Source organism: Eubalaena glacialis, chromosome 9 (assembly GCF_028564815.1).
Source record: "Eubalaena glacialis isolate mEubGla1 chromosome 9, mEubGla1.1.hap2.+ XY, whole genome shotgun sequence".
NCBI lineage: Eukaryota > Metazoa > Chordata > Mammalia > Artiodactyla > Balaenidae > Eubalaena > Eubalaena glacialis.
In genome coordinates, this window is record NC_083724.1 from 92451150 (window position 1) to 92522077 (window position 70928).

The window sequence follows — 70928 nt, forward strand, 5'->3', positions numbered from 1 at the left end:
TCGAAGCAGTTCGCTACACGCAGAGCGCCCTATGCAGAAAAGTTGAATCAGGGAAGAGCCAGGGAGGTAGCTAGGTCTCTTTTGACCTGCCAGTACCCACGGACACTTATGCTGCGTGTCAACCTGGTGATGGTGCCTCATGCGACTGGCTTTGTTTTCCCACCTTGAAAGCTCTTCTTCTGCGCCTTGAAGCTCCCTTAAAAACACTGTGGTTGTCAGGCTTATACTCACGGCAGGCATGGCTGTGAGAGGGAAAAAGAGGTTACACGAAGAGACAGGGTATTTCAGTTTCTGAGTCAGAGCTCATCCTGCCTTGTTATGTAGCTAAATGGAAACTCAAAGTGAGCCCTAGCTTCGAAGGAGGGCCCTGATATGCCATGCAGCGGGATAGGCGTACAACAGCTTCTATGAAGCCTTAGTCACTCTTCTGCTTTAGCTGAAGGCTAGTAAGCTTTTCTGGACTCCTAGACCCCTCGCGGCAGCACTCGCTTCCCTACCAAGGCACTGAGCACCCCCAGGCTCTCCTGAGTCGAAGATCAACATTCAGACACGTAGACCCTTCGGAGTACCCGTGTCTGTGCCGAGTGAAGGAGAGCATGATGCACACTTCGTCGCGGGACCTAGATTTTCTCAGCTCACCAATAGCCTCAGGAACATGATTCTAGGAGGTGCAGCATGCCATGCAAGTCTGCCTGCTTACAGTAGTCCGAGCTGTACTGAGAAAAACTCTTTGCTTACAATTCCTTCTACCACCTCATAGCTGAAGTCAACCTACCTCTAGGAGAAAGTCGGCTTGTGGTCCAAGTGCAACTAGAGCACACTTTCTGGTATAATGCTACAGGCTTTTGGAAGATGCCCAGGAGCCAGGACACCTAGGGAATTCTTTCATTTAGGCAGTTCGCTACACGCAGAACACCCGGCATAGGAAAGTGGATTCTCCAAGACCCAGGGAGTAGCTAGGTCTCTTTTGACTTGTTAGAAAGCACAGATGCTTCTTCTGCGTGTCAACCTGGAAATGGCGGCCTTAGGAGTCAAGCCTTGTTTTCCCGTCTTGAAAGCTCCATTCAAGCGGCCTTAAAGCTACCTGAGAAACACTGTGGTTGTGGGACTTGTATTCACTCCAGGCATGGCTCTGGAAGAACATGAGTTATCTCGAAAGAAAGCGGGTGCTTCCAGGCTCTGGTTAGGAGCATATCCTGCCCTGCACTAGAGCTAAGGGGAATCTTGACGTGCACTCTACCCTGGCCTACAGCTCTGATTTGCCCTCCAGAAGGGTAGTTGTGCAGCCTTTTCCTTGAGTCCTTAGTCACAGTTCTGCATTAGTTTAAAGGTACTAATCTTCTCAGGACTCCAGTCCCACTCGTGCCAGTACCCGTTTCCGTACAAGAACTCTGAGTACCCCAGGGCTCCCCTGGGCTTGCCGGGCCACACTCACACCCGTAGGCCCTTCACTGTGCCCCTCTGTAGGCCGAGTGAAGCATAACAAACTGCACTCTTTCTTGGGAAAGCTAGATTTCCTCAGCTCACCAGCAGCCTCTGGAACACGGTTCTAGCAAGTCCAGCATACCATGGAAGTCTGCCTCATCGCCCTATTCTGAGCTGTACTGAGCAAAACTCTCTGCTTTGAAGTCCTTCGAGGACCTCATACCTGAAGTCACCGTATCTCAAGGAGAAAGACGGCTTGCATTCCAACTTCCACTAAAGCACAGTTTTCTGTGTAACACTTCAGGCTTTGGGGACAGGCACAGGGCTCTTAGGAGACCTAGGGCAGTCTATTGTCTAGGCACGTCGCTACATGTACAACACCCTGTGCAGAAAACTTGATTCTGGGAAGAGCCAAGTAGCTAGCTAGGTCTCTTTTGTCCTCTTAGAAACCACAGATACTTACGCTGCGTGTCAATCTGGAAACAGGACCTGATGGGACTAGCCTTGTTTCCCATCATGAAAGCTCCTTTTATGCGCCTTGAAGCTAAGTGAAAAACACTGTTGGTGTCGTGCTTATACACACGACAGGCATGGCTGTGAGAGGGAAAAAGAGGTGTCACGAAGAAACATGGTATTCCAGTTTCTGAGTCAGAGCTGATCCTGTCCTGTTCTATAGCTAAAGGGAAACTCAAAGAGAGGCCTAACTTCGAAGGAGGGCCCTGATATGCCTTACAGCGGGTTAGGCGTGCAACAGCTTCCATGAGGCCTTAGTCGCTCTCCTGCTTTAGTTGAACGCTAGTAAGCTTTTCAGGCCGCCTAGATCCCTCGCGGCAGCACTCGTTTCCGTACAAGGATACTGAGTACCCGCAGGCTCCCCTGGGCTTGCTGGGCCGCACTCAGACCCGTAGGCCCATCAGGGTGCCCCTGGGTAGGCCGAGTGAAGGGTAACCCGCTGCACTCTTCCTTGGGCGAGCTAGATATCCCCAGCTCACCAACGGCTTCATGAACACGGTTCTAGCAAGGCCAGCATACCATGGAAGTCGTCCTCGTTGCCCTAGTCTGAGCGGTACTGAGAAAAACTCTCTGCTTACAAGTCCTTCCAGGACCTCATCCCTGAAGTCACCGTATCTCTAGGAGAAAGGCAGCTTGCACAGCAACTTCCACTACAGCACAGTTTTGTGTGGAACACTTCAGGTTTTTGGGAGAGGCACAGGACCCTAGGAGACCTAGGGCAGTCTGTCATCGAAGCAGTTCGCTACACGCAGAGGGCCCTATGCAGAAAAGTTGAATCAGGGAAGAGCCAGGGAGGTGGCTAGGTCTCTTTTGACCTGCCAGTACCCACAGACACTTATGCTGCATGTCAATCTGGTGATGGTGCCTGATGCGACTGGCCTTGTTTTCCCACCTTGAAAGCTCTTCTTATGCGCCTTGAAGCTCCCTTAAAAACACTGTGGTTGTCAGGCTTATACTCACGGCAGGCATGGCTGTGAGAGGGCAAAAGAGGTTTCACGACGAGACAGGGTATTTCAGTTTCTAAATCAGAGCTGATCCTGTCCTGTTTTATAGCTAAGGGGAAACTCAAAGTGAGCCCTCGCTTCGAAGGCGGCCCCTGATATGCCTTACAGCGGGGTAGGCGTGCAACAGCTTCCATGAGGCCTGAGTCGCTCTTCTGCTTTAGTTGAACGCCAGTAAGCTTTTCAGGCCTCCTAGATCCCTCGCGGCAGCACTCGTTTCCGTACAAGGATACTGAGTACCCGCAGGCTCCCCTGGGCTTGCTGGGCCACACTCAGACCCGTAGGCCCATCAGGGTGCCCCTGGGTAGGCCGAGTGAAGGGTCACCCGCTGCACTCTTCCTTGGGCGAGCTAGATATCCCCAGCTCACCAACGGCTTCATGAACACGGTTCTAGCAAGGCCAGCATACCATGGAAGTCGTCCTCGTTGCCCTAGTCTGAGCGGTACTGAGAAAAACTCTCTGCTTACAAGTCCTTCCAGGACCTCATCCCTGAAGTCACCGTATCTCTAGGAGAAAGGCAGCTTGCACAGCAACTTCCACTACAGCACAGTTTTGTGTGGAACACTTCAGGTTTTTGGGAGAGGCACAGGACCCTAGGAGACCTAGGGCAGTCTTTCATCGAAGCAGTTCGCTACACGCAAGCGCCCTATGCAGAAAAGTTGAATCAGGGAAGAGCCAGGGAGGTAGCTAGGTCTCTTTTGACCTGCCAGTACCCACGGACACTTATGCTGCGTGTCAACCTGGTGATGGTGCCTCATGCGACTGGCTTTGTTTTCCCACCTTGAAAGCTCTTCTTCTGCGCCTTGAAGCTCCCTTAAAAACACTGTGGTTGTCAGGCTTATACTCACGGCAGGCATGGCTGTGAGAGGGAAAAAGAGGTTACACGAAGAGACAGGGTATTTCAGTTTCTGAGTCAGAGCTCATCCTGCCTTGTTATGTAGCTAAATGGAAACTCAAAGTGAGCCCTAGCTTCGAAGGAGGGCCCTGATATGCCATGCAGCGGGATAGGCGTACAACAGCTTCTATGAAGCCTTAGTCACTCTTCTGCTTTAGCTGAAGGCTAGTAAGCTTTTCTGGACTCCTAGACCCCTCGCGGCAGCACTCGCTTCCCTACCAAGGCACTGAGCACCCCCAGGCTCTCCTGAGTCGAAGATCAACATTCAGACACGTAGACCCTTCGGAGTACCCGTGTCTGTGCCGAGTGAAGGAGAGCATGATGCACACTTCGTCGCGGGACCTAGATTTTCTCAGCTCACCAATAGCCTCAGGAACATGATTCTAGGAGGTGCAGCATGCCATGCAAGTCTGCCTGCTTACAGTAGTCCGAGCTGTACTGAGAAAAACTCTTTGCTTACAATTCCTTCTACCACCTCATAGCTGAAGTCAACCTACCTCTAGGAGAAAGTCGGCTTGTGGTCCAAGTGCAACTAGAGCACACTTTCTGGTATAATGCTACAGGCTTTTGGAAGATGCCCAGGAGCCAGGACACCTAGGGAATTCTTTCATTTAGGCAGTTCGCTACACGCAGAACACCCGGCATAGGAAAGTGGATTCTCCAAGACCCAGGGAGTAGCTAGGTCTCTTTTGACTTGTTAGAAAGCACAGATGCTTCTTCTGCGTGTCAACCTGGAAATGGCGGCCTTAGGAGTCAAGCCTTGTTTTCCCGTCTTGAAAGCTCCATTCAAGCGGCCTTAAAGCTACCTGAGAAACACTGTGGTTGTGGGACTTGTATTCACTCCAGGCATGGCTCTGGAAGAACATGAGTTATCTCGAAAGAAAGCGGGTGCTTCCAGGCTCTGGTTAGGAGCATATCCTGCCCTGCACTAGAGCTAAGGGGAATCTTGACGTGCACTCTACCCTGGCCTACAGCTCTGATTTGCCCTCCAGAAGGGTAGTTGTGCAGCCTTTTCCTTGAGTCCTTAGTCACAGTTCTGCATTAGTTTAAAGGTACTAATCTTCTCAGGACTCCAGTCCCACTCGTGCCAGTACCCGTTTCCGTACAAGAACTCTGAGTACCCCAGGGCTCCCCTGGGCTTGCCGGGCCACACTCACACCCGTAGGCCCTTCACTGTGCCCCTCTGTAGGCCGAGTGAAGCATAACAAACTGCACTCTTTCTTGGGAAAGCTAGATTTCCTCAGCTCACCAGCAGCCTCTGGAACACGGTTCTAGCAAGTCCAGCATACCATGGAAGTCTGCCTCATCGCCCTATTCTGAGCTGTACTGAGCAAAACTCTCTGCTTTGAAGTCCTTCGAGGACCTCATACCTGAAGTCACCGTATCTCAAGGAGAAAGACGGCTTGCATTCCAACTTCCACTAAAGCACAGTTTTCTGTGTAACACTTCAGGCTTTGGGGACAGGCACAGGGCTCTTAGGAGACCTAGGGCAGTCTATTGTCTAGGCACGTCGCTACATGTACAACACCCTGTGCAGAAAACTTGATTCTGGGAAGAGCCAAGTAGCTAGCTAGGTCTCTTTTGTCCTCTTAGAAACCACAGATACTTACGCTGCGTGTCAATCTGGAAACAGGACCTGATGGGACTAGCCTTGTTTCCCATCATGAAAGCTCCTTTTATGCGCCTTGAAGCTAAGTGAAAAACACTGTTGGTGTCGTGCTTATACACACGACAGGCATGGCTGTGAGAGGGAAAAAGAGGTGTCACGAAGAAACATGGTATTCCAGTTTCTGAGTCAGAGCTGATCCTGTCCTGTTCTATAGCTAAAGGGAAACTCAAAGAGAGGCCTAACTTCGAAGGAGGGCCCTGATATGCCTTACAGCGGGTTAGGCGTGCAACAGCTTCCATGAGGCCTTAGTCGCTCTCCTGCTTTAGTTGAACGCTAGTAAGCTTTTCAGGCCGCCTAGATCCCTCGCGGCAGCACTCGTTTCCGTACAAGGATACTGAGTACCCGCAGGCTCCCCTGGGCTTGCTGGGCCACACTCAGACCCGTAGGCCCATCAGGGTGCCCCTGGGTAGGCCGAGTGAAGGGTAACCCGCTGCACTCTTCCTTGGGCGAGCTAGATATCCCCAGCTCACCAACGGCTTCATGAACACGGTTCTAGCAAGGCCAGCATACCATGGAAGTCGTCCTCGTTGCCCTAGTCTGAGCGGTACTGAGAAAAACTCTCTGCTTACAAGTCCTTCCAGGACCTCATCCCTGAAGTCACCGTATCTCTAGGAGAAAGGCAGCTTGCACAGCAACTTCCACTACAGCACAGTTTTGTGTGGAACACTTCAGGTTTTTGGGAGAGGCACAGGACCCTAGGAGACCTAGGGCAGTCTGTCATCGAAGCAGTTCGCTACACGCAGAGGGCCCTATGCAGAAAAGTTGAATCAGGGAAGAGCCAGGGAGGTGGCTAGGTCTCTTTTGACCTGCCAGTACCCACAGACACTTATGCTGCATGTCAATCTGGTGATGGTGCCTGATGCGACTGGCCTTGTTTTCCCACCTTGAAAGCTCTTCTTATGCGCCTTGAAGCTCCCTTAAAAACACTGTGGTTGTCAGGCTTATACTCACGGCAGGCATGGCTGTGAGAGGGCAAAAGAGGTTTCACGACGAGACAGGGTATTTCAGTTTCTAAATCAGAGCTGATCCTGTCCTGTTTTATAGCTAAGGGGAAACTCAAAGTGAGCCCTCGCTTCGAAGGCGGCCCCTGATATGCCTTACAGCGGGGTAGGCGTGCAACAGCTTCCATGAGGCCTGAGTCGCTCTTCTGCTTTAGTTGAACGCCAGTAAGCTTTTCAGGCCTCCTAGATCCCTCGCGGCAGCACTCGTTTCCGTGCAAGGATACTGAGTACCCGCAGGCTCCCCTGGGCTTGCTGGGCCACACTCAGACCCGTAGGCCCATCAGGGTGCCCCTGGGTAGGCCGAGTGAAGGGTCACCCGCTGCACTCTTCCTTGGGCGAGCTAGATATCCCCAGCTCACCAACGGCTTCATGAACACGGTTCTAGCAAGGCCAGCATACCATGGAAGTCGTCCTCGTTGCCCTAGTCTGAGCGGTACTGAGAAAAACTCTCTGCTTACAAGTCCTTCCAGGACCTCATCCCTGAAGTCACCGTATCTCTAGGAGAAAGGCAGCTTGCACAGCAACTTCCACTACAGCACAGTTTTGTGTGGAACACTTCAGGTTTTTGGGAGAGGCACAGGACCCTAGGAGACCTAGGGCAGTCTTTCATCGAAGCAGTTCGCTACACGCAGAGCGCCCTATGCAGAAAAGTTGAATCAGGGAAGAGCCAGGGAGGTAGCTAGGTCTCTTTTGACCTGCCAGTACCCACGGACACTTATGCTGCGTGTCAACCTGGTGATGGTGCCTCATGCGACTGGCTTTGTTTTCCCACCTTGAAAGCTCTTCTTCTGCGCCTTGAAGCTCCCTTAAAAACACTGTGGTTGTCAGGCTTATACTCACGGCAGGCATGGCTGTGAGAGGGAAAAAGAGGTTACACGAAGAGACAGGGTATTTCAGTTTCTGAGTCAGAGCTCATCCTGCCTTGTTATGTAGCTAAATGGAAACTCAAAGTGAGCCCTAGCTTCGAAGGAGGGCCCTGATATGCCATGCAGCGGGATAGGCGTACAACAGCTTCTATGAAGCCTTAGTCACTCTTCTGCTTTAGCTGAAGGCTAGTAAGCTTTTCTGGACTCCTAGACCCCTCGCGGCAGCACTCGCTTCCCTACCAAGGCACTGAGCACCCCCAGGCTCTCCTGAGTCGAAGATCAACATCCAGACACGTAGACCCTTCGGAGTACCCGTGTCTGTGCCGAGTGAAGGAGAGCATGATGCACACTTCGTCGCGGGACCTAGATTTTCTCAGCTCACCAATAGCCTCAGGAACATGATTCTAGGAGGTGCAGCATGCCATGCAAGTCTGCCTGCTTACAGTAGTCCGAGCTGTACTGAGAAAAACTCTTTGCTTACAATTCCTTCTACCACCTCATAGCTGAAGTCAACCTACCTCTAGGAGAAAGTCGGCTTGTGGTCCAAGTGCAACTAGAGCACACTTTCTGGTATAATGCTACAGGCTTTTGGAAGATGCCCAGGAGCCAGGACACCTAGGGAATTCTTTCATTTAGGCAGTTCGCTACACGCAGAACACCCGGCATAGGAAAGTGGATTCTCCAAGACCCAGGGAGTAGCTAGGTCTCTTTTGACTTGTTAGAAAGCACAGATGCTTCTTCTGCGTGTCAACCTGGAAATGGCGGCCTTAGGAGTCAAGCCTTGTTTTCCCGTCTTGAAAGCTCCATTCAAGCGGCCTTAAAGCTACCTGAGAAACACTGTGGTTGTGGGACTTGTATTCACTCCAGGCATGGCTCTGGAAGAACATGAGTTATCTCGAAAGAAAGCGGGTGCTTCCAGGCTCTGGTTAGGAGCATATCCTGCCCTGCACTAGAGCTAAGGGGAATCTTGACGTGCACTCTACCCTGGCCTACAGCTCTGATTTGCCCTCCAGAAGGGTAGTTGTGCAGCCTTTTCCTTGAGTCCTTAGTCACAGTTCTGCATTAGTTTAAAGGTACTAATCTTCTCAGGACTCCAGTCCCACTCGTGCCAGTACCCGTTTCCGTACAAGAACTCTGAGTACCCCAGGGCTCCCCTGGGCTTGCCGGGCCACACTCACACCCGTAGGCCCTTCACTGTGCCCCTCTGTAGGCCGAGTGAAGCATAACAAACTGCACTCTTTCTTGGGAAAGCTAGATTTCCTCAGCTCACCAGCAGCCTCTGGAACACGGTTCTAGCAAGTCCAGCATACCATGGAAGTCTGCCTCATCGCCCTATTCTGAGCTGTACTGAGCAAAACTCTCTGCTTTGAAGTCCTTCGAGGACCTCATACCTGAAGTCACCGTATCTCAAGGAGAAAGACGGCTTGCATTCCAACTTCCACTAAAGCACAGTTTTCTGTGTAACACTTCAGGCTTTGGGGACAGGCACAGGGCTCTTAGGAGACCTAGGGCAGTCTATTGTCTAGGCACGTCGCTACATGTACAACACCCTGTGCAGAAAACTTGATTCTGGGAAGAGCCAAGTAGCTAGCTAGGTCTCTTTTGTCCTCTTAGAAACCACAGATACTTACGCTGCGTGTCAATCTGGAAACAGGACCTGATGGGACTAGCCTTGTTTCCCATCATGAAAGCTCCTTTTATGCGCCTTGAAGCTAAGTGAAAAACACTGTTGGTGTCGTGCTTATACACACGACAGGCATGGCTGTGAGAGGGAAAAAGAGGTGTCACGAAGAAACATGGTATTCCAGTTTCTGAGTCAGAGCTGATCCTGTCCTGTTCTATAGCTAAAGGGAAACTCAAAGAGAGGCCTAACTTCGAAGGAGGGCCCTGATATGCCTTACAGCGGGTTAGGCGTGCAACAGCTTCCATGAGGCCTTAGTCGCTCTCCTGCTTTAGTTGAACGCTAGTAAGCTTTTCAGGCCGCCTAGATCCCTCGCGGCAGCACTCGTTTCCGTACAAGGATACTGAGTACCCGCAGGCTCCCCTGGGCTTGCTGGGCCGCACTCAGACCCGTAGGCCCATCAGGGTGCCCCTGGGTAGGCCGAGTGAAGGGTAACCCGCTGCACTCTTCCTTGGGCGAGCTAGATATCCCCAGCTCACCAACGGCTTCATGAACACGGTTCTAGCAAGGCCAGCATACCATGGAAGTCGTCCTCGTTGCCCTAGTCTGAGCGGTACTGAGAAAAACTCTCTGCTTACAAGTCCTTCCAGGACCTCATCCCTGAAGTCACCGTATCTCTAGGAGAAAGGCAGCTTGCACAGCAACTTCCACTACAGCACAGTTTTGTGTGGAACACTTCAGGTTTTTGGGAGAGGCACAGGACCCTAGGAGACCTAGGGCAGTCTGTCATCGAAGCAGTTCGCTACACGCAGAGGGCCCTATGCAGAAAAGTTGAATCAGGGAAGAGCCAGGGAGGTGGCTAGGTCTCTTTTGACCTGCCAGTACCCACAGACACTTATGCTGCATGTCAATCTGGTGATGGTGCCTGATGCGACTGGCCTTGTTTTCCCACCTTGAAAGCTCTTCTTCTGCGCCTTGAAGCTCCCTTAAAAACACTGTGGTTGTCAGGCTTATACTCACGGCAGGCATGGCTGTGAGAGGGCAAAAGAGGTTTCACGACGAGACAGGGTATTTCAGTTTCTAAATCAGAGCTGATCCTGTCCTGTTTTATAGCTAAGGGGAAACTCAAAGTGAGCCCTCGCTTCGAAGGCGGCCCCTGATATGCCTTACAGCGGGGTAGGCGTGCAACAGCTTCCATGAGGCCTGAGTCGCTCTTCTGCTTTAGTTGAACGCCAGTAAGCTTTTCAGGCCTCCTAGATCCCTCGCGGCAGCACTCGTTTCCGTACAAGGATACTGAGTACCCGCAGGCTCCCCTGGGCTTGCTGGGCCACACTCAGACCCGTAGGCCCATCAGGGTGCCCCTGGGTAGGCCGAGTGAAGGGTCACCCGCTGCACTCTTCCTTGGGCGAGCTAGATATCCCCAGCTCACCAACGGCTTCATGAACACGGTTCTAGCAAGGCCAGCATACCATGGAAGTCGTCCTCGTTGCCCTAGTCTGAGCGGTACTGAGAAAAACTCTCTGCTTACAAGTCCTTCCAGGACCTCATCCCTGAAGTCACCGTATCTCTAGGAGAAAGGCAGCTTGCACAGCAACTTCCACTACAGCACAGTTTTGTGTGGAACACTTCAGGTTTTTGGGAGAGGCACAGGACCCTAGGAGACCTAGGGCAGTCTTTCATCGAAGCAGTTCGCTACACGCAGAGCGCCCTATGCAGAAAAGTTGAATCAGGGAAGAGCCAGGGAGGTAGCTAGGTCTCTTTTGACCTGCCAGTACCCACGGACACTTATGCTGCGTGTCAACCTGGTGATGGTGCCTCATGCGACTGGCTTTGTTTTCCCACCTTGAAAGCTCTTCTTCTGCGCCTTGAAGCTCCCTTAAAAACACTGTGGTTGTCAGGCTTATACTCACGGCAGGCATGGCTGTGAGAGGGAAAAAGAGGTTACACGAAGAGACAGGGTATTTCAGTTTCTGAGTCAGAGCTCATCCTGCCTTGTTATGTAGCTAAATGGAAACTCAAAGTGAGCCCTAGCTTCGAAGGAGGGCCCTGATATGCCATGCAGCGGGATAGGCGTACAACAGCTTCTATGAAGCCTTAGTCACTCTTCTGCTTTAGCTGAAGGCTAGTAAGCTTTTCTGGACTCCTAGACCCCTCGCGGCAGCACTCGCTTCCCTACCAAGGCACTGAGCACCCCCAGGCTCTCCTGAGTCGAAGATCAACATTCAGACACGTAGACCCTTCGGAGTACCCGTGTCTGTGCCGAGTGAAGGAGAGCATGATGCACACTTCGTCGCGGGACCTAGATTTTCTCAGCTCACCAATAGCCTCAGGAACATGATTCTAGGAGGTGCAGCATGCCATGCAAGTCTGCCTGCTTACAGTAGTCCGAGCTGTACTGAGAAAAACTCTTTGCTTACAATTCCTTCTACCACCTCATAGCTGAAGTCAACCTACCTCTAGGAGAAAGTCGGCTTGTGGTCCAAGTGCAACTAGAGCACACTTTCTGGTATAATGCTACAGGCTTTTGGAAGATGCCCAGGAGCCAGGACACCTAGGGAATTCTTTCATTTAGGCAGTTCGCTACACGCAGAACACCCGGCATAGGAAAGTGGATTCTCCAAGACCCAGGGAGTAGCTAGGTCTCTTTTGACTTGTTAGAAAGCACAGATGCTTCTTCTGCGTGTCAACCTGGAAATGGCGGCCTTAGGAGTCAAGCCTTGTTTTCCCGTCTTGAAAGCTCCATTCAAGCGGCCTTAAAGCTACCTGAGAAACACTGTGGTTGTGGGACTTGTATTCACTCCAGGCATGGCTCTGGAAGAACATGAGTTATCTCGAAAGAAAGCGGGTGCTTCCAGGCTCTGGTTAGGAGCATATCCTGCCCTGCACTAGAGCTAAGGGGAATCTTGACGTGCACTCTACCCTGGCCTACAGCTCTGATTTGCCCTCCAGAAGGGTAGTTGTGCAGCCTTTTCCTTGAGTCCTTAGTCACAGTTCTGCATTAGTTTAAAGGTACTGATCTTCTCAGGACTCCAGTCCCACTCGTGCCAGTACCCGTTTCCGTACAAGAACTCTGAGTACCCCAGGGCTCCCCTGGGCTTGCCGGGCCACACTCACACCCGTAGGCCCTTCACTGTGCCCCTCTGTAGGCCGAGTGAAGCATAACAAACTGCACTCTTTCTTGGGAAAGCTAGATTTCCTCAGCTCACCAGCAGCCTCTGGAACACGGTTCTAGCAAGTCCAGCATACCATGGAAGTCTGCCTCATCGCCCTATTCTGAGCTGTACTGAGCAAAACTCTCTGCTTTGAAGTCCTTCGAGGACCTCATACCTGAAGTCACCGTATCTCAAGGAGAAAGACGGCTTGCATTCCAACTTCCACTAAAGCACAGTTTTCTGTGTAACACTTCAGGCTTTGGGGACAGGCACAGGGCTCTTAGGAGACCTAGGGCAGTCTATTGTCTAGGCACGTCGCTACATGTACAACACCCTGTGCAGAAAACTTGATTCTGGGAAGAGCCAAGTAGCTAGCTAGGTCTCTTTTGTCCTCTTAGAAACCACAGATACTTACGCTGCGTGTCAATCTGGAAACAGGACCTGATGGGACTAGCCTTGTTTCCCATCATGAAAGCTCCTTTTATGCGCCTTGAAGCTAAGTGAAAAACACTGTTGGTGTCGTGCTTATACACACGACAGGCATGGCTGTGAGAGGGAAAAAGAGGTGTCACGAAGAAACATGGTATTCCAGTTTCTGAGTCAGAGCTGATCCTGTCCTGTTCTATAGCTAAAGGGAAACTCAAAGAGAGGCCTAACTTCGAAGGAGGGCCCTGATATGCCTTACAGCGGGTTAGGCGTGCAACAGCTTCCATGAGGCCTTAGTCGCTCTCCTGCTTTAGTTGAACGCTAGTAAGCTTTTCAGGCCGCCTAGATCCCTCGCGGCAGCACTCGTTTCCGTACAAGGATACTGAGTACCCGCAGGCTCCCCTGGGCTTGCTGGGCCACACTCAGACCCGTAGGCCCATCAGGGTGCCCCTGGGTAGGCCGAGTGAAGGGTAACCCGCTGCACTCTTCCTTGGGCGAGCTAGATATCCCCAGCTCACCAACGGCTTCATGAACACGGTTCTAGCAAGGCCAGCATACCATGGAAGTCGTCCTCGTTGCCCTAGTCTGAGCGGTACTGAGAAAAACTCTCTGCTTACAAGTCCTTCCAGGACCTCATCCCTGAAGTCACCGTATCTCTAGGAGAAAGGCAGCTTGCACAGCAACTTCCACTACAGCACAGTTTTGTGTGGAACACTTCAGGTTTTTGGGAGAGGCACAGGACCCTAGGAGACCTAGGGCAGTCTGTCATCGAAGCAGTTCGCTACACGCAGAGGGCCCTATGCAGAAAAGTTGAATCAGGGAAGAGCCAGGGAGGTGGCTAGGTCTCTTTTGACCTGCCAGTACCCACAGACACTTATGCTGCATGTCAATCTGGTGATGGTGCCTGATGCGACTGGCCTTGTTTTCCCACCTTGAAAGCTCTTCTTATGCGCCTTGAAGCTCCCTTAAAAACACTGTGGTTGTCAGGCTTATACTCACGGCAGGCATGGCTGTGAGAGGGCAAAAGAGGTTTCACGACGAGACAGGGTATTTCAGTTTCTAAATCAGAGCTGATCCTGTCCTGTTTTATAGCTAAGGGGAAACTCAAAGTGAGCCCTCGCTTCGAAGGCGGCCCCTGATATGCCTTACAGCGGGGTAGGCGTGCAACAGCTTCCATGAGGCCTGAGTCGCTCTTCTGCTTTAGTTGAACGCCAGTAAGCTTTTCAGGCCTCCTAGATCCCTCGCGGCAGCACTCGTTTCCGTGCAAGGATACTGAGTACCCGCAGGCTCCCCTGGGCTTGCTGGGCCACACTCAGACCCGTAGGCCCATCAGGGTGCCCCTGGGTAGGCCGAGTGAAGGGTCACCCGCTGCACTCTTCCTTGGGCGAGCTAGATATCCCCAGCTCACCAACGGCTTCATGAACACGGTTCTAGCAAGGCCAGCATACCATGGAAGTCGTCCTCGTTGCCCTAGTCTGAGCGGTACTGAGAAAAACTCTCTGCTTACAAGTCCTTCCAGGACCTCATCCCTGAAGTCACCGTATCTCTAGGAGAAAGGCAGCTTGCACAGCAACTTCCACTACAGCACAGTTTTGTGTGGAACACTTCAGGTTTTTGGGAGAGGCACAGGACCCTAGGAGACCTAGGGCAGTCTTTCATCGAAGCAGTTCGCTACACGCAGAGCGCCCTATGCAGAAAAGTTGAATCAGGGAAGAGCCAGGGAGGTAGCTAGGTCTCTTTTGACCTGCCAGTACCCACGGACACTTATGCTGCGTGTCAACCTGGTGATGGTGCCTCATGCGACTGGCTTTGTTTTCCCACCTTGAAAGCTCTTCTTCTGCGCCTTGAAGCTCCCTTAAAAACACTGTGGTTGTCAGGCTTATACTCACGGCAGGCATGGCTGTGAGAGGGAAAAAGAGGTTACACGAAGAGACAGGGTATTTCAGTTTCTGAGTCAGAGCTCATCCTGCCTTGTTATGTAGCTAAATGGAAACTCAAAGTGAGCCCTAGCTTCGAAGGAGGGCCCTGATATGCCATGCAGCGGGATAGGCGTACAACAGCTTCTATGAAGCCTTAGTCACTCTTCTGCTTTAGCTGAAGGCTAGTAAGCTTTTCTGGACTCCTAGACCCCTCGCGGCAGCACTCGCTTCCCTACCAAGGCACTGAGCACCCCCAGGCTCTCCTGAGTCGAAGATCAACATCCAGACACGTAGACCCTTCGGAGTACCCGTGTCTGTGCCGAGTGAAGGAGAGCATGATGCACACTTCGTCGCGGGACCTAGATTTTCTCAGCTCACCAATAGCCTCAGGAACATGATTCTAGGAGGTGCAGCATGCCATGCAAGTCTGCCTGCTTACAGTAGTCCGAGCTGTACTGAGAAAAACTCTTTGCTTACAATTCCTTCTACCACCTCATAGCTGAAGTCAACCTACCTCTAGGAGAAAGTCGGCTTGTGGTCCAAGTGCAACTAGAGCACACTTTCTGGTATAATGCTACAGGCTTTTGGAAGATGCCCAGGAGCCAGGACACCTAGGGAATTCTTTCATTTAGGCAGTTCGCTACACGCAGAACACCCGGCATAGGAAAGTGGATTCTCCAAGACCCAGGGAGTAGCTAGGTCTCTTTTGACTTGTTAGAAAGCACAGATGCTTCTTCTGCGTGTCAACCTGGAAATGGCGGCCTTAGGAGTCAAGCCTTGTTTTCCCGTCTTGAAAGCTCCATTCAAGCGGCCTTAAAGCTACCTGAGAAACACTGTGGTTGTGGGACTTGTATTCACTCCAGGCATGGCTCTGGAAGAACATGAGTTATCTCGAAAGAAAGCGGGTGCTTCCAGGCTCTGGTTAGGAGCATATCCTGCCCTGCACTAGAGCTAAGGGGAATCTTGACGTGCACTCTACCCTGGCCTACAGCTCTGATTTGCCCTCCAGAAGGGTAGTTGTGCAGCCTTTTCCTTGAGTCCTTAGTCACAGTTCTGCATTAGTTTAAAGGTACTAATCTTCTCAGGACTCCAGTCCCACTCGTGCCAGTACCCGTTTCCGTACAAGAACTCTGAGTACCCCAGGGCTCCCCTGGGCTTGCCGGGCCACACTCACACCCGTAGGCCCTTCACTGTGCCCCTCTGTAGGCCGAGTGAAGCATAACAAACTGCACTCTTTCTTGGGAAAGCTAGATTTCCTCAGCTCACCAGCAGCCTCTGGAACACGGTTCTAGCAAGTCCAGCATACCATGGAAGTCTGCCTCATCGCCCTATTCTGAGCTGTACTGAGCAAAACTCTCTGCTTTGAAGTCCTTCGAGGACCTCATACCTGAAGTCACCGTATCTCAAGGAGAAAGACGGCTTGCATTCCAACTTCCACTAAAGCACAGTTTTCTGTGTAACACTTCAGGCTTTGGGGACAGGCACAGGGCTCTTAGGAGACCTAGGGCAGTCTATTGTCTAGGCACGTCGCTACATGTACAACACCCTGTGCAGAAAACTTGATTCTGGGAAGAGCCAAGTAGCTAGCTAGGTCTCTTTTGTCCTCTTAGAAACCACAGATACTTACGCTGCGTGTCAATCTGGAAACAGGACCTGATGGGACTAGCCTTGTTTCCCATCATGAAAGCTCCTTTTATGCGCCTTGAAACTAAGTGAAAAACACTGTTGGTGTCGTGCTTATACACACGACAGGCATGGCTGTGAGAGGGAAAAAGAGGTGTCACGAAGAAACATGGTATTCCAGTTTCTGAGTCAGAGCTGATCCTGTCCTGTTCTATAGCTAAAGGGAAACTCAAAGAGAGGCCTAACTTCGAAGGAGGGCCCTGATATGCCTTACAGCGGGTTAGGCGTGCAACAGCTTCCATGAGGCCTTAGTCGCTCTCCTGCTTTAGTTGAACGCTAGTAAGCTTTTCAGGCCGCCTAGATCCCTCGCGGCAGCACTCGTTTCCGTACAAGGATACTGAGTACCCGCAGGCTCCCCTGGGCTTGCTGGGCCACACTCAGACCCGTAGGCCCATCAGGGTGCCCCTGGGTAGGCCGAGTGAAGGGTAACCCGCTGCACTCTTCCTTGGGCGAGCTAGATATCCCCAGCTCACCAACGGCTTCATGAACACGGTTCTAGCAAGGCCAGCATACCATGGAAGTCGTCCTCGTTGCCCTAGTCTGAGCGGTACTGAGAAAAACTCTCTGCTTACAAGTCCTTCCAGGACCTCATCCCTGAAGTCACCGTATCTCTAGGAGAAAGGCAGCTTGCACAGCAACTTCCACTACAGCACAGTTTTGTGTGGAACACTTCAGGTTTTTGGGAGAGGCACAGGACCCTAGGAGACCTAGGGCAGTCTGTCATCGAAGCAGTTCGCTACACGCAGAGGGCCCTATGCAGAAAAGTTGAATCAGGGAAGAGCCAGGGAGGTGGCTAGGTCTCTTTTGACCTGCCAGTACCCACAGACACTTATGCTGCATGTCAATCTGGTGATGGTGCCTGATGCGACTGGCCTTGTTTTCCCACCTTGAAAGCTCTTCTTATGCGCCTTGAAGCTCCCTTAAAAACACTGTGGTTGTCAGGCTTATACTCACGGCAGGCATGGCTGTGAGAGGGCAAAAGAGGTTTCACGACGAGACAGGGTATTTCAGTTTCTAAATCAGAGCTGATCCTGTCCTGTTTTATAGCTAAGGGGAAACTCAAAGTGAGCCCTCGCTTCGAAGGCGGCCCCTGATATGCCTTACAGCGGGGTAGGCGTGCAACAGCTTCCATGAGGCCTGAGTCGCTCTTCTGCTTTAGTTGAACGCCAGTAAGCTTTTCAGGCCTCCTAGATCCCTCGCGGCAGCACTCGTTTCCGTACAAGGATACTGAGTACCCGCAGGCTCCCCTGGGCTTGCTGGGCCACACTCAGACCCGTAGGCCCATCAGGGTGCCCCTGGGTAGGCCGAGTGAAGGGTAACCCGCTGCACTCTTCCTTGGGCGAGCTAGATATCCCCAGCTCACCAACGGCTTCATGAACACGGTTCTAGCAAGGCCAGCATACCATGGAAGTCGTCCTCGTTGCCCTAGTCTGAGCGGTACTGAGAAAAACTCTCTGCTTACAAGTCCTTCCAGGACCTCATCCCTGAAGTCACCGTATCTCTAGGAGAAAGGCAGCTTGCACAGCAACTTCCACTACAGCACAGTTTTGTGTGGAACACTTCAGGTTTTTGGGAGAGGCACAGGACCCTAGGAGACCTAGGGCAGTCTTTCATCGAAGCAGTTCGCTACACGCAGAGCGCCCTATGCAGAAAAGTTGAATCAGGGAAGAGCCAGGGAGGTAGCTAGGTCTCTTTTGACCTGCCAGTACCCACGGACACTTATGCTGCGTGTCAACCTGGTGATGGTGCCTCATGCGACTGGCTTTGTTTTCCCACCTTGAAAGCTCTTCTTCTGCGCCTTGAAGCTCCCTTAAAAACACTGTGGTTGTCAGGCTTATACTCACGGCAGGCATGGCTGTGAGAGGGAAAAAGAGGTTACACGAAGAGACAGGGTATTTCAGTTTCTGAGTCAGAGCTCATCCTGCCTTGTTATGTAGCTAAATGGAAACTCAAAGTGAGCCCTAGCTTCGAAGGAGGGCCCTGATATGCCATGCAGCGGGATAGGCGTACAACAGCTTCTATGAAGCCTTAGTCACTCTTCTGCTTTAGCTGAAGGCTAGTAAGCTTTTCTGGACTCCTAGACCCCTCGCGGCAGCACTCGCTTCCCTACCAAGGCACTGAGCACCCCCAGGCTCTCCTGAGTCGAAGATCAACATCCAGACACGTAGACCCTTCGGAGTACCCGTGTCTGTGCCGAGTGAAGGAGAGCATGATGCACACTTCGTCGCGGGACCTAGATTTTCTCAGCTCACCAATAGCCTCAGGAACATGATTCTAGGAGGTGCAGCATGCCATGCAAGTCTGCCTGCTTACAGTAGTCCGAGCTGTACTGAGAAAAACTCTTTGCTTACAATTCCTTCTACCACCTCATAGCTGAAGTCAACCTACCTCTAGGAGAAAGTCGGCTTGTGGTCCAAGTGCAACTAGAGCACACTTTCTGGTATAATGCTACAGGCTTTTGGAAGATGCCCAGGAGCCAGGACACCTAGGGAATTCTTTCATTTAGGCAGTTCGCTACACGCAGAACACCCGGCATAGGAAAGTGGATTCTCCAAGACCCAGGGAGTAGCTAGGTCTCTTTTGACTTGTTAGAAAGCACAGATGCTTCTTCTGCGTGTCAACCTGGAAATGGCGGCCTTAGGAGTCAAGCCTTGTTTTCCCGTCTTGAAAGCTCCATTCAAGCGGCCTTAAAGCTACCTGAGAAACACTGTGGTTGTGGGACTTGTATTCACTCCAGGCATGGCTCTGGAAGAACATGAGTTATCTCGAAAGAAAGCGGGTGCTTCCAGGCTCTGGTTAGGAGCATATCCTGCCCTGCACTAGAGCTAAGGGGAATCTTGACGTGCACTCTACCCTGGCCTACAGCTCTGATTTGCCCTCCAGAAGGGTAGTTGTGCAGCCTTTTCCTTGAGTCCTTAGTCACAGTTCTGCATTAGTTTAAAGGTACTAATCTTCTCAGGACTCCAGTCCCACTCGTGCCAGTACCCGTTTCCGTACAAGAACTCTGAGTACCCCAGGGCTCCCCTGGGCTTGCCGGGCCACACTCACACCCGTAGGCCCTTCACTGTGCCCCTCTGTAGGCCGAGTGAAGCATAACAAACTGCACTCTTTCTTGGGAAAGCTAGATTTCCTCAGCTCACCAGCAGCCTCTGGAACACGGTTCTAGCAAGTCCAGCATACCATGGAAGTCTGCCTCATCGCCCTATTCTGAGCTGTACTGAGCAAAACTCTCTGCTTTGAAGTCCTTCGAGGACCTCATACCTGAAGTCACCGTATCTCAAGGAGAAAGACGGCTTGCATTCCAACTTCCACTAAAGCACAGTTTTCTGTGTAACACTTCAGGCTTTGGGGACAGGCACAGGGCTCTTAGGAGACCTAGGGCAGTCTATTGTCTAGGCACGTCGCTACATGTACAACACCCTGTGCAGAAAACTTGATTCTGGGAAGAGCCAAGTAGCTAGCTAGGTCTCTTTTGTCCTCTTAGAAACCACAGATACTTACGCTGCGTGTCAATCTGGAAACAGGACCTGATGGGACTAGCCTTGTTTCCCATCATGAAAGCTCCTTTTATGCGCCTTGAAACTAAGTGAAAAACACTGTTGGTGTCGTGCTTATACACACGACAGGCATGGCTGTGAGAGGGAAAAAGAGGTGTCACGAAGAAACATGGTATTCCAGTTTCTGAGTCAGAGCTGATCCTGTCCTGTTCTATAGCTAAAGGGAAACTCAAAGAGAGGCCTAACTTCGAAGGAGGGCCCTGATATGCCTTACAGCGGGTTAGGCGTGCAACAGCTTCCATGAGGCCTTAGTCGCTCTCCTGCTTTAGTTGAACGCTAGTAAGCTTTTCAGGCCGCCTAGATCCCTCGCGGCAGCACTCGTTTCCGTACAAGGATACTGAGTACCCGCAGGCTCCCCTGGGCTTGCTGGGCCACACTCAGACCCGTAGGCCCATCAGGGTGCCCCTGGGTAGGCCGAGTGAAGGGTAACCCGCTGCACTCTTCCTTGGGCGAGCTAGATATCCCCAGCTCACCAACGGCTTCATGAACACGGTTCTAGCAAGGCCAGCATACCATGGAAGTCGTCCTCGTTGCCCTAGTCTGAGCGGTACTGAGAAAAACTCTCTGCTTACAAGTCCTTCCAGGACCTCATCCCTGAAGTCACCGTATCTCTAGGAGAAAGGCAGCTTGCACAGCAACTTCCACTACAGCACAGTTTTGTGTGGAACACTTCAGGTTTTTGGGAGAGGCACAGGACCCTAGGAGACCTAGGGCAGTCTGTCATCGAAGCAGTTCGCTACACGCAGAGGGCCCTATGCAGAAAAGTTGAATCAGGGAAGAGCCAGGGAGGTGGCTAGGTCTCTTTTGACCTGCCAGTACCCACAGACACTTATGCTGCATGTCAATCTGGTGATGGTGCCTGATGCGACTGGCCTTGTTTTCCCACCTTGAAAGCTCTTCTTATGCGCCTTGAAGCTCCCTTAAAAACACTGTGGTTGTCAGGCTTATACTCACGGCAGGCATGGCTGTGAGAGGGCAAAAGAGGTTTCACGACGAGACAGGGTATTTCAGTTTCTAAATCAGAGCTGATCCTGTCCTGTTTTATAGCTAAGGGGAAACTCAAAGTGAGCCCTCGCTTCGAAGGCGGCCCCTGATATGCCTTACAGCGGGGTAGGCGTGCAACAGCTTCCATGAGGCCTGAGTCGCTCTTCTGCTTTAGTTGAACGCCAGTAAGCTTTTCAGGCCTCCTAGATCCCTCGCGGCAGCACTCGTTTCCGTACAAGGATACTGAGTACCCGCAGGCTCCCCTGGGCTTGCTGGGCCACACTCAGACCCGTAGGCCCATCAGGGTGCCCCTGGGTAGGCCGAGTGAAGGGTAACCCGCTGCACTCTTCCTTGGGCGAGCTAGATATCCCCAGCTCACCAACGGCTTCATGAACACGGTTCTAGCAAGGCCAGCATACCATGGAAGTCGTCCTCGTTGCCCTAGTCTGAGCGGTACTGAGAAAAACTCTCTGCTTACAAGTCCTTCCAGGACCTCATCCCTGAAGTCACCGTATCTCTAGGAGAAAGGCAGCTTGCACAGCAACTTCCACTACAGCACAGTTTTGTGTGGAACACTTCAGGTTTTTGGGAGAGGCACAGGACCCTAGGAGACCTAGGGCAGTCTTTCATCGAAGCAGTTCGCTACACGCAGAGCGCCCTATGCAGAAAAGTTGAATCAGGGAAGAGCCAGGGAGGTAGCTAGGTCTCTTTTGACCTGCCAGTACCCACGGACACTTATGCTGCGTGTCAACCTGGTGATGGTGCCTCATGCGACTGGCTTTGTTTTCCCACCTTGAAAGCTCTTCTTCTGCGCCTTGAAGCTCCCTTAAAAACACTGTGGTTGTCAGGCTTATACTCACGGCAGGCATGGCTGTGAGAGGGAAAAAGAGGTTACACGAAGAGACAGGGTATTTCAGTTTCTGAGTCAGAGCTCATCCTGCCTTGTTATGTAGCTAAATGGAAACTCAAAGTGAGCCCTAGCTTCGAAGGAGGGCCCTGATATGCCATGCAGCGGGATAGGCGTACAACAGCTTCTATGAAGCCTTAGTCACTCTTCTGCTTTAGCTGAAGGCTAGTAAGCTTTTCTGGACTCCTAGACCCCTCGCGGCAGCACTCGCTTCCCTACCAAGGCACTGAGCACCCCCAGGCTCTCCTGAGTCGAAGATCAACATCCAGACACGTAGACCCTTCGGAGTACCCGTGTCTGTGCCGAGTGAAGGAGAGCATGATGCACACTTCGTCGCGGGACCTAGATTTTCTCAGCTCACCAATAGCCTCAGGAACATGATTCTAGGAGGTGCAGCATGCCATGCAAGTCTGCCTGCTTACAGTAGTCCGAGCTGTACTGAGAAAAACTCTTTGCTTACAATTCCTTCTACCACCTCATAGCTGAAGTCAACCTACCTCTAGGAGAAAGTCGGCTTGTGGTCCAAGTGCAACTAGAGCACACTTTCTGGTATAATGCTACAGGCTTTTGGAAGATGCCCAGGAGCCAGGACACCTAGGGAATTCTTTCATTTAGGCAGTTCGCTACACGCAGAACACCCGGCATAGGAAAGTGGATTCTCCAAGACCCAGGGAGTAGCTAGGTCTCTTTTGACTTGTTAGAAAGCACAGATGCTTCTTCTGCGTGTCAACCTGGAAATGGCGGCCTTAGGAGTCAAGCCTTGTTTTCCCGTCTTGAAAGCTCCATTCAAGCGGCCTTAAAGCTACCTGAGAAACACTGTGGTTGTGGGACTTGTATTCACTCCAGGCATGGCTCTGGAAGAACATGAGTTATCTCGAAAGAAAGCGGGTGCTTCCAGGCTCTGGTTAGGAGCATATCCTGCCCTGCACTAGAGCTAAGGGGAATCTTGACGTGCACTCTACCCTGGCCTACAGCTCTGATTTGCCCTCCAGAAGGGTAGTTGTGCAGCCTTTTCCTTGAGTCCTTAGTCACAGTTCTGCATTAGTTTAAAGGTACTAATCTTCTCAGGACTCCAGTCCCACTCGTGCCAGTACCCGTTTCCGTACAAGAACTCTGAGTACCCCAGGGCTCCCCTGGGCTTGCCGGGCCACACTCACACCCGTAGGCCCTTCACTGTGCCCCTCTGTAGGCCGAGTGAAGCATAACAAACTGCACTCTTTCTTGGGAAAGCTAGATTTCCTCAGCTCACCAGCAGCCTCTGGAACACGGTTCTAGCAAGTCCAGCATACCATGGAAGTCTGCCTCATCGCCCTATTCTGAGCTGTACTGAGCAAAACTCTCTGCTTTGAAGTCCTTCGAGGACCTCATACCTGAAGTCACCGTATCTCAAGGAGAAAGACGGCTTGCATTCCAACTTCCACTAAAGCACAGTTTTCTGTGTAACACTTCAGGCTTTGGGGACAGGCACAGGGCTCTTAGGAGACCTAGGGCAGTCTATTGTCTAGGCACGTCGCTACATGTACAACACCCTGTGCAGAAAACTTGATTCTGGGAAGAGCCAAGTAGCTAGCTAGGTCTCTTTTGTCCTCTTAGAAACCACAGATACTTACGCTGCGTGTCAATCTGGAAACAGGACCTGATGGGACTAGCCTTGTTTCCCATCATGAAAGCTCCTTTTATGCGCCTTGAAGCTAAGTGAAAAACACTGTTGGTGTCGTGCTTATACACACGACAGGCATGGCTGTGAGAGGGAAAAAGAGGTGTCACGAAGAAACATGGTATTCCAGTTTCTGAGTCAGAGCTGATCCTGTCCTGTTCTATAGCTAAAGGGAAACTCAAAGAGAGGCCTAACTTCGAAGGAGGGCCCTGATATGCCTTACAGCGGGTTAGGCGTGCAACAGCTTCCATGAGGCCTTAGTCGCTCTCCTGCTTTAGTTGAACGCTAGTAAGCTTTTCAGGCCGCCTAGATCCCTCGCGGCAGCACTCGTTTCCGTACAAGGATACTGAGTACCCGCAGGCTCCCCTGGGCTTGCTGGGCCACACTCAGACCCGTAGGCCCATCAGGGTGCCCCTGGGTAGGCCGAGTGAAGGGTAACCCGCTGCACTCTTCCTTGGGCGAGCTAGATATCCCCAGCTCACCAACGGCTTCATGAACACGGTTCTAGCAAGGCCAGCATACCATGGAAGTCGTCCTCGTTGCCCTAGTCTGAGCGGTACTGAGAAAAACTCTCTGCTTACAAGTCCTTCCAGGACCTCATCCCTGAAGTCACCGTATCTCTAGGAGAAAGGCAGCTTGCACAGCAACTTCCACTACAGCACAGTTTTGTGTGGAACACTTCAGGTTTTTGGGAGAGGCACAGGACCCTAGGAGACCTAGGGCAGTCTGTCATCGAAGCAGTTCGCTACACGCAGAGGGCCCTATGCAGAAAAGTTGAATCAGGGAAGAGCCAGGGAGGTGGCTAGGTCTCTTTTGACCTGCCAGTACCCACAGACACTTATGCTGCATGTCAATCTGGTGATGGTGCCTGATGCGACTGGCCTTGTTTTCCCACCTTGAAAGCTCTTCTTCTGCGCCTTGAAGCTCCCTTAAAAACACTGTGGTTGTCAGGCTTATACTCACGGCAGGCATGGCTGTGAGAGGGCAAAAGAGGTTTCACGACGAGACAGGGTATTTCAGTTTCTAAATCAGAGCTGATCCTGTCCTGTTTTATAGCTAAGGGGAAACTCAAAGTGAGCCCTCGCTTCGAAGGCGGCCCCTGATATGCCTTACAGCGGGGTAGGCGTGCAACAGCTTCCATGAGGCCTGAGTCGCTCTTCTGCTTTAGTTGAACGCCAGTAAGCTTTTCAGGCCTCCTAGATCCCTCGCGGCAGCACTCGTTTCCGTACAAGGATACTGAGTACCCGCAGGCTCCCCTGGGCTTGCTGGGCCACACTCAGACCCGTAGGCCCATCAGGGTGCCCCTGGGTAGGCCGAGTGAAGGGTCACCCGCTGCACTCTTCCTTGGGCGAGCTAGATATCCCCAGCTCACCAACGGCTTCATGAACACGGTTCTAGCAAGGCCAGCATACCATGGAAGTCGTCCTCGTTGCCCTAGTCTGAGCGGTACTGAGAAAAACTCTCTGCTTACAAGTCCTTCCAGGACCTCATCCCTGAAGTCACCGTATCTCTAGGAGAAAGGCAGCTTGCACAGCAACTTCCACTACAGCACAGTTTTGTGTGGAACACTTCAGGTTTTTGGGAGAGGCACAGGACCCTAGGAGACCTAGGGCAGTCTTTCATCGAAGCAGTTCGCTACACGCAGAGCGCCCTATGCAGAAAAGTTGAATCAGGGAAGAGCCAGGGAGGTAGCTAGGTCTCTTTTGACCTGCCAGTACCCACGGACACTTATGCTGCGTGTCAACCTGGTGATGGTGCCTCATGCGACTGGCTTTGTTTTCCCACCTTGAAAGCTCTTCTTCTGCGCCTTGAAGCTCCCTTAAAAACACTGTGGTTGTCAGGCTTATACTCACGGCAGGCATGGCTGTGAGAGGGAAAAAGAGGTTACACGAAGAGACAGGGTATTTCAGTTTCTGAGTCAGAGCTCATCCTGCCTTGTTATGTAGCTAAATGGAAACTCAAAGTGAGCCCTAGCTTCGAAGGAGGGCCCTGATATGCCATGCAGCGGGATAGGCGTACAACAGCTTCTATGAAGCCTTAGTCACTCTTCTGCTTTAGCTGAAGGCTAGTAAGCTTTTCTGGACTCCTAGACCCCTCGCGGCAGCACTCGCTTCCCTACCAAGGCACTGAGCACCCCCAGGCTCTCCTGAGTCGAAGATCAACATCCAGACACGTAGACCCTTCGGAGTACCCGTGTCTGTGCCGAGTGAAGGAGAGCATGATGCACACTTCGTCGCGGGACCTAGATTTTCTCAGCTCACCAATAGCCTCAGGAACATGATTCTAGGAGGTGCAGCATGCCATGCAAGTCTGCCTGCTTACAGTAGTCCGAGCTGTACTGAGAAAAACTCTTTGCTTACAATTCCTTCTACCACCTCATAGCTGAAGTCAACCTACCTCTAGGAGAAAGTCGGCTTGTGGTCCAAGTGCAACTAGAGCACACTTTCTGGTATAATGCTACAGGCTTTTGGAAGATGCCCAGGAGCCAGGACACCTAGGGAATTCTTTCATTTAGGCAGTTCGCTACACGCAGAACACCCGGCATAGGAAAGTGGATTCTCCAAGACCCAGGGAGTAGCTAGGTCTCTTTTGACTTGTTAGAAAGCACAGATGCTTCTTCTGCGTGTCAACCTGGAAATGGCGGCCTTAGGAGTCAAGCCTTGTTTTCCCGTCTTGAAAGCTCCATTCAAGCGGCCTTAAAGCTACCTGAGAAACACTGTGGTTGTGGGACTTGTATTCACTCCAGGCATGGCTCTGGAAGAACATGAGTTATCTCGAAAGAAAGCGGGTGCTTCCAGGCTCTGGTTAGGAGCATATCCTGCCCTGCACTAGAGCTAAGGGGAATCTTGACGTGCACTCTACCCTGGCCTACAGCTCTGATTTGCCCTCCAGAAGGGTAGTTGTGCAGCCTTTTCCTTGAGTCCTTAGTCACAGTTCTGCATTAGTTTAAAGGTACTAATCTTCTCAGGACTCCAGTCCCACTCGTGCCAGTACCCGTTTCCGTACAAGAACTCTGAGTACCCCAGGGCTCCCCTGGGCTTGCCGGGCCACACTCACACCCGTAGGCCCTTCACTGTGCCCCTCTGTAGGCCGAGTGAAGCATAACAAACTGCACTCTTTCTTGGGAAAGCTAGATTTCCTCAGCTCACCAGCAGCCTCTGGAACACGGTTCTAGCAAGTCCAGCATACCATGGAAGTCTGCCTCATCGCCCTATTCTGAGCTGTACTGAGCAAAACTCTCTGCTTTGAAGTCCTTCGAGGACCTCATACCTGAAGTCACCGTATCTCAAGGAGAAAGACGGCTTGCATTCCAACTTCCACTAAAGCACAGTTTTCTGTGTAACACTTCAGGCTTTGGGGACAGGCACAGGGCTCTTAGGAGACCTAGGGCAGTCTATTGTCTAGGCACGTCGCTACATGTACAACACCCTGTGCAGAAAACTTGATTCTGGGAAGAGCCAAGTAGCTAGCTAGGTCTCTTTTGTCCTCTTAGAAACCACAGATACTTACGCTGCGTTTCAATCTGGAAACAGGACCTGATGGGACTAGCCTTGTTTCCCATCATGAAAGCTCCTTTTATGCGCCTTGAAGCTAAGTGAAAAACACTGTTGGTGTCGTGCTTATACACACGACAGGCATGGCTGTGAGAGGGAAAAAGAGGTGTCACGAAGAAACATGGTATTCCAGTTTCTGAGTCAGAGCTGATCCTGTCCTGTTCTATAGCTAAAGGGAAACTCAAAGAGAGGCCTAACTTCGAAGGAGGGCCCTGATATGCCTTACAGCGGGTTAGGCGTGCAACAGCTTCCATGAGGCCTTAGTCGCTCTCCTGCTTTAGTTGAACGCTAGTAAGCTTTTCAGGCCGCCTAGATCCCTCGCGGCAGCACTCGTTTCCGTACAAGGATACTGAGTACCCGCAGGCTCCCCTGGGCTTGCTGGGCCGCACTCAGACCCGTAGGCCCATCAGGGTGCCCCTGGGTAGGCCGAGTGAAGGGTAACCCGCTGCACTCTTCCTTGGGCGAGCTAGATATCCCCAGCTCACCAACGGCTTCATGAACACGGTTCTAGCAAGGCCAGCATACCATGGAAGTCGTCCTCGTTGCCCTAGTCTGAGCGGTACTGAGAAAAACTCTCTGCTTACAAGTCCTTCCAGGACCTCATCCCTGAAGTCACCGTATCTCTAGGAGAAAGGCAGCTTGCACAGCAACTTCCACTACAGCACAGTTTTGTGTGGAACACTTCAGGTTTTTGGGAGAGGCACAGGACCCTAGGAGACCTAGGGCAGTCTGTCATCGAAGCAGTTCGCTACACGCAGAGGGCCCTATGCAGAAAAGTTGAATCAGGGAAGAGCCAGGGAGGTGGCTAGGTCTCTTTTGACCTGCCAGTACCCACAGACACTTATGCTGCATGTCAATCTGGTGATGGTGCCTGATGCGACTGGCCTTGTTTTCCCACCTTGAAAGCTCTTCTTATGCGCCTTGAAGCTCCCTTAAAAACACTGTGGTTGTCAGGCTTATACTCACGGCAGGCATGGCTGTGAGAGGGCAAAAGAGGTTTCACGACGAGACAGGGTATTTCAGTTTCTAAATCAGAGCTGATCCTGTCCTGTTTTATAGCTAAGGGGAAACTCAAAGTGAGCCCTCGCTTCGAAGGCGGCCCCTGATATGCCTTACAGCGGGGTAGGCGTGCAACAGCTTCCATGAGGCCTGAGTCGCTCTTCTGCTTTAGTTGAACGCCAGTAAGCTTTTCAGGCCTCCTAGATCCCTCGCGGCAGCACTCGTTTCCGTACAAGGATACTGAGTACCCGCAGGCTCCCCTGGGCTTGCTGGGCCACACTCAGACCCGTAGGCCCATCAGGGTGCCCCTGGGTAGGCCGAGTGAAGGGTCACCCGCTGCACTCTTCCTTGGGCGAGCTAGATATCCCCAGCTCACCAACGGCTTCATGAACACGGTTCTAGCAAGGCCAGCATACCATGGAAGTCGTCCTCGTTGCCCTAGTCTGAGCGGTACTGAGAAAAACTCTCTGCTTACAAGTCCTTCCAGGACCTCATCCCTGAAGTCACCGTATCTCTAGGAGAAAGGCAGCTTGCACAGCAACTTCCACTACAGCACAGTTTTGTGTGGAACACTTCAGGTTTTTGGGAGAGGCACAGGACCCTAGGAGACCTAGGGCAGTCTTTCATCGAAGCAGTTCGCTACACGCAGAGCGCCCTATGCAGAAAAGTTGAATCAGGGAAGAGCCAGGGAGGTAGCTAGGTCTCTTTTGACCTGCCAGTACCCACGGACACTTATGCTGCGTGTCAACCTGGTGATGGTGCCTCATGCGACTGGCTTTGTTTTCCCACCTTGAAAGCTCTTCTTCTGCGCCTTGAAGCTCCCTTAAAAACACTGTGGTTGTCAGGCTTATACTCACGGCAGGCATGGCTGTGAGAGGGAAAAAGAGGTTACACGAAGAGACAGGGTATTTCAGTTTCTGAGTCAGAGCTCATCCTGCCTTGTTATGTAGCTAAATGGAAACTCAAAGTGAGCCCTAGCTTCGAAGGAGGGCCCTGATATGCCATGCAGCGGGATAGGCGTACAACAGCTTCTATGAAGCCTTAGTCACTCTTCTGCTTTAGCTGAAGGCTAGTAAGCTTTTCTGGACTCCTAGACCCCTCGCGGCAGCACTCGCTTCCCTACCAAGGCACTGAGCACCCCCAGGCTCTCCTGAGTCGAAGATCAACATCCAGACACGTAGACCCTTCGGAGTACCCGTGTCTGTGCCGAGTGAAGGAGAGCATGATGCACACTTCGTCGCGGGACCTAGATTTTCTCAGCTCACCAATAGCCTCAGGAACATGATTCTAGGAGGTGCAGCATGCCATGCAAGTCTGCCTGCTTACAGTAGTCCGAGCTGTACTGAGAAAAACTCTTTGCTTACAATTCCTTCTACCACCTCATAGCTGAAGTCAACCTACCTCTAGGAGAAAGTCGGCTTGTGGTCCAAGTGCAACTAGAGCACACTTTCTGGTATAATGCTACAGGCTTTTGGAAGATGCCCAGGAGCCAGGACACCTAGGGAATTCTTTCATTTAGGCAGTTCGCTACACGCAGAACACCCGGCATAGGAAAGTGGATTCTCCAAGACCCAGGGAGTAGCTAGGTCTCTTTTGACTTGTTAGAAAGCACAGATGCTTCTTCTGCGTGTCAACCTGGAAATGGCGGCCTTAGGAGTCAAGCCTTGTTTTCCCGTCTTGAAAGCTCCTTTCAAGCGGCCTTAAAGCTACCTGAGAAACACTGTGGTTGTGGGACTTGTATTCACTCCAGGCATGGCTCTGGAAGAACATGAGTTATCTCGAAAGAAAGCGGGTGCTTCCAGGCTCTGGTTAGGAGCATATCCTGCCCTGCACTAGAGCTAAGGGGAATCTTGACGTGCACTCTACCCTGGCCTACAGCTCTGATTTGCCCTCCAGAAGGGTAGTTGTGCAGCCTTTTCCTTGAGTCCTTAGTCACAGTTCTGCATTAGTTTAAAGGTACTAATCTTCTCAGGACTCCAGTCCCACTCGTGCCAGTACCCGTTTCCGTACAAGAACTCTGAGTACCCCAGGGCTCCCCTGGGCTTGCCGGGCCACACTCACACCCGTAGGCCCTTCACTGTGCCCCTCTGTAGGCCGAGTGAAGCATAACAAACTGCACTCTTTCTTGGGAAAGCTAGATTTCCTCAGCTCACCAGCAGCCTCTGGAACACGGTTCTAGCAAGTCCAGCATACCATGGAAGTCTGCCTCATCGCCCTATTCTGAGCTGTACTGAGCAAAACTCTCTGCTTTGAAGTCCTTCGAGGACCTCATACCTGAAGTCACCGTATCTCAAGGAGAAAGACGGCTTGCATTCCAACTTCCACTAAAGCACAGTTTTCTGTGTAACACTTCAGGCTTTGGGGACAGGCACAGGGCTCTTAGGAGACCTAGGGCAGTCTATTGTCTAGGCACGTCGCTACATGTACAACACCCTGTGCAGAAAACTTGATTCTGGGAAGAGCCAAGTAGCTAGCTAGGTCTCTTTTGTCCTCTTAGAAACCACAGATACTTACGCTGCGTGTCAATCTGGAAACAGGACCTGATGGGACTAGCCTTGTTTCCCATCATGAAAGCTCCTTTTATGCGCCTTGAAGCTAAGTGAAAAACACTGTTGGTGTCGTGCTTATACACACGACAGGCATGGCTGTGAGAGGGAAAAAGAGGTGTCACGAAGAAACATGGTATTCCAGTTTCTGAGTCAGAGCTGATCCTGTCCTGTTCTATAGCTAAAGGGAAACTCAAAGAGAGGCCTAACTTCGAAGGAGGGCCCTGATATGCCTTACAGCGGGTTAGGCGTGCAACAGCTTCCATGAGGCCTTAGTCGCTCTCCTGCTTTAGTTGAACGCTAGTAAGCTTTTCAGGCCGCCTAGATCCCTCGCGGCAGCACTCGTTTCCGTACAAGGATACTGAGTACCCGCAGGCTCCCCTGGGCTTGCTGGGCCGCACTCAGACCCGTAGGCCCATCAGGGTGCCCCTGGGTAGGCCGAGTGAAGGGTAACCCGCTGCACTCTTCCTTGGGCGAGCTAGATATCCCCAGCTCACCAACGGCTTCATGAACACGGTTCTAGCAAGGCCAGCATACCATGGAAGTCGTCCTCGTTGCCCTAGTCTGAGCGGTACTGAGAAAAACTCTCTGCTTACAAGTCCTTCCAGGACCTCATCCCTGAAGTCACCGTATCTCTAGGAGAAAGGCAGCTTGCACAGCAACTTCCACTACAGCACAGTTTTGTGTGGAACACTTCAGGTTTTTGGGAGAGGCACAGGACCCTAGGAGACCTAGGGCAGTCTGTCATCGAAGCAGTTCGCTACACGCAGAGGGCCCTATGCAGAAAAGTTGAATCAGGGAAGAGCCAGGGAGGTGGCTAGGTCTCTTTTGACCTGCCAGTACCCACAGACACTTATGCTGCATGTCAATCTGGTGATGGTGCCTGATGCGACTGGCCTTGTTTTCCCACCTTGAAAGCTCTTCTTATGCGCCTTGAAGCTCCCTTAAAAACACTGTGGTTGTCAGGCTTATACTCACGGCAGGCATGGCTGTGAGAGGGCAAAAGAGGTTTCACGACGAGACAGGGTATTTCAGTTTCTAAATCAGAGCTGATCCTGTCCTGTTTTATAGCTAAGGGGAAACTCAAAGTGAGCCCTCGCTTCGAAGGCGGCCCCTGATATGCCTTACAGCGGGGTAGGCGTGCAACAGCTTCCATGAGGCCTGAGTCGCTCTTCTGCTTTAGTTGAACGCCAGTAAGCTTTTCAGGCCTCCTAGATCCCTCGCGGCAGCACTCGTTTCCGTACAAGGATACTGAGTACCCGCAGGCTCCCCTGGGCTTGCTGGGCCACACTCAGACCCGTAGGCCCATCAGGGTGCCCCTGGGTAGGCCGAGTGAAGGGTCACCCGCTGCACTCTTCCTTGGGCGAGCTAGATATCCCCAGCTCACCAACGGCTTCATGAACACGGTTCTAGCAAGGCCAGCATACCATGGAAGTCGTCCTCGTTGCCCTAGTCTGAGCGGTACTGAGAAAAACTCTCTGCTTACAAGTCCTTCCAGGACCTCATCCCTGAAGTCACCGTATCTCTAGGAGAAAGGCAGCTTGCACAGCAACTTCCACTACAGCACAGTTTTGTGTGGAACACTTCAGGTTTTTGGGAGAGGCACAGGACCCTAGGAGACCTAGGGCAGTCTTTCATCGAAGCAGTTCGCTACACGCAGAGCGCCCTATGCAGAAAAGTTGAATCAGGGAAGAGCCAGGGAGGTAGCTAGGTCTCTTTTGACCTGCCAGTACCCACGGACACTTATGCTGCGTGTCAACCTGGTGATGGTGCCTCATGCGACTGGCTTTGTTTTCCCACCTTGAAAGCTCTTCTTCTGCGCCTTGAAGCTCCCTTAAAAACACTGTGGTTGTCAGGCTTATACTCACGGCAGGCATGGCTGTGAGAGGGAAAAAGAGGTTACACGAAGAGACAGGGTATTTCAGTTTCTGAGTCAGAGCTCATCCTGCCTTGTTATGTAGCTAAATGGAAACTCAAAGTGAGCCCTAGCTTCGAAGGAGGGCCCTGATATGCCATGCAGCGGGATAGGCGTACAACAGCTTCTATGAAGCCTTAGTCACTCTTCTGCTTTAGCTGAAGGCTAGTAAGCTTTTCTGGACTCCTAGACCCCTCGCGGCAGCACTCGCTTCCCTACCAAGGCACTGAGCACCCCCAGGCTCTCCTGAGTCGAAGATCAACATCCAGACACGTAGACCCTTCGGAGTACCCGTGTCTGTGCCGAGTGAAGGAGAGCATGATGCACACTTCGTCGCGGGACCTAGATTTTCTCAGCTCACCAATAGCCTCAGGAACATGATTCTAGGAGGTGCAGCATGCCATGCAAGTCTGCCTGCTTACAGTAGTCCGAGCTGTACTGAGAAAAACTCTTTGCTTACAATTCCTTCTACCACCTCATAGCTGAAGTCAACCTACCTCTAGGAGAAAGTCGGCTTGTGGTCCAAGTGCAACTAGAGCACACTTTCTGGTATAATGCTACAGGCTTTTGGAAGATGCCCAGGAGCCAGGACACCTAGGGAATTCTTTCATTTAGGCAGTTCGCTACACGCAGAACACCCGGCATAGGAAAGTGGATTCTCCAAGACCCAGGGAGTAGCTAGGTCTCTTTTGACTTGTTAGAAAGCACAGATGCTTCTTCTGCGTGTCAACCTGGAAATGGCGGCCTTAGGAGTCAAGCCTTGTTTTCCCGTCTTGAAAGCTCCTTTCAAGCGGCCTTAAAGCTACCTGAGAAACACTGTGGTTGTGGGACTTGTATTCACTCCAGGCATGGCTCTGGAAGAACATGAGTTATCTCGAAAGAAAGCGGGTGCTTCCAGGCTCTGGTTAGGAGCATATCCTGCCCTGCACTAGAGCTAAGGGGAATCTTGACGTGCACTCTACCCTGGCCTACAGCTCTGATTTGCCCTCCAGAAGGGTAGTTGTGCAGCCTTTTCCTTGAGTCCTTAGTCACAGTTCTGCATTAGTTTAAAGGTACTAATCTTCTCAGGACTCCAGTCCCACTCGTGCCAGTACCCGTTTCCGTACAAGAACTCTGAGTACCCCAGGGCTCCCCTGGGCTTGCCGGGCCACACTCACACCCGTAGGCCCTTCACTGTGCCCCTCTGTAGGCCGAGTGAAGCATAACAAACTGCACTCTTTCTTGGGAAAGCTAGATTTCCTCAGCTCACCAGCAGCCTCTGGAACACGGTTCTAGCAAGTCCAGCATACCATGGAAGTCTGCCTCATCGCCCTATTCTGAGCTGTACTGAGCAAAACTCTCTGCTTTGAAGTCCTTCGAGGACCTCATACCTGAAGTCACCGTATCTCAAGGAGAAAGACGGCTTGCATTCCAACTTCCACTAAAGCACAGTTTTCTGTGTAACACTTCAGGCTTTGGGGACAGGCACAGGGCTCTTAGGAGACCTAGGGCAGTCTATTGTCTAGGCACGTCGCTACATGTACAACACCCTGTGCAGAAAACTTGATTCTGGGAAGAGCCAAGTAGCTAGCTAGGTCTCTTTTGTCCTCTTAGAAACCACAGATACTTACGCTGCGTGTCAATCTGGAAACAGGACCTGATGGGACTAGCCTTGTTTCCCATCATGAAAGCTCCTTTTATGCGCCTTGAAGCTAAGTGAAAAACACTGTTGGTGTCGTGCTTATACACACGACAGGCATGGCTGTGAGAGGGAAAAAGAGGTGTCACGAAGAAACATGGTATTCCAGTTTCTGAGTCAGAGCTGATCCTGTCCTGTTCTATAGCTAAAGGGAAACTCAAAGAGAGGCCTAACTTCGAAGGAGGGCCCTGATATGCCTTACAGCGGGTTAGGCGTGCAACAGCTTCCATGAGGCCTTAGTCGCTCTCCTGCTTTAGTTGAACGCTAGTAAGCTTTTCAGGCCGCCTAGATCCCTCGCGGCAGCACTCGTTTCCGTACAAGGATACTGAGTACCCGCAGGCTCCCCTGGGCTTGCTGGGCCGCACTCAGACCCGTAGGCCCATCAGGGTGCCCCTGGGTAGGCCGAGTGAAGGGTAACCCGCTGCACTCTTCCTTGGGCGAGCTAGATATCCCCAGCTCACCAACGGCTTCATGAACACGGTTCTAGCAAGGCCAGCATACCATGGAAGTCGTCCTCGTTGCCCTAGTCTGAGCGGTACTGAGAAAAACTCTCTGCTTACAAGTCCTTCCAGGACCTCATCCCTGAAGTCACCGTATCTCTAGGAGAAAGGCAGCTTGCACAGCAACTTCCACTACAGCACAGTTTTGTGTGGAACACTTCAGGTTTTTGGGAGAGGCACAGGACCCTAGGAGACCTAGGGCAGTCTGTCATCGAAGCAGTTCGCTACACGCAGAGGGCCCTATGCAGAAAAGTTGAATCAGGGAAGAGCCAGGGAGGTGGCTAGGTCTCTTTTGACCTGCCAGTACCCACAGACACTTATGCTGCATGTCAATCTGGTGATGGTGCCTGATGCGACTGGCCTTGTTTTCCCACCTTGAAAGCTCTTCTTATGCGCCTTGAAGCTCCCTTAAAAACACTGTGGTTGTCAGGCTTATACTCACGGCAGGCATGGCTGTGAGTGGGCAAAAGAGGTTTCACGACGAGACAGGGTATTTCAGTTTCTAAATCAGAGCTGATCCTGTCCTGTTTTATAGCTAAGGGGAAACTCAAAGTGAGCCCTCGCTTCGAAGGCGGCCCCTGATATGCCTTACAGCGGGGTAGGCGTGCAACAGCTTCCATGAGGCCTGAGTCGCTCTTCTGCTTTAGTTGAACGCCAGTAAGCTTTTCAGGCCTCCTAGATCCCTCGCGGCAGCACTCGTTTCCGTACAAGGATACTGAGTACCCGCAGGCTCCCCTGGGCTTGCTGGGCCACACTCAGACCCGTAGGCCCATCAGGGTGCCCCTGGGTAGGCCGAGTGAAGGGTCACCCGCTGCACTCTTCCTTGGGCGAGCTAGATATCCCCAGCTCACCAACGGCTTCATGAACACGGTTCTAGCAAGGCCAGCATACCATGGAAGTCGTCCTCGTTGCCCTAGTCTGAGCGGTACTGAGAAAAACTCTCTGCTTACAAGTCCTTCCAGGACCTCATCCCTGAAGTCACCGTATCTCTAGGAGAAAGGCAGCTTGCACAGCAACTTCCACTACAGCACAGTTTTGTGTGGAACACTTCAGGTTTTTGGGAGAGGCACAGGACCCTAGGAGACCTAGGGCAGTCTTTCATCGAAGCAGTTCGCTACACGCAGAGCGCCCTATGCAGAAAAGTTGAATCAGGGAAGAGCCAGGGAGGTAGCTAGGTCTCTTTTGACCTGCCAGTACCCACGGACACTTATGCTGCGTGTCAACCTGGTGATGGTGCCTCATGTGACTGGCTTTGTTTTCCCACCTTGAAAGCTCTTCTTCTGCGCCTTGAAGCTCCCTTAAAAACACTGTGGTTGTCAGGCTTATACTCACGGCAGGCATGGCTGTGAGAGGGAAAAAGAGGTTACACGAAGAGACAGGGTATTTCAGTTTCTGAGTCAGAGCTCATCCTGCCTTGTTATGTAGCTAAATGGAAACTCAAAGTGAGCCCTAGCTTCGAAGGAGGGCCCTGATATGCCATGCAGCGGGATAGGCGTACAACAGCTTCTATGAAGCCTTAGTCACTCTTCTGCTTTAGCTGAAGGCTAGTAAGCTTTTCTGGACTCCTAGACCCCTCGCGGCAGCACTCGCTTCCCTACCAAGGCACTGAGCACCCCCAGGCTCTCCTGAGTCGAAGATCAACATCCAGACACGTAGACCCTTCGGAGTACCCGTGTCTGTGCCGAGTGAAGGAGAGCATGATGCACACTTCGTCGCGGGACCTAGATTTTCTCAGCTCACCAATAGCCTCAGGAACATGATTCTAGGAGGTGCAGCATGCCATGCAAGTCTGCCTGCTTACAGTAGTCCGAGCTGTACTGAGAAAAACTCTTTGCTTACAATTCCTTCTACCACCTCATAGCTGAAGTCAACCTACCTCTAGGAGAAAGTCGGCTTGTGGTCCAAGTGCAACTAGAGCACACTTTCTGGTATAATGCTACAGGCTTTTGGAAGATGCCCAGGAGCCAGGACACCTAGGGAATTCTTTCATTTAGGCAGTTCGCTACACGCAGAACACCCGGCATAGGAAAGTGGATTCTCCAAGACCCAGGGAGTAGCTAGGTCTCTTTTGACTTGTTAGAAAGCACAGATGCTTCTTCTGCGTGTCAACCTGGAAATGGCGGCCTTAGGAGTCAAGCCTTGTTTTCCCGTCTTGAAAGCTCCTTTCAAGCGGCCTTAAAGCTACCTGAGAAACACTGTGGTTGTGGGACTTGTATTCACTCCAGGCATGGCTCTGGAAGAACATGAGTTATCTCGAAAGAAAGCGGGTGCTTCCAGGCTCTGGTTAGGAGCATATCCTGCCCTGCACTAGAGCTAAGGGGAATCTTGACGTGCACTCTACCCTGGCCTACAGCTCTGATTTGCCCTCCAGAAGGGTAGTTGTGCAGCCTTTTCCTTGAGTCCTTAGTCACAGTTCTGCATTAGTTTAAAGGTACTAATCTTCTCAGGACTCCAGTCCCACTCGTGCCAGTACCCGTTTCCGTACAAGAACTCTGAGTACCCCAGGGCTCCCCTGGGCTTGCCGGGCCACACTCACACCCGTAGGCCCTTCACTGTGCCCCTCTGTAGGCCGAGTGAAGCATAACAAACTGCACTCTTTCTTGGGAAAGCTAGATTTCCTCAGCTCACCAGCAGCCTCTGGAACACGGTTCTAGCAAGTCCAGCATACCATGGAAGTCTGCCTCATCGCCCTATTCTGAGCTGTACTGAGCAAAACTCTCTGCTTTGAAGTCCTTCGAGGACCTCATACCTGAAGTCACCGTATCTCAAGGAGAAAGACGGCTTGCATTCCAACTTCCACTAAAGCACAGTTTTCTGTGTAACACTTCAGGCTTTGGGGACAGGCACAGGGCTCTTAGGAGACCTAGGGCAGTCTATTGTCTAGGCACGTCGCTACATGTACAACACCCTGTGCAGAAAACTTGATTCTGGGAAGAGCCAAGTAGCTAGCTAGGTCTCTTTTGTCCTCTTAGAAACCACAGATACTTACGCTGTGTGTCAATCTGGAAACAGGACCTGATGGGACTAGCCTTGTTTCCCATCATGAAAGCTCCTTTTATGCGCCTTGAAGCTAAGTGAAAAACACTGTTGGTGTCGTGCTTATACACACGACAGGCATGGCTGTGAGAGGGAAAAAGAGGTGTCACGAAGAAACATGGTATTCCAGTTTCTGAGTCAGAGCTGATCCTGTCCTGTTCTATAGCTAAAGGGAAACTCAAAGAGAGGCCTAACTTCGAAGGAGGGCCCTGATATGCCTTACAGCGGGTTAGGCGTGCAACAGCTTCCATGAGGCCTTAGTCGCTCTCCTGCTTTAGTTGAACGCTAGTAAGCTTTTCAGGCCGCCTAGATCCCTCGCGGCAGCACTCGTTTCCGTACAAGGATACTGAGTACCCGCAGGCTCCCCTGGGCTTGCTGGGCCGCACTCAGACCCGTAGGCCCATCAGGGTGCCCCTGGGTAGGCCGAGTGAAGGGTAACCCGCTGCACTCTTCCTTGGGCGAGCTAGATATCCCCAGCTCACCAACGGCTTCATGAACACGGTTCTAGCAAGGCCAGCATACCATGGAAGTCGTCCTCGTTGCCCTAGTCTGAGCGGTACTGAGAAAAACTCTCTGCTTACAAGTCCTTCCAGGACCTCATCCCTGAAGTCACCGTATCTCTAGGAGAAAGGCAGCTTGCACAGCAACTTCCACTACAGCACAGTTTTGTGTGGAACACTTCAGGTTTTTGGGAGAGGCACAGGACCCTAGGAGACCTAGGGCAGTCTGTCATCGAAGCAGTTCGCTACACGCAGAGGGCCCTATGCAGAAAAGTTGAATCAGGGAAGAGCCAGGGAGGTGGCTAGGTCTCTTTTGACCTGCCAGTACCCACAGACACTTATGCTGCATGTCAATCTGGTGATGGTGCCTGATGCGACTGGCCTTGTTTTCCCACCTTGAAAGCTCTTCTTATGCGCCTTGAAGCTCCCTTAAAAACACTGTGGTTGTCAGGCTTATACTCACGGCAGGCATGGCTGTGAGTGGGCAAAAGAGGTTTCACGACGAGACAGGGTATTTCAGTTTCTAAATCAGAGCTGATCCTGTCCTGTTTTATAGCTAAGGGGAAACTCAAAGTGAGCCCTCGCTTCGAAGGCGGCCCCTGATATGCCTTACAGCGGGGTAGGCGTGCAACAGCTTCCATGAGGCCTGAGTCGCTCTTCTGCTTTAGTTGAACGCCAGTAAGCTTTTCAGGCCTCCTAGATCCCTCGCGGCAGCACTCGTTTCCGTACAAGGATACTGAGTACCCGCAGGCTCCCCTGGGCTTGCTGGGCCACACTCAGACCCGTAGGCCCATCAGGGTGCCCCTGGGTAGGCCGAGTGAAGGGTCACCCGCTGCACTCTTCCTTGGGCGAGCTAGATATCCCCAGCTCACCAACGGCTTCATGAACACGGTTCTAGCAAGGCCAGCATACCATGGAAGTCGTCCTCGTTGCCCTAGTCTGAGCGGTACTGAGAAAAACTCTCTGCTTACAAGTCCTTCCAGGACCTCATCCCTGAAGTCACCGTATCTCTAGGAGAAAGGCAGCTTGCACAGCAACTTCCACTACAGCACAGTTTTGTGTGGAACACTTCAGGTTTTTGGGAGAGGCACAGGACCCTAGGAGACCTAGGGCAGTCTTTCATCGAAGCAGTTCGCTACACGCAGAGCGCCCTATGCAGAAAAGTTGAATCAGGGAAGAGCCAGGGAGGTAGCTAGGTCTCTTTTGACCTGCCAGTACCCACGGACACTTATGCTGCGTGTCAACCTGGTGATGGTGCCTCATGCGACTGGCTTTGTTTTCCCACCTTGAAAGCTCTTCTTCTGCGCCTTGAAGCTCCCTTAAAAACACTGTGGTTGTCAGGCTTATACTCACGGCAGGCATGGCTGTGAGAGGGAAAAAGAGGTTACACGAAGAGACAGGGTATTTCAGTTTCTGAGTCAGAGCTCATCCTGCCTTGTTATGTAGCTAAATGGAAACTCAAAGTGAGCCCTAGCTTCGAAGGAGGGCCCTGATATGCCATGCAGCGGGATAGGCGTACAACAGCTTCTATGAAGCCTTAGTCACTCTTCTGCTTTAGCTGAAGGCTAGTAAGCTTTTCTGGACTCCTAGACCCCTCGCGGCAGCACTCGCTTCCCTACCAAGGCACTGAGCACCCCCAGGCTCTCCTGAGTCGAAGATCAACATCCAGACACGTAGACCCTTCGGAGTACCCGTGTCTGTGCCGAGTGAAGGAGAGCATGATGCACACTTCGTCGCGGGACCTAGATTTTCTCAGCTCACCAATAGCCTCAGGAACATGATTCTAGGAGGTGCAGCATGCCATGCAAGTCTGCCTGCTTACAGTAGTCCGAGCTGTACTGAGAAAAACTCTTTGCTTACAATTCCTTCTACCACCTCATAGCTGAAGTCAACCTACCTCTAGGAGAAAGTCGGCTTGTGGTCCAAGTGCAACTAGAGCACACTTTCTGGTATAATGCTACAGGCTTTTGGAAGATGCCCAGGAGCCAGGACACCTAGGGAATTCTTTCATTTAGGCAGTTCGCTACACGCAGAACACCCGGCATAGGAAAGTGGATTCTCCAAGACCCAGGGAGTAGCTAGGTCTCTTTTGACTTGTTAGAAAGCACAGATGCTTCTTCTGCGTGTCAACCTGGAAATGGCGGCCTTAGGAGTCAAGCCTTGTTTTCCCGTCTTGAAAGCTCCTTTCAAGCGGCCTTAAAGCTACCTGAGAAACACTGTGGTTGTGGGACTTGTATTCACTCCAGGCATGGCTCTGGAAGAACATGAGTTATCTCGAAAGAAAGCGGGTGCTTCCAGGCTCTGGTTAGGAGCATATCCTGCCCTGCACTAGAGCTAAGGGGAATCTTGACGTGCACTCTACCCTGGCCTACAGCTCTGATTTGCCCTCCAGAAGGGTAGTTGTGCAGCCTTTTCCTTGAGTCCTTAGTCACAGTTCTGCATTAGTTTAAAGGTACTAATCTTCTCAGGACTCCAGTCCCACTCGTGCCAGTACCCGTTTCCGTACAAGAACTCTGAGTACCCCAGGGCTCCCCTGGGCTTGCCGGGCCACACTCACACCCGTAGGCCCTTCACTGTGCCCCTCTGTAGGCCGAGTGAAGCATAACAAACTGCACTCTTTCTTGGGAAAGCTAGATTTCCTCAGCTCACCAGCAGCCTCTGGAACACGGTTCTAGCAAGTCCAGCATACCATGGAAGTCTGCCTCATCGCCCTATTCTGAGCTGTACTGAGCAAAACTCTCTGCTTTGAAGTCCTTCGAGGACCTCATACCTGAAGTCACCGTATCTCAAGGAGAAAGACGGCTTGCATTCCAACTTCCACTAAAGCACAGTTTTCTGTGTAACACTTCAGGCTTTGGGGACAGGCACAGGGCTCTTAGGAGACCTAGGGCAGTCTATTGTCTAGGCACGTCGCTACATGTACAACACCCTGTGCAGAAAACTTGATTCTGGGAAGAGCCAAGTAGCTAGCTAGGTCTCTTTTGTCCTCTTAGAAACCACAGATACTTACGCTGCGTGTCAATCTGGAAACAGGACCTGATGGGACTAGCCTTGTTTCCCATCATGAAAGCTCCTTTTATGCGCCTTGAAGCTAAGTGAAAAACACTGTTGGTGTCGTGCTTATACACACGACAGGCATGGCTGTGAGAGGGAAAAAGAGGTGTCACGAAGAAACATGGTATTCCAGTTTCTGAGTCAGAGCTGATCCTGTCCTGTTCTATAGCTAAAGGGAAACTCAAAGAGAGGCCTAACTTCGAAGGAGGGCCCTGATATGCCTTACAGCGGGTTAGGCGTGCAACAGCTTCCATGAGGCCTTAGTCGCTCTCCTGCTTTAGTTGAACGCTAGTAAGCTTTTCAGGCCGCCTAGATCCCTCGCGGCAGCACTCGTTTCCGTACAAGGATACTGAGTACCCGCAGGCTCCCCTGGGCTTGCTGGGCCGCACTCAGACCCGTAGGCCCATCAGGGTGCCCCTGGGTAGGCCGAGTGAAGGGTAACCCGCTGCACTCTTCCTTGGGCGAGCTAGATATCCCCAGCTCACCAACGGCTTCATGAACACGGTTCTAGCAAGGCCAGCATACCATGGAAGTCGTCCTCGTTGCCCTAGTCTGAGCGGTACTGAGAAAAACTCTCTGCTTACAAGTCCTTCCAGGACCTCATCCCTGAAGTCACCGTATCTCTAGGAGAAAGGCAGCTTGCACAGCAACTTCCACTACAGCACAGTTTTGTGTGGAACACTTCAGGTTTTTGGGAGAGGCACAGGACCCTAGGAGACCTAGGGCAGTCTGTCATCGAAGCAGTTCGCTACACGCAGAGGGCCCTATGCAGAAAAGTTGAATCAGGGAAGAGCCAGGGAGGTGGCTAGGTCTCTTTTGACCTGCCAGTACCCACAGACACTTATGCTGCATGTCAATCTGGTGATGGTGCCTGATGCGACTGGCCTTGTTTTCCCACCTTGAAAGCTCTTCTTATGCGCCTTGAAGCTCCCTTAAAAACACTGTGGTTGTCAGGCTTATACTCACGGCAGGCATGGCTGTGAGTGGGCAAAAGAGGTTTCACGACGAGACAGGGTATTTCAGTTTCTAAATCAGAGCTGATCCTGTCCTGTTTTATAGCTAAGGGGAAACTCAAAGTGAGCCCTCGCTTCGAAGGCGGCCCCTGATATGCCTTACAGCGGGGTAGGCGTGCAACAGCTTCCATGAGGCCTGAGTCGCTCTTCTGCTTTAGTTGAACGCCAGTAAGCTTTTCAGGCCTCCTAGATCCCTCGCGGCAGCACTCGTTTCCGTACAAGGATACTGAGTACCCGCAGGCTCCCCTGGGCTTGCTGGGCCACACTCAGACCCGTAGGCCCATCAGGGTGCCCCTGGGTAGGCCGAGTGAAGGGTCACCCGCTGCACTCTTCCTTGGGCGAGCTAGATATCCCCAGCTCACCAACGGCTTCATGAACACGGTTCTAGCAAGGCCAGCATACCATGGAAGTCGTCCTCGTTGCCCTAGTCTGAGCGGTACTGAGAAAAACTCTCTGCTTACAAGTCCTTCCAGGACCTCATCCCTGAAGTCACCGTATCTCTAGGAGAAAGGCAGCTTGCACAGCAACTTCCACTACAGCACAGTTTTGTGTGGAACACTTCAGGTTTTTGGGAGAGGCACAGGACCCTAGGAGACCTAGGGCAGTCTTTCATCGAAGCAGTTCGCTACACGCAGAGCGCCCTATGCAGAAAAGTTGAATCAGGGAAGAGCCAGGGAGGTAGCTAGGTCTCTTTTGACCTGCCAGTACCCACGGACACTTATGCTGCGTGTCAACCTGGTGATGGTGCCTCATGCGACTGGCTTTGTTTTCCCACCTTGAAAGCTCTTCTTCTGCGCCTTGAAGCTCCCTTAAAAACACTGTGGTTGTCAGGCTTATACTCACGGCAGGCATGGCTGTGAGAGGGAAAAAGAGGTTACACGAAGAGACAGGGTATTTCAGTTTCTGAGTCAGAGCTCATCCTGCCTTGTTATGTAGCTAAATGGAAACTCAAAGTGAGCCCTAGCTTCGAAGGAGGGCCCTGATATGCCATGCAGCGGGATAGGCGTACAACAGCTTCTATGAAGCCTTAGTCACTCTTCTGCTTTAGCTGAAGGCTAGTAAGCTTTTCTGGACTCCTAGACCCCTCGCGGCAGCACTCGCTTCCCTACCAAGGCACTGAGCACCCCCAGGCTCTCCTGAGTCGAAGATCAACATTCAGACACGTAGACCCTTCGGAGTACCCGTGTCTGTGCCGAGTGAAGGAGAGCATGATGCACACTTCGTCGCGGGACCTAGATTTTCTCAGCTCACCAATAGCCTCAGGAACATGATTCTAGGAGGTGCAGCATGCCATGCAAGTCTGCCTGCTTACAGTAGTCCGAGCTGTACTGAGAAAAACTCTTTGCTTACAATTCCTTCTACCACCTCATAGCTGAAGTCAACCTACCTCTAGGAGAAAGTCGGCTTGTGGTCCAAGTGCAACTAGAGCACACTTTCTGGTATAATGCTACAGGCTTTTGGAAGATGCCCAGGAGCCAGGACACCTAGGGAATTCTTTCATTTAGGCAGTTCGCTACACGCAGAACACCCGGCATAGGAAAGTGGATTCTCCAAGACCCAGGGAGTAGCTAGGTCTCTTTTGACTTGTTAGAAAGCACAGATGCTTCTTCTGCGTGTCAACCTGGAAATGGCGGCCTTAGGAGTCAAGCCTTGTTTTCCCGTCTTGAAAGCTCCATTCAAGCGGCCTTAAAGCTACCTGAGAAACACTGTGGTTGTGGGACTTGTATTCACTCCAGGCATGGCTCTGGAAGAACATGAGTTATCTCGAAAGAAAGCGGGTGCTTCCAGGCTCTGGTTAGGAGCATATCCTGCCCTGCACTAGAGCTAAGGGGAATCTTGACGTGCACTCTACCCTGGCCTACAGCTCTGATTTGCCCTCCAGAAGGGTAATTGTGCAGCCTTTTCCTTGAGTCCTTAGTCACAGTTCTGCATTAGTTTAAAGGTACTAATCTTCTCAGGACTCCAGTCCCACTCGTGCCAGTACCCGTTTCCGTACAAGAACTCTGAGTACCCCAGGGCTCCCCTGGGCTTGCCGGGCCACACTCACACCCGTAGGCCCTTCACTGTGCCCCTCTGTAGGCCGAGTGAAGCATAACAAACTGCACTCTTTCTTGGGAAAGCTAGATTTCCTCAGCTCACCAGCAGCCTCTGGAACACGGTTCTAGCAAGTCCAGCATACCATGGAAGTCTGCCTCATCGCCCTATTCTGAGCTGTACTGAGCAAAACTCTCTGCTTTGAAGTCCTTCGAGGACCTCATACCTGAAGTCACCGTATCTCAAGGAGAAAGACGGCTTGCATTCCAACTTCCACTAAAGCACAGTTTTCTGTGTAACACTTCAGGCTTTGGGGACAGGCACAGGGCTCTTAGGAGACCTAGGGCAGTCTATTGTCTAGGCACGTCGCTACATGTACAACACCCTGTGCAGAAAACTTGATTCTGGGAAGAGCCAAGTAGCTAGCTAGGTCTCTTTTGTCCTCTTAGAAACCACAGATACTTACGCTGCGTGTCAATCTGGAAACAGGACCTGATGGGACTAGCCTTGTTTCCCATCATGAAAGCTCCTTTTATGCGCCTTGAAGCTAAGTGAAAAACACTGTTGGTGTCGTGCTTATACACACGACAGGCATGGCTGTGAGAGGGAAAAAGAGGTGTCACGAAGAAACATGGTATTCCAGTTTCTGAGTCAGAGCTGATCCTGTCCTGTTCTATAGCTAAAGGGAAACTCAAAGAGAGGCCTAACTTCGAAGGAGGGCCCTGATATGCCTTACAGCGGGTTAGGCGTGCAACAGCTTCCATGAGGCCTTAGTCGCTCTCCTGCTTTAGTTGAACGCTAGTAAGCTTTTCAGGCCGCCTAGATCCCTCGCGGCAGCACTCGTTTCCGTACAAGGATACTGAGTACCCGCAGGCTCCCCTGGGCTTGCTGGGCCGCACTCAGACCCGTAGGCCCATCAGGGTGCCCCTGGGTAGGCCGAGTGAAGGGTAACCCGCTGCACTCTTCCTTGGGCGAGCTAGATATCCCCAGCTCACCAACGGCTTCATGAACACGGTTCTAGCAAGGCCAGCATACCATGGAAGTCGTCCTCGTTGCCCTAGTCTGAGCGGTACTGAGAAAAACTCTCTGCTTACAAGTCCTTCCAGGACCTCATCCCTGAAGTCACCGTATCTCTAGGAGAAAGGCAGCTTGCACAGCAACTTCCACTACAGCACAGTTTTGTGTGGAACACTTCAGGTTTTTGGGAGAGGCACAGGACCCTAGGAGATCTAGGGCAGTCTGTCATCGAAGCAGTTCGCTACACGCAGAGGGCCCTATGCAGAAAAGTTGAATCAGGGAAGAGCCAGGGAGGTGGCTAGGTCTCTTTTGACCTGCCAGTACCCACAGACACTTATGCTGCATGTCAATCTGGTGATGGTGCCTGATGCGACTGGCCTTGTTTTCCCACCTTGAAAGCTCTTCTTATGCGCCTTGAAGCTCCCTTAAAAACACTGTGGTTGTCAGGCTTATACTCACGGCAGGCATGGCTGTGAGTGGGCAAAAGAGGTTTCACGACGAGACAGGGTATTTCAGTTTCTAAATCAGAGCTGATCCTGTCCTGTTTTATAGCTAAGGGGAAACTCAAAGTGAGCCCTCGCTTCGAAGGCGGCCCCTGATATGCCTTACAGCGGGGTAGGCGTGCAACAGCTTCCATGAGGCCTGAGTCGCTCTTCTGCTTTAGTTGAACGCCAGTAAGCTTTTCAGGCCTCCTAGATCCCTCGCGGCAGCACTCGTTTCCGTACAAGGATACTGAGTACCCGCAGGCTCCCCTGGGCTTGCTGGGCCACACTCAGACCCGTAGGCCCATCAGGGTGCCCCTGGGTAGGCCGAGTGAAGGGTCACCCGCTGCACTCTTCCTTGGGCGAGCTAGATATCCCCAGCTCACCAACGGCTTCATGAACACGGTTCTAGCAAGGCCAGCATACCATGGAAGTCGTCCTCGTTGCCCTAGTCTGAGCGGTACTGAGAAAAACTCTCTGCTTACAAGTCCTTCCAGGACCTCGTCCCTGAAGTCACCGTATCTCTAGGAGAAAGGCAGCTTGCACAGCAACTTCCACTACAGCACAGTTTTGTGTGGAACACTTCAGGTTTTTGGGAGAGGCACAGGACCCTAGGAGACCTAGGGCAGTCTTTCATCGAAGCAGTTCGCTACACGCAGAGCGCCCTATGCAGAAAAGTTGAATCAGGGAAGAGCCAGGGAGGTAGCTAGGTCTCTTTTGACCTGCCAGTACCCACGGACACTTATGCTGCGTGTCAACCTGGTGATGGTGCCTCATGCGACTGGCTTTGTTTTCCCACCTTGAAAGCTCTTCTTCTGCGCCTTGAAGCTCCCTTAAAAACACTGTGGTTGTCAGGCTTATACTCACGGCAGGCATGGCTGTGAGAGGGAAAAAGAGGTTACACGAAGAGACAGGGTATTTCAGTTTCTGAGTCAGAGCTCATCCTGCCTTGTTATGTAGCTAAATGGAAACTCAAAGTGAGCCCTAGCTTCGAAGGAGGGCCCTGATATGCCATGCAGCGGGATAGGCGTACAACAGCTTCTATGAAGCCTTAGTCACTCTTCTGCTTTAGCTGAAGGCTAGTAAGCTTTTCTGGACTCCTAGACCCCTCGCAGCAGCACTCGCTTCCCTACCAAGGCACTGAGCACCCCCAGGCTCTCCTGAGTCGAAGATCAACATTCAGACACGTAGACCCTTCGGAGTACCCGTGTCTGTGCCGAGTGAAGGAGAGCATGATGCACACTTCGTCGCGGGACCTAGATTTTCTCAGCTCACCAATAGCCTCAGGAACATGATTCTAGGAGGTGCAGCATGCCATGCAAGTCTGCCTGCTTACAGTAGTCCGAGCTGTACTGAGAAAAACTCTTTGCTTACAATTCCTTCTACCACCTCATAGCTGAAGTCAACCTACCTCTAGGAGAAAGTCGGCTTGTGGTCCAAGTGCAACTAGAGCACACTTTCTGGTATAATGCTACAGGCTTTTGGAAGATGCCCAGGAGCCAGGACACCTAGGGAATTCTTTCATTTAGGCAGTTCGCTACACGCAGAACACCCGGCATAGGAAAGTGGATTCTCCAAGACCCAGGGAGTAGCTAGGTCTCTTTTGACTTGTTAGAAAGCACAGATGCTTCTTCTGCGTGTCAACCTGGAAATGGCGGCCTTAGGAGTCAAGCCTTGTTTTCCCGTCTTGAAAGCTCCATTCAAGCGGCCTTAAAGCTACCTGAGAAACACTGTGGTTGTGGGACTTGTATTCACTCCAGGCATGGCTCTGGAAGAACATGAGTTATCTCGAAAGAAAGCGGGTGCTTCCAGGCTCTGGTTAGGAGCATATCCTGCCCTGCACTAGAGCTAAGGGGAATCTTGACGTGCACTCTACCCTGGCCTACAGCTCTGATTTGCCCTCCAGAAGGGTAGTTGTGCAGCCTTTTCCTTGAGTCCTTAGTCACAGTTCTGCATTAGTTTAAAGGTACTAATCTTCTCAGGACTCCAGTCCCACTCGTGCCAGTACCCGTTTCCGTACAAGAACTCTGAGTACCCCAGGGCTCCCCTGGGCTTGCCGGGCCACACTCACACCCGTAGGCCCTTCACTGTGCCCCTCTGTAGGCCGAGTGAAGCATAACAAACTGCACTCTTTCTTGGGAAAGCTAGATTTCCTCAGCTCACCAGCAGCCTCTGGAACACGGTTCTAGCAAGTCCAGCATACCATGGAAGTCTGCCTCATCGCCCTATTCTGAGCTGTACTGAGCAAAACTCTCTGCTTTGAAGTCCTTCGAGGACCTCATACCTGAAGTCACCGTATCTCAAGGAGAAAGACGGCTTGCATTCCAACTTCCACTAAAGCACAGTTTTCTGTGTAACACTTCAGGCTTTGGGGACAGGCACAGGGCTCTTAGGAGACCTAGGGCAGTCTATTGTCTAGGCACGTCGCTACATGTACAACACCCTGTGCAGAAAACTTGATTCTGGGAAGAGCCAAGTAGCTAGCTAGGTCTCTTTTGTCCTCTTAGAAACCACAGATACTTACGCTGCGTGTCAATCTGGAAACAGGACCTGATGGGACTAGCCTTGTTTCCCATCATGAAAGCTCCTTTTATGCGCCTTGAAGCTAAGTGAAAAACACTGTTGGTGTCGTGCTTATACACACGACAGGCATGGCTGTGAGAGGGAAAAAGAGGTGTCACGAAGAAACATGGTATTCCAGTTTCTGAGTCAGAGCTGATCCTGTCCTGTTCTATAGCTAAAGGGAAACTCAAAGAGAGGCCTAACTTCGAAGGAGGGCCCTGATATGCCTTACAGCGGGTTAGGCGTGCAACAGCTTCCATGAGGCCTTAGTCGCTCTCCTGCTTTAGTTGAACGCTAGTAAGCTTTTCAGGCCGCCTAGATCCCTCGCGGCAGCACTCGTTTCCGTACAAGGATACTGAGTACCCGCAGGCTCCCCTGGGCTTGCTGGGCCGCACTCAGACCCGTAGGCCCATCAGGGTGCCCCTGGGTAGGCCGAGTGAAGGGTAACCCGCTGCACTCTTCCTTGGGCGAGCTAGATATCCCCAGCTCACCAACGGCTTCATGAACACGGTTCTAGCAAGGCCAGCATACCATGGAAGTCGTCCTCGTTGCCCTAGTCTGAGCGGTACTGAGAAAAACTCTCTGCTTACAAGTCCTTCCAGGACCTCGTCCCTGAAGTCACCGTATCTCTAGGAGAAAGGCAGCTTGCACAGCAACTTCCACTACAGCACAGTTTTGTGTGGAACACTTCAGGTTTTTGGGAGAGGCACAGGACCCTAGGAGACCTAGGGCAGTCTTTCATCGAAGCAGTTCGCTACACGCAGAGCGCCCTATGCAGAAAAGTTGAATCAGGGAAGAGCCAGGGAGGTAGCTAGGTCTCTTTTGACCTGCCAGTACCCACGGACACTTATGCTGCGTGTCAACCTGGTGATGGTGCCTCATGCGACTGGCTTTGTTTTCCCACCTTGAAAGCTCTTCTTCTGCGCCTTGAAGCTCCCTTAAAAACACTGTGGTTGTCAGGCTTATACTCACGGCAGGCATGGCTGTGAGAGGGAAAAAGAGGTTACACGAAGAGACAGGGTATTTCAGTTTCTGAGTCAGAGCTCATCCTGCCTTGTTATGTAGCTAAATGGAAACTCAAAGTGAGCCCTAGCTTCGAAGGAGGGCCCTGATATGCCATGCAGCGGGATAGGCGTACAACAGCTTCTATGAAGCCTTAGTCACTCTTCTGCTTTAGCTGAAGGCTAGTAAGCTTTTCTGGACTCCTAGACCCCTCGCAGCAGCACTCGCTTCCCTACCAAGGCACTGAGCACCCCCAGGCTCTCCTGAGTCGAAGATCAACATTCAGACACGTAGACCCTTCGGAGTACCCGTGTCTGTGCCGAGTGAAGGAGAGCATGATGCACACTTCGTCGCGGGACCTAGATTTTCTCAGCTCACCAATAGCCTCAGGAACATGATTCTAGGAGGTGCAGCATGCCATGCAAGTCTGCCTGCTTACAGTAGTCCGAGCTGTACTGAGAAAAACTCTTTGCTTACAATTCCTTCTACCACCTCATAGCTGAAGTCAACCTACCTCTAGGAGAAAGTCGGCTTGTGGTCCAAGTGCAACTAGAGCACACTTTCTGGTATAATGCTACAGGCTTTTGGAAGATGCCCAGGAGCCAGGACACCTAGGGAATTCTTTCATTTAGGCAGTTCGCTACACGCAGAACACCCGGCATAGGAAAGTGGATTCTCCAAGACCCAGGGAGTAGCTAGGTCTCTTTTGACTTGTTAGAAAGCACAGATGCTTCTTCTGCGTGTCAACCTGGAAATGGCGGCCTTAGGAGTCAAGCCTTGTTTTCCCGTCTTGAAAGCTCCATTCAAGCGGCCTTAAAGCTACCTGAGAAACACTGTGGTTGTGGGACTTGTATTCACTCCAGGCATGGCTCTGGAAGAACATGAGTTATCTCGAAAGAAAGCGGGTGCTTCCAGGCTCTGGTTAGGAGCATATCCTGCCCTGCACTAGAGCTAAGGGGAATCTTGACGTGCACTCTACCCTGGCCTACAGCTCTGATTTGCCCTCCAGAAGGGTAGTTGTGCAGCCTTTTCCTTGAGTCCTTAGTCACAGTTCTGCATTAGTTTAAAGGTACTAATCTTCTCAGGACTCCAGTCCCACTCGTGCCAGTACCCGTTTCCGTACAAGAACTCTGAGTACCCCAGGGCTCCCCTGGGCTTGCCGGGCCACACTCACACCCGTAGGCCCTTCACTGTGCCCCTCTGTAGGCCGAGTGAAGCATAACAAACTGCACTCTTTCTTGGGAAAGCTAGATTTCCTCAGCTCACCAGCAGCCTCTGGAACACGGTTCTAGCAAGTCCAGCATACCATGGAAGTCTGCCTCATCGCCCTATTCTGAGCTGTACTGAGCAAAACTCTCTGCTTTGAAGTCCTTCGAGGACCTCATACCTGAAGTCACCGTATCTCAAGGAGAAAGACGGCTTGCATTCCAACTTCCACTAAAGCACAGTTTTCTGTGTAACACTTCAGGCTTTGGGGACAGGCACAGGGCTCTTAGGAGACCTAGGGCAGTCTATTGTCTAGGCACGTCGCTACATGTACAACACCCTGTGCAGAAAACTTGATTCTGGGAAGAGCCAAGTAGCTAGCTAGGTCTCTTTTGTCCTCTTAGAAACCACAGATACTTACGCTGCGTGTCAATCTGGAAACAGGACCTGATGGGACTAGCCTTGTTTCCCATCATGAAAGCTCCTTTTATGCGCCTTGAAGCTAAGTGAAAAACACTGTTGGTGTCGTGCTTATACACACGACAGGCATGGCTGTGAGAGGGAAAAAGAGGTGTCACGAAGAAACATGGTATTCCAGTTTCTGAGTCAGAGCTGATCCTGTCCTGTTCTATAGCTAAAGGGAAACTCAAAGAGAGGCCTAACTTCGAAGGAGGGCCCTGATATGCCTTACAGCGGGTTAGGCGTGCAACAGCTTCCATGAGGCCTTAGTCGCTCTCCTGCTTTAGTTGAACGCTAGTAAGCTTTTCAGGCCGCCTAGATCCCTCGCGGCAGCACTCGTTTCCGTACAAGGATACTGAGTACCCGCAGGCTCCCCTGGGCTTGCTGGGCCGCACTCAGACCCGTAGGCCCATCAGGGTGCCCCTGGGTAGGCCGAGTGAAGGGTAACCCGCTGCACTCTTCCTTGGGCGAGCTAGATATCCCCAGCTCACCAACGGCTTCATGAACACGGTTCTAGCAAGGCCAGCATACCATGGAAGTCGTCCTCGTTGCCCTAGTCTGAGCGGTACTGAGAAAAACTCTCTGCTTACAAGTCCTTCCAGGACCTCATCCCTGAAGTCACCGTATCTCTAGGAGAAAGGCAGCTTGCACAGCAACTTCCACTACAGCACAGTTTTGTGTGGAACACTTCAGGTTTTTGGGAGAGGCACAGGACCCTAGGAGACCTAGGGCAGTCTGTCATCGAAGCAGTTCGCTACACGCAGAGGGCCCTATGCAGAAAAGTTGAATCAGGGAAGAGCCAGGGAGGTGGCTAGGTCTCTTTTGACCTGCCAGTACCCACAGACACTTATGCTGCATGTCAATCTGGTGATGGTGCCTGATGCGACTGGCCTTGTTTTCCCACCTTGAAAGCTCTTCTTATGCGCCTTGAAGCTCCCTTAAAAACACTGTGGTTGTCAGGCTTATACTCACGGCAGGCATGGCTGTGAGTGGGCAAAAGAGGTTTCACGACGAGACAGGGTATTTCAGTTTCTAAATCAGAGCTGATCCTGTCCTGTTTTATAGCTAAGGGGAAACTCAAAGTGAGCCCTCGCTTCGAAGGCGGCCCCTGATATGCCTTACAGCGGGGTAGGCGTGCAACAGCTTCCATGAGGCCTGAGTCGCTCTTCTGCTTTAGTTGAACGCCAGTAAGCTTTTCAGGCCTCCTAGATCCCTCGCGGCAGCACTCGTTTCCGTACAAGGATACTGAGTACCCGCAGGCTCCCCTGGGCTTGCTGGGCCACACTCAGACCCGTAGGCCCATCAGGGTGCCCCTGGGTAGGCCGAGTGAAGGGTCACCCGCTGCACTCTTCCTTGGGCGAGCTAGATATCCCCAGCTCACCAACGGCTTCATGAACACGGTTCTAGCAAGGCCAGCATACCATGGAAGTCGTCCTCGTTGCCCTAGTCTGAGCGGTACTGAGAAAAACTCTCTGCTTACAAGTCCTTCCAGGACCTCGTCCCTGAAGTCACCGTATCTCTAGGAGAAAGGCAGCTTGCACAGCAACTTCCACTACAGCACAGTTTTGTGTGGAACACTTCAGGTTTTTGGGAGAGGCACAGGACCCTAGGAGACCTAGGGCAGTCTTTCATCGAAGCAGTTCGCTACACGCAGAGCGCCCTATGCAGAAAAGTTGAATCAGGGAAGAGCCAGGGAGGTAGCTAGGTCTCTTTTGACCTGCCAGTACCCACGGACACTTATGCTGCGTGTCAACCTGGTGATGGTGCCTCATGCGACTGGCTTTGTTTTCCCACCTTGAAAGCTCTTCTTCTGCGCCTTGAAGCTCCCTTAAAAACACTGTGGTTGTCAGGCTTATACTCACGGCAGGCATGGCTGTGAGAGGGAAAAAGAGGTTACACGAAGAGACAGGGTATTTCAGTTTCTGAGTCAGAGCTCATCCTGCCTTGTTATGTAGCTAAATGGAAACTCAAAGTGAGCCCTAGCTTCGAAGGAGGGCCCTGATATGCCATGCAGCGGGATAGGCGTACAACAGCTTCTATGAAGCCTTAGTCACTCTTCTGCTTTAGCTGAAGGCTAGTAAGCTTTTCTGGACTCCTAGACCCCTCGCGGCAGCACTCGCTTCCCTACCAAGGCACTGAGCACCCCCAGGCTCTCCTGAGTCGAAGATCAACATTCAGACACGTAGACCCTTCGGAGTACCCGTGTCTGTGCCGAGTGAAGGAGAGCATGATGCACACTTCGTCGCGGGACCTAGATTTTCTCAGCTCACCAATAGCCTCAGGAACATGATTCTAGGAGGTGCAGCATGCCATGCAAGTCTGCCTGCTTACAGTAGTCCGAGCTGTACTGAGAAAAACTCTTTGCTTACAATTCCTTCTACCACCTCATAGCTGAAGTCAACCTACCTCTAGGAGAAAGTCGGCTTGTGGTCCAAGTGCAACTAGAGCACACTTTCTGGTATAATGCTACAGGCTTTTGGAAGATGCCCAGGAGCCAGGACACCTAGGGAATTCTTTCATTTAGGCAGTTCGCTACACGCAGAACACCCGGCATAGGAAAGTGGATTCTCCAAGACCCAGGGAGTAGCTAGGTCTCTTTTGACTTGTTAGAAAGCACAGATGCTTCTTCTGCGTGTCAACCTGGAAATGGCGGCCTTAGGAGTCAAGCCTTGTTTTCCCGTCTTGAAAGCTCCATTCAAGCGGCCTTAAAGCTACCTGAGAAACACTGTGGTTGTGGGACTTGTATTCACTCCAGGCATGGCTCTGGAAGAACATGAGTTATCTCGAAAGAAAGCGGGTGCTTCCAGGCTCTGGTTAGGAGCATATCCTGCCCTGCACTAGAGCTAAGGGGAATCTTGACGTGCACTCTACCCTGGCCTACAGCTCTGATTTGCCCTCCAGAAGGGTAGTTGTGCAGCCTTTTCCTTGAGTCCTTAGTCACAGTTCTGCATTAGTTTAAAGGTACTAATCTTCTCAGGACTCCAGTCCCACTCGTGCCAGTACCCGTTTCCGTACAAGAACTCTGAGTACCCCAGGGCTCCCCTGGGCTTGCCGGGCCACACTCACACCCGTAGGCCCTTCACTGTGCCCCTCTGTAGGCCGAGTGAAGCATAACAAACTGCACTCTTTCTTGGGAAAGCTAGATTTCCTCAGCTCACCAGCAGCCTCTGGAACACGGTTCTAGCAAGTCCAGCATACCATGGAAGTCTGCCTCATCGCCCTATTCTGAGCTGTACTGAGCAAAACTCTCTGCTTTGAAGTCCTTCGAGGACCTCATACCTGAAGTCACCGTATCTCAAGGAGAAAGACGGCTTGCATTCCAACTTCCACTAAAGCACAGTTTTCTGTGTAACACTTCAGGCTTTGGGGACAGGCACAGGGCTCTTAGGAGACCTAGGGCAGTCTATTGTCTAGGCACGTCGCTACATGTACAACACCCTGTGCAGAAAACTTGATTCTGGGAAGAGCCAAGTAGCTAGCTAGGTCTCTTTTGTCCTCTTAGAAACCACAGATACTTACGCTGCGTGTCAATCTGGAAACAGGACCTGATGGGACTAGCCTTGTTTCCCATCATGAAAGCTCCTTTTATGCGCCTTGAAGCTAAGTGAAAAACACTGTTGGTGTCGTGCTTATACACACGACAGGCATGGCTGTGAGAGGGAAAAAGAGGTGTCACGAAGAAACATGGTATTCCAGTTTCTGAGTCAGAGCTGATCCTGTCCTGTTCTATAGCTAAAGGGAAACTCAAAGAGAGGCCTAACTTCGAAGGAGGGCCCTGATATGCCTTACAGCGGGTTAGGCGTGCAACAGCTTCCATGAGGCCTTAGTCGCTCTCCTGCTTTAGTTGAACGCTAGTAAGCTTTTCAGGCCGCCTAGATCCCTCGCGGCAGCACTCGTTTCCGTACAAGGATACTGAGTACCCGCAGGCTCCCCTGGGCTTGCTGGGCCGCACTCAGACCCGTAGGCCCATCAGGGTGCCCCTGGGTAGGCCGAGTGAAGGGTCACCCGCTGCACTCTTCCTTGGGCGAGCTAGATATCCCCAGCTCACCAACGGCTTCATGAACACGGTTCTAGCAAGGCCAGCATACCATGGAAGTCGTCCTCGTTGCCCTAGTCTGAGCGGTACTGAGAAAAACTCTCTGCTTACAAGTCCTTCCAGGACCTCATCCCTGAAGTCACCGTATCTCTAGGAGAAAGGCAGCTTGCACAGCAACTTCCACTACAGCACAGTTTTGTGTGGAACACTTCAGGTTTTTGGGAGAGGCACAGGACCCTAGGAGACCTAGGGCAGTCTGTCATCGAAGCAGTTCGCTACACGCAGAGGGCCCTATGCAGAAAAGTTGAATCAGGGAAGAGCCAGGGAGGTGGCTAGGTCTCTTTTGACCTGCCAGTACCCACAGACACTTATGCTGCATGTCAATCTGGTGATGGTGCCTGATGCGACTGGCCTTGTTTTCCCACCTTGAAAGCTCTTCTTATGCGCCTTGAAGCTCCCTTAAAAACACTGTGGTTGTCAGGCTTATACTCACGGCAGGCATGGCTGTGAGTGGGCAAAAGAGGTTTCACGACGAGACAGGGTATTTCAGTTTCTAAATCAGAGCTGATCCTGTCCTGTTTTATAGCTAAGGGGAAACTCAAAGTGAGCCCTCGCTTCGAAGGCGGCCCCTGATATGCCTTACAGCGGGGTAGGCGTGCAACAGCTTCCATGAGGCCTGAGTCGCTCTTCTGCTTTAGTTGAACGCCAGTAAGCTTTTCAGGCCTCCTAGATCCCTCGCGGCAGCACTCGTTTCCGTACAAGGATACTGAGTACCCGCAGGCTCCCCTGGGCTTGCTGGGCCACACTCAGACCCATAGGCCCATCAGGGTGCCCCTGGGTAGGCCGAGTGAAGGGTCACCCGCTGCACTCTTCCTTGGGCGAGCTAGATATCCCCAGCTCACCAACGGCTTCATGAACACGGTTCTAGCAAGGCCAGCATACCATGGAAGTCGTCCTCGTTGCCCTAGTCTGAGCGGTACTGAGAAAAACTCTCTGCTTACAAGTCCTTCCAGGACCTCATCCCTGAAGTCACCGTATCTCTAGGAGAAAGGCAGCTTGCACAGCAACTTCCACTACAGCACAGTTTTGTGTGGAACACTTCAGGTTTTTGGGAGAGGCACAGGACCCTAGGAGACCTAGGGCAGTCTTTCATCGAAGCAGTTCGCTACACGCAGAGCGCCCTATGCAGAAAAGTTGAATCAGGGAAGAGCCAGGGAGGTAGCTAGGTCTCTTTTGACCTGCCAGTACCCACGGACACTTATGCTGCGTGTCAACCTGGTGATGGTGCCTCATGCGACTGGCTTTGTTTTCCCACCTTGAAAGCTCTTCTTCTGCGCCTTGAAGCTCCCTTAAAAACACTGTGGTTGTCAGGCTTATACTCACGGCAGGCATGGCTGTGAGAGGGAAAAAGAGGTTACACGAAGAGACAGGGTATTTCAGTTTCTGAGTCAGAGCTCATCCTGCCTTGTTATGTAGCTAAATGGAAACTCAAAGTGAGCCCTAGCTTCGAAGGAGGGCCCTGATATGCCATGCAGCGGGATAGGCGTACAACAGCTTCTATGAAGCCTTAGTCACTCTTCTGCTTTAGCTGAAGGCTAGTAAGCTTTTCTGGACTCCTAGACCCCTCGCGGCAGCACTCGCTTCCCTACCAAGGCACTGAGCACCCCCAGGCTCTCCTGAGTCGAAGATCAACATTCAGACACGTAGACCCTTCGGAGTACCCGTGTCTGTGCCGAGTGAAGGAGAGCATGATGCACACTTCGTTGCGGGACCTAGATTTTCTCAGCTCACCAATAGCCTCAGGAACATGATTCTAGGAGGTGCAGCATGCCATGCAAGTCTGCCTGCTTACAGTAGTCCGAGCTGTACTGAGAAAAACTCTTTGCTTACAATTCCTTCTACCACCTCATAGCTGAAGTCAACCTACCTCTAGGAGAAAGTCGGCTTGTGGTCCAAGTGCAACTAGAGCACACTTTCTGGTATAATGCTACAGGCTTTTGGAAGATGCCCAGGAGCCAGGACACCTAGGGAATTCTTTCATTTAGGCAGTTCGCTACACGCAGAACACCCGGCATAGGAAAGTGGATTCTCCAAGACCCAGGGAGTAGCTAGGTCTCTTTTGACTTGTTAGAAAGCACAGATGCTTCTTCTGCGTGTCAACCTGGAAATGGCGGCCTTAGGAGTCAAGCCTTGTTTTCCCGTCTTGAAAGCTCCATTCAAGCGGCCTTAAAGCTACCTGAGAAACACTGTGGTTGTGGGACTTGTATTCACTCCAGGCATGGCTCTGGAAGAACATGAGTTATCTCGAAAGAAAGCGGGTGCTTCCAGGCTCTGGTTAGGAGCATATCCTGCCCTGCACTAGAGCTAAGGGGAATCTTGACGTGCACTCTACCCTGGCCTACAGCTCTGATTTGCCCTCCAGAAGGGTAGTTGTGCAGCCTTTTCCTTGAGTCCTTAGTCACAGTTCTGCATTAGTTTAAAGGTACTAATCTTCTCAGGACTCCAGTCCCACTCGTGCCAGTACCCGTTTCCGTACAAGAACTCTGAGTACCCCAGGGCTCCCCTGGGCTTGCCGGGCCACACTCACACCCGTAGGCCCTTCACTGTGCCCCTCTGTAGGCCGAGTGAAGCATAACAAACTGCACTCTTTCTTGGGAAAGCTAGATTTCCTCAGCTCACCAGCAGCCTCTGGAACACGGTTCTAGCAAGTCCAGCATACCATGGAAGTCTGCCTCATCGCCCTATTCTGAGCTGTACTGAGCAAAACTCTCTGCTTTGAAGTCCTTCGAGGACCTCATACCTGAAGTCACCGTATCTCAAGGAGAAAGACGGCTTGCATTCCAACTTCCACTAAAGCACAGTTTTCTGTGTAACACTTCAGGCTTTGGGGACAGGCACAGGGCTCTTAGGAGACCTAGGGCAGTCTATTGTCTAGGCACGTCGCTACATGTACAACACCCTGTGCAGAAAACTTGATTCTGGGAAGAGCCAAGTAGCTAGCTAGGTCTCTTTTGTCCTCTTAGAAACCACAGATACTTACGCTGCGTGTCAATCTGGAAACAGGACCTGATGGGACTAGCCTTGTTTCCCATCATGAAAGCTCCTTTTATGCGCCTTGAAGCTAAGTGAAAAACACTGTTGGTGTCGTGCTTATACACACGACAGGCATGGCTGTGAGAGGGAAAAAGAGGTGTCACGAAGAAACATGGTATTCCAGTTTCTGAGTCAGAGCTGATCCTGTCCTGTTCTATAGCTAAAGGGAAACTCAAAGAGAGGCCTAACTTCGAAGGAGGGCCCTGATATGCCTTACAGCGGGTTAGGCGTGCAACAGCTTCCATGAGGCCTTAGTCGCTCTCCTGCTTTAGTTGAACGCTAGTAAGCTTTTCAGGCCGCCTAGATCCCTCGCGGCAGCACTCGTTTCCGTACAAGGATACTGAGTACCCGCAGGCTCCCCTGGGCTTGCTGGGCCGCACTCAGACCCGTAGGCCCATCAGGGTGCCCCTGGGTAGGCCGAGTGAAGGGTAACCCGCTGCACTCTTCCTTGGGCGAGCTAGATATCCCCAGCTCACCAACGGCTTCATGAACACGGTTCTAGCAAGGCCAGCATACCATGGAAGTCGTCCTCGTTGCCCTAGTCTGAGCGGTACTGAGAAAAACTCTCTGCTTACAAGTCCTTCCAGGACCTCATCCCTGAAGTCACCGTATCTCTAGGAGAAAGGCAGCTTGCACAGCAACTTCCACTACAGCACAGTTTTGTGTGGAACACTTCAGGTTTTTGGGAGAGGCACAGGACCCTAGGAGACCTAGGGCAGTCTGTCATCGAAGCAGTTCGCTACACGCAGAGGGCCCTATGCAGAAAAGTTGAATCAGGGAAGAGCCAGGGAGGTGGCTAGGTCTCTTTTGACCTGCCAGTACCCACAGACACTTATGCTGCATGTCAATCTGGTGATGGTGCCTGATGCGACTGGCCTTGTTTTCCCACCTTGAAAGCTCTTCTTATGCGCCTTGAAGCTCCCTTAAAAACACTGTGGTTGTCAGGCTTATACTCACGGCAGGCATGGCTGTGAGTGGGCAAAAGAGGTTTCACGACGAGACAGGGTATTTCAGTTTCTAAATCAGAGCTGATCCTGTCCTGTTTTATAGCTAAGGGGAAACTCAAAGTGAGCCCTCGCTTCGAAGGCGGCCCCTGATATGCCTTACAGCGGGGTAGGCGTGCAACAGCTTCCATGAGGCCTGAGTCGCTCTTCTGCTTTAGTTGAACGCCAGTAAGCTTTTCAGGCCTCCTAGATCCCTCGCGGCAGCACTCGTTTCCGTACAAGGATACTGAGTACCCGCAGGCTCCCCTGGGCTTGCTGGGCCACACTCAGACCCGTAGGACCATCAGGGTGCCCCTGGGTAGGCCGAGTGAAGGGTCACCCGCTGCACTCTTCCTTGGGCGAGCTAGATATCCCCAGCTCACCAACGGCTTCATGAACACGGTTCTAGCAAGGCCAGCATACCATGGAAGTCGTCCTCGTTGCCCTAGTCTGAGCGGTACTGAGAAAAACTCTCTGCTTACAAGTCCTTCCAGGACCTCATCCCTGAAGTCACCGTATCTCTAGGAGAAAGGCAGCTTGCACAGCAACTTCCACTACAGCACAGTTTTGTGTGGAACACTTCAGGTTTTTGGGAGAGGCACAGGACCCTAGGAGACCTAGGGCAGTCTTTCATCGAAGCAGTTCGCTACACGCAGAGCGCCCTATGCAGAAAAGTTGAATCAGGGAAGAGCCAGGGAGGTAGCTAGGTCTCTTTTGACCTGCCAGTACCCACGGACACTTATGCTGCGTGTCAACCTGGTGATGGTGCCTCATGCGACTGGCTTTGTTTTCCCACCTTGAAAGCTCTTCTTCTGCGCCTTGAAGCTCCCTTAAAAACACTGTGGTTGTCAGGCTTATACTCACGGCAGGCATGGCTGTGAGAGGGAAAAAGAGGTTACACGAAGAGACAGGGTATTTCAGTTTCTGAGTCAGAGCTCATCCTGCCTTGTTATGTAGCTAAATGGAAACTCAAAGTGAGCCCTAGCTTCGAAGGAGGGCCCTGATATGCCATGCAGCGGGATAGGCGTACAACAGCTTCTATGAAGCCTTAGTCACTCTTCTGCTTTAGCTGAAGGCTAGTAAGCTTTTCTGGACTCCTAGACCCCTCGCGGCAGCACTCGCTTCCCTACCAAGGCACTGAGCACCCCCAGGCTCTCCTGAGTCGAAGATCAACATCCAGACACGTAGACCCTTCGGAGTACCCGTGTCTGTGCCGAGTGAAGGAGAGCATGATGCACACTTCGTCGCGGGACCTAGATTTTCTCAGCTCACCAATAGCCTCAGGAACATGATTCTAGGAGGTGCAGCATGCCATGCAAGTCTGCCTGCTTACAGTAGTCCGAGCTGTACTGAGAAAAACTCTTTGCTTACAATTCCTTCTACCACCTCATAGCTGAAGTCAACCTACCTCTAGGAGAAAGTCGGCTTGTGGTCCAAGTGCAACTAGAGCACACTTTCTGGTATAATGCTACAGGCTTTTGGAAGATGCCCAGGAGCCAGGACACCTAGGGAATTCTTTCATTTAGGCAGTTCGCTACACGCAGAACACCCGGCATAGGAAAGTGGATTCTCCAAGACCCAGGGAGTAGCTAGGTCTCTTTTGACTTGTTAGAAAGCACAGATGCTTCTTCTGCGTGTCAACCTGGAAATGGCGGCCTTAGGAGTCAAGCCTTGTTTTCCCGTCTTGAAAGCTCCATTCAAGCGGCCTTAAAGCTACCTGAGAAACACTGTGGTTGTGGGACTTGTATTCACTCCAGGCATGGCTCTGGAAGAACATGAGTTATCTCGAAAGAAAGCGGGTGCTTCCAGGCTCTGGTTAGGAGCATATCCTGCCCTGCACTAGAGCTAAGGGGAATCTTGACGTGCACTCTACCCTGGCCTACAGCTCTGATTTGCCCTCCAGAAGGGTAGTTGTGCAGCCTTTTCCTTGAGTCCTTAGTCACAGTTCTGCATTAGTTTAAAGGTACTAATCTTCTCAGGACTCCAGTCCCACTCGTGCCAGTACCCGTTTCCGTACAAGAACTCTGAGTACCCCAGGGCTCCCCTGGGCTTGCCGGGCCACACTCACACCCGTAGGCCCTTCACTGTGCCCCTCTGTAGGCCGAGTGAAGCATAACAAACTGCACTCTTTCTTGGGAAAGCTAGATTTCCTCAGCTCACCAGCAGCCTCTGGAACACGGTTCTAGCAAGTCCAGCATACCATGGAAGTCTGCCTCATCGCCCTATTCTGAGCTGTACTGAGCAAAACTCTCTGCTTTGAAGTCCTTCGAGGACCTCATACCTGAAGTCACCGTATCTCAAGGAGAAAGACGGCTTGCATTCCAACTTCCACTAAAGCACAGTTTTCTGTGTAACACTTCAGGCTTTGGGGACAGGCACAGGGCTCTTAGGAGACCTAGGGCAGTCTATTGTCTAGGCACGTCGCTACATGTACAACACCCTGTGCAGAAAACTTGATTCTGGGAAGAGCCAAGTAGCTAGCTAGGTCTCTTTTGTCCTCTTAGAAACCACAGATACTTACGCTGCGTGTCAATCTGGAAACAGGACCTGATGGGACTAGCCTTGTTTCCCATCATGAAAGCTCCTTTTATGCGCCTTGAAGCTAAGTGAAAAACACTGTTGGTGTCGTGCTTATACACACGACAGGCATGGCTGTGAGAGGGAAAAAGAGGTGTCACGAAGAAACATGGTATTCCAGTTTCTGAGTCAGAGCTGATCCTGTCCTGTTCTATAGCTAAAGGGAAACTCAAAGAGAGGCCTAACTTCGAAGGAGGGCCCTGATATGCCTTACAGCGGGTTAGGCGTGCAACAGCTTCCATGAGGCCTTAGTCGCTCTCCTGCTTTAGTTGAACGCTAGTAAGCTTTTCAGGCCGCCTAGATCCCTCGCGGCAGCACTCGTTTCCGTACAAGGATACTGAGTACCCGCAGGCTCCCCTGGGCTTGCTGGGCCGCACTCAGACCCGTAGGCCCATCAGGGTGCCCCTGGGTAGGCCGAGTGAAGGGTCACCCGCTGCACTCTTCCTTGGGCGAGCTAGATATCCCCAGCTCACCAACGGCTTCATGAACACGGTTCTAGCAAGGCCAGCATACCATGGAAGTCGTCCTCGTTGCCCTAGTCTGAGCGGTACTGAGAAAAACTCTCTGCTTACAAGTCCTTCCAGGACCTCATCCCTGAAGTCACCGTATCTCTAGGAGAAAGGCAGCTTGCACAGCAACTTCCACTACAGCACAGTTTTGTGTGGAACACTTCAGGTTTTTGGGAGAGGCACAGGACCCTAGGAGACCTAGGGCAGTCTGTCATCGAAGCAGTTCGCTACACGCAGAGGGCCCTATGCAGAAAAGTTGAATCAGGGAAGAGCCAGGGAGGTGGCTAGGTCTCTTTTGACCTGCCAGTACCCACAGACACTTATGCTGCATGTCAATCTGGTGATGGTGCCTGATGCGACTGGCCTTGTTTTCCCACCTTGAAAGCTCTTCTTATGCGCCTTGAAGCTCCCTTAAAAACACTGTGGTTGTCAGGCTTATACTCACGGCAGGCATGGCTGTGAGTGGGCAAAAGAGGTTTCACGACGAGACAGGGTATTTCAGTTTCTAAATCAGAGCTGATCCTGTCCTGTTTTATAGCTAAGGGGAAACTCAAAGTGAGCCCTCGCTTCGAAGGCGGCCCCTGATATGCCTTACAGCGGGGTAGGCGTGCAACAGCTTCCATGAGGCCTGAGTTGCTCTTCTGCTTTAGTTGAACGCCAGTAAGCTTTTCAGGCCTCCTAGATCCCTCGCGGCAGCACTCGTTTCCGTACAAGGATACTGAGTACCCGCAGGCTCCCCTGGGCTTGCTGGGCCACACTCAGACCCGTAGGCCCATCAGGGTGCCCCTGGGTAGGCCGAGTGAAGGGTCACCCGCTGCACTCTTCCTTGGGCGAGCTAGATATCCCCAGCTCACCAACGGCTTCATGAACACGGTTCTAGCAAGGCCAGCATACCATGGAAGTCGTCCTCGTTGCCCTAGTCTGAGCGGTACTGAGAAAAACTCTCTGCTTACAAGTCCTTCCAGGACCTCATCCCTGAAGTCACCGTATCTCTAGGAGAAAGGCAGCTTGCACAGCAACTTCCACTACAGCACAGTTTTGTGTGGAACACTTCAGGTTTTTGGGAGAGGCACAGGACCCTAGGAGACCTAGGGCAGTCTTTCATCGAAGCAGTTCGCTACACGCAGAGCGCCCTATGCAGAAAAGTTGAATCAGGGAAGAGCCAGGGAGGTAGCTAGGTCTCTTTTGACCTGCCAGTACCCACGGACACTTATGCTGCGTGTCAACCTGGTGATGGTGCCTCATGCGACTGGCTTTGTTTTCCCACCTTGAAAGCTCTTCTTCTGCGCCTTGAAGCTCCCTTAAAAACACTGTGGTTGTCAGGCTTATACTCACGGCAGGCATGGCTGTGAGAGGGAAAAAGAGGTTACACGAAGAGACAGGGTATTTCAGTTTCTGAGTCAGAGCTCATCCTGCCTTGTTATGTAGCTAAATGGAAACTCAAAGTGAGCCCTAGCTTCGAAGGAGGGCCCTGATATGCCATGCAGCGGGATAGGCGTACAACAGCTTCTATGAAGCCTTAGTCACTCTTCTGCTTTAGCTGAAGGCTAGTAAGCTTTTCTGGACTCCTAGACCCCTCGCGGCAGCACTCGCTTCCCTACCAAGGCACTGAGCACCCCCAGGCTCTCCTGAGTCGAAGATCAACATCCAGACACGTAGACCCTTCGGAGTACCCGTGTCTGTGCCGAGTGAAGGAGAGCATGATGCACACTTCGTCGCGGGACCTAGATTTTCTCAGCTCACCAATAGCCTCAGGAACATGATTCTAGGAGGTGCAGCATGCCATGCAAGTCTGCCTGCTTACAGTAGTCCGAGCTGTACTGAGAAAAACTCTTTGCTTACAATTCCTTCTACCACCTCATAGCTGAAGTCAACCTACCTCTAGGAGAAAGTCGGCTTGTGGTCCAAGTGCAACTAGAGCACACTTTCTGGTATAATGCTACAGGCTTTTGGAAGATGCCCAGGAGCCAGGACACCTAGGGAATTCTTTCATTTAGGCAGTTCGCTACACGCAGAACACCCGGCATAGGAAAGTGGATTCTCCAAGACCCAGGGAGTAGCTAGGTCTCTTTTGACTTGTTAGAAAGCACAGATGCTTCTTCTGCGTGTCAACCTGGAAATGGCGGCCTTAGGAGTCAAGCCTTGTTTTCCCGTCTTGAAAGCTCCATTCAAGCGGCCTTAAAGCTACCTGAGAAACACTGTGGTTGTGGGACTTGTATTCACTCCAGGCATGGCTCTGGAAGAACATGAGTTATCTCGAAAGAAAGCGGGTGCTTCCAGGCTCTGGTTAGGAGCATATCCTGCCCTGCACTAGAGCTAAGGGGAATCTTGACGTGCACTCTACCCTGGCCTACAGCTCTGATTTGCCCTCCAGAAGGGTAGTTGTGCAGCCTTTTCCTTGAGTCCTTAGTCACAGTTCTGCATTAGTTTAAAGGTACTAATCTTCTCAGGACTCCAGTCCCACTCGTGCCAGTACCCGTTTCCGTACAAGAACTCTGAGTACCCCAGGGCTCCCCTGGGCTTGCCGGGCCACACTCACACCCGTAGGCCCTTCACTGTGCCCCTCTGTAGGCCGAGTGAAGCATAACAAACTGCACTCTTTCTTGGGAAAGCTAGATTTCCTCAGCTCACCAGCAGCCTCTGGAACACGGTTCTAGCAAGTCCAGCATACCATGGAAGTCTGCCTCATCGCCCTATTCTGAGCTGTACTGAGCAAAACTCTCTGCTTTGAAGTCCTTCGAGGACCTCATACCTGAAGTCACCGTATCTCTAGGAGAAAGGCAGCTTGCACAGCAACTTCCACTACAGCACAGTTTTGTGTGGAACACTTCAGGTTTTTGGGAGAGGCACAGGACCCTAGGAGACCTAGGGCAGTCTGTCATCGAAGCAGTTCGCTACACGCAGAGGGCACTATGCAGAAAAGTTGAATCAGGGAAGAGCCAGGGATGTAGCTAGGTCTCTTTTGACCTGCCAGTACCCACAGACACTTATGCTGCATGTCAATCTGGTGATGGTGCCTGATGAGACTGGCCTTGTTTTCCCACCTTGAAAGCTCTTCTTATGCGCCTTGAAGCTCCCTTAAAAACACTGTGGTTGTCAGGCTTATACTCACGGCAGGCATGGCTGTGAGAGGGCAAAAGAGGTTTCACGACGAGACAGGGTATTTCAGTTTCTAAATCAGAGCTGATCCTGTCCTGTTTTATAGCTAAGGGGAAACTCAAAGTGAGCCCTCGCTTCGAAGGCGGCCCCTGATATGCCTTACAGCGGGGTAGGCGTGCAACAGCTTCCATGAGGCCTGAGTCGCTCTTCTGCTTTAGTTGAACGCCAGTAAGCTTTTCAGGCCTCCTAGATCCCTCGCGGCAGCACTCGTTTCCGTACAAGGATACTGAGTACCCGCAGGCTCCCCTGGGTTTGCTGGGCCACACTCAGACCCGTAGGCCCATCAGGGTGCCCCTGGGTAGGCCGAGTGAAGGGTCACCCGCTGCACTCTTCCTTGGGCGAGCTAGATATCCCCAGCTCACCAACGGCTTCATGAACACGGTTCTAGCAAGGCCAGCATACCATGGAAGTCGTCCTCGTTGCCCTAGTCTGAGCGGTACTGAGAAAAACTCTCTGCTTACAAGTCCTTCCAGGACCTCATCCCTGAAGTCACCGTATCTCTAGGAGAAAGGCAGCTTGCACAGCAACTTCCACTACAGCACAGTTTTGTGTGGAACACTTCAGGTTTTTGGGAGAGGCACAGGACCCTAGGAGACCTAGGGCAGTCTGTCATCGAAGCAGTTCGCTACACGCAGAGGGCCCTATGCAGAAAAGTTGAATCAGGGAAGAGCCAGGGAGGTAGCTAGGTCTCTTTTGACCTGCCAGTACCCACAGACACTTATGCTGCATGTCAATCTGGTGATGGTGCCTGATGCGACTGGCCTTGTTTTCCCACCTTGAAAGCTCTTCTTCTGCGCCTTGAAACTCCCTTAAAAACACTGTGGTTGTCAGGCTTATACTCACGGCAGGCATGGCTGTGAGAGGGCAAAAGAGGTTTCACGACGAGACAGGGTATTTCAGTTTCTAAATCAGAGCTGATCCTGTCCTGTTTTATAGCTAAGGGGAAACTCAAAGTGAGCCCTCGCTTCGAAGGCGGCCCCTGATATGCCTTACAGCGGGGTAGGCGTGCAACAGCTTCCATGAGGCCTGAGTCGCTCTTCTGCTTTAGTTGAACGCCAGTAAGCTTTTCAGGCCTCCTAGATCTCTCGCGGCAGCACTCGTTTCCGTACAAGGATACTGAGTACCCGCAGGCTCCCCTGGGCTTGCTGGGCCACACTCAGACCCGTAGGCCCATCAGGGTGCCCCTGGGTAGGCCGAGTGAAGGGTCACCCGCTGCACTCTTCCTTGGGCGAGCTAGATATCCCCAGCTCACCAACGGCTTCATGAACACGGTTCTAGCAAGGCCAGCATACCATGGAAGTCGTCCTCGTTGCCCTAGTCTGAGCGGTACTGAGAAAAACTCTCTGCTTACAAGTCCTTCCAGGACCTCATCCCTGAAGTCACCGTATCTCTAGGAGAAAGGCAGCTTGCACAGCAACTTCCACTACAGCACAGTTTTGTGTGGAACACTTCAGGTTTTTGGGAGAGGCACAGGACCCTAGGAGACCTAGGGCAGTCTTTCATCGAAGCAGTTCGCTACACGCAGAGGGCCCTATGCAGAAAAGTTGAATCAGGGAAGAGCCAGGGAGGTAGCTAGGTCTCTTTTGACCTGCCAGTACCCACGGACACTTATGCTGCGTGTCAACCTGGTGATGGTGCCTCATGCGACTGGCTTTGTTTTCCCACCTTGAAAGCTCTTCTTCTGCGCCTTGAAGCTCCCTTAAAAACACTGTGGTTGTCAGGCTTATACTCACGGCAGGCATGGCTGTGAGAGGGAAAAAGAGGTTACACGAAGAGACAGGGTATTTCAGTTTCTGAGTCAGAGCTCATCCTGCCTTGTTATGTAGCTAAATGGAAACTCAAAGTGAGCCCTAGCTTCGAAGGAGGGCCCTGATATGCCATGCAGCGGGATAGGCGTACAACAGCTTCTATGAAGCCTTAGTCACTCTTCTGCTTTAGCTGAAGGCTAGTAAGCTTTTCTGGACTCCTAGACCCCTCGCGGCAGCACTCGCTTCCCTACCAAGGCACTGAGCACCCCCAGGCTCTCCTGAGTCGAAGATCAACATTCAGACACGTAGACCCTTCGGAGTACCCGTGTCTGTGCCGAGTGAAGGAGAGCATGATGCACACTTCGTCGCGGGACCTAGATTTTCTCAGCTCACCAATAGCCTCAGGAACATGATTCTAGGAGGTGCAGCATGCCATGCAAGTCTGCCTGCTTACAGTAGTCCGAGCTGTACTGAGAAAAACTCTTTGCTTACAATTCCTTCTACCACCTCATAGCTGAAGTCAACCTACCTCTAGGAGAAAGTCGGCTTGTGGTCCAAGTGCAACTAGAGCACACTTTCTGGTATAATGCTACAGGCTTTTGGAAGATGCCCAGGAGCCAGGACACCTAGGGAATTCTTTCATTTAGGCAGTTCGCTACACGCAGAACACCCGGCATAGGAAAGTGGATTCTCCAAGACCCAGGGAGTAGCTAGGTCTCTTTTGACTTGTTAGAAAGCACAGATGCTTCTTCTGCGTGTCAACCTGGAAATGGCGGCCTTAGGAGTCAAGCCTTGTTTTCCCGTCTTGAAAGCTCCATTCAAGCGGCCTTAAAGCTACCTGAGAAACACTGTGGTTGTGGGACTTGTATTCACTCCAGGCATGGCTCTGGAAGAACATGAGTTATCTCGAAAGAAAGCGGGTGCTTCCAGGCTCTGGTTAGGAGCATATCCTGCCCTGCACTAGAGCTAAGGGGAATCTTGACGTGCACTCTACCCTGGCCTACAGCTCTGATTTGCCCTCCAGAAGGGTAGTTGTGCAGCCTTTTCCTTGAGTCCTTAGTCACAGTTCTGCATTAGTTTAAAGGTACTAATCTTCTCAGGACTCCAGTCCCACTCGTGCCAGTACCCGTTTCCGTACAAGAACTCTGAGTACCCCAGGGCTCCCCTGGGCTTGCCGGGCCACACTCACACCCGTAGGCCCTTCACTGTGCCCCTCTGTAGGCCGAGTGAAGCATAACAAACTGCACTCTTTCTTGGGAAAGCTAGATTTCCTCAGCTCACCAGCAGCCTCTGGAACACGGTTCTAGCAAGTCCAGCATACCATGGAAGTCTGCCTCGTCGCCCTATTCTGAGCTGTACTGAGCAAAACTCTCTGCTTTGAAGTCCTTCGAGGACCTCATACCTGAAGTCACCGTATCTCAAGGAGAAAGACGGCTTGCATTCCAACTTCCACTAAAGCACAGTTTTCTGTGTAACACTTCAGGCTTTGGGGACAGGCACAGGGCTCTTAGGAGACCTAGGGCAGTCTATTGTCTAGGCACGTCGCTACATGTACAACACCCTGTGCAGAAAACTTGATTCTGGGAAGAGCCAAGTAGCTAGCTAGGTCTCTTTTGTCCTCTTAGAAACCACAGATACTTACGCTGCGTGTCAATCTGGAAACAGGACCTGATGGGACTAGCCTTGTTTCCCATCATGAAAGCTCCTTTTATGCGCCTTGAAGCTAAGTGAAAAACACTGTTGGTGTCGTGCTTATACACACGACAGGCATGGCTGTGAGAGGGAAAAAGAGGTGTCACGAAGAAACATGGTATTCCAGTTTCTGAGTCAGAGCTGATCCTGTCCTGTTCTATAGCTAAAGGGAAACTCAAAGAGAGGCCTAACTTCGAAGGAGGGCCCTGATATGCCTTACAGCGGGTTAGGCGTGCAACAGCTTCCATGAGGCCTTAGTCGCTCTCCTGCTTTAGTTGAACGCTAGTAAGCTTTTCAGGCCGCCTAGATCCCTCGCGGCAGCACTCGTTTCCGTACAAGGATACTGAGTACCCGCAGGCTCCCCTGGGCTTGCTGGGCCGCACTCAGACCCGTAGGCCCATCAGGGTGCCCCTGGGTAGGCCGAGTGAAGGGTAACCCGCTGCACTCTTCCTTGGGCGAGCTAGATATCCCCAGCTCACCAACGGCTTCATGAACACGGTTCTAGCAAGGCCAGCATACCATGGAAGTCGTCCTCGTTGCCCTAGTCTGAGCGGTACTGAGAAAAACTCTCTGCTTACAAGTCCTTCCAGGACCTCATCCCTGAAGTCACCGTATCTCTAGGAGAAAGGCAGCTTGCACAGCAACTTCCACTACAGCACAGTTTTGTGTGGAACACTTCAGGTTTTTGGGAGAGGCACAGGACCCTAGGAGACCTAGGGCAGTCTGTCATCGAAGCAGTTCGCTACACGCAGAGGGCCCTATGCAGAAAAGTTGAATCAGGGAAGAGCCAGGGAGGTGGCTAGGTCTCTTTTGACCTGCCAGTACCCACAGACACTTATGCTGCATGTCAATCTGGTGATGGTGCCTGATGCGACTGGCCTTGTTTTCCCACCTTGAAAGCTCTTCTTATGCGCCTTGAAGCTCCCTTAAAAACACTGTGGTTGTCAGGCTTATACTCACGGCAGGCATGGCTGTGAGTGGGCAAAAGAGGTTTCACGACGAGACAGGGTATTTCAGTTTCTAAATCAGAGCTGATCCTGTCCTGTTTTATAGCTAAGGGGAAACTCAAAGTGAGCCCTCGCTTCGAAGGCGGCCCCTGATATGCCTTACAGCGGGGTAGGCGTGCAACAGCTTCCATGAGGCCTGAGTCGCTCTTCTGCTTTAGTTGAACGCCAGTAAGCTTTTCAGGCCTCCTAGATCCCTCGCGGCAGCACTCGTTTCCGTACAAGGATACTGAGTACCCGCAGGCTCCCCTGGGCTTGCTGGGCCACACTCAGACCCGTAGGCCCATCAGGGTGCCCCTGGGTAGGCCGAGTGAAGGGTCACCCGCTGCACTCTTCCTTGGGCGAGCTAGATATCCCCAGCTCACCAACGGCTTCATGAACACGGTTCTAGCAAGGCCAGCATACCATGGAAGTCGTCCTCGTTGCCCTAGTCTGAGCGGTACTGAGAAAAACTCTCTGCTTACAAGTCCTTCCAGGACCTCATCCCTGAAGTCACCGTATCTCTAGGAGAAAGGCAGCTTGCACAGCAACTTCCACTACAGCACAGTTTTGTGTGGAACACTTCAGGTTTTTGGGAGAGGCACAGGACCCTAGGAGACCTAGGGCAGTCTTTCATCGAAGCAGTTCGCTACACGCAGAGGGCCCTATGCAGAAAAGTTGAATCAGGGAAGAGCCAGGGAGGTAGCTAGGTCTCTTTTGACCTGCCAGTACCCACGGACACTTATGCTGCGTGTCAACCTGGTGATGGTGCCTCATGCGACTGGCTTTGTTTTCCCACCTTGAAAGCTCTTCTTCTGCGCCTTGAAGCTCCCTTAAAAACACTGTGGTTGTCAGGCTTATACTCACGGCAGGCATGGCTGTGAGAGGGAAAAAGAGGTTACACGAAGAGACAGGGTATTTCAGTTTCTGAGTCAGAGCTCATCCTGCCTTGTTATGTAGCTAAATGGAAACTCAAAGTGAGCCCTAGCTTCGAAGGAGGGCCCTGATATGCCATGCAGCGGGATAGGCGTACAACAGCTTCTATGAAGCCTTAGTCACTCTTCTGCTTTAGCTGAAGGCTAGTAAGCTTTTCTGGACTCCTAGACCCCTCGCGGCAGCACTCGCTTCCCTACCAAGGCACTGAGCACCCCCAGGCTCTCCTGAGTCGAAGATCAACATTCAGACACGTAGACCCTTCGGAGTACCCGTGTCTGTGCCGAGTGAAGGAGAGCATGATGCACACTTCGTCGCGGGACCTAGATTTTCTCAGCTCACCAATAGCCTCAGGAACATGATTCTAGGAGGTGCAGCATGC